Source organism: Talpa europaea (assembly GCF_964194135.1).
Source record: "Talpa europaea genome assembly, chromosome: 10".
NCBI lineage: Eukaryota > Metazoa > Chordata > Mammalia > Eulipotyphla > Talpidae > Talpa > Talpa europaea.
The window spans coordinates 68137518-68208870 of record NC_140077.1 but is presented as its reverse complement, the minus strand read 5'-3'; the positions used below and the strand labels follow the sequence as shown (position 1 = coordinate 68208870).

At 49.1% G+C, this 71353-nt stretch overlaps 1 protein-coding gene across 1 annotated transcript; it reads left to right on the top strand.

Moving 5' to 3' along the window:
- Positions 1–21093: 21093 nt before the first annotated feature.
- PROX1 (prospero homeobox 1) lies at positions 21094–58086 on the top strand (the record flags this gene model as incomplete). The annotated part of the gene is made up of 4 exons (XM_084245394.1): positions 21094–23196; positions 29866–29967; positions 35430–35624; positions 57901–58086. Exons 1-4 carry the CDS (start codon positions 21466–21468, stop codon positions 58084–58086), a joined length of 2214 nt encoding a protein of 737 aa, XP_084101520.1. The 5' UTR covers positions 21094–21465.
- Between the last annotated feature and the right edge of the window lie 13267 nt (positions 58087–71353).

Sequence of the window (71353 nt, the reverse complement as noted above, 5' to 3'; positions counted from 1 at the left end):
TGGGGCACAGGGTGCGGCGTCTTCATGCATGTGCACATCATCGTCAGGCACGCTACCAGGGCATGTGTCTCTAGCCGACTGCAGGCAGCACAGGCTGGGCCGGGCGCTGGGCAAGGCACCCTGGGCAGCACTCATGTCTGCCCAGGCCAAGCCTGTGGTCTGAGAGCTGAGGACTTTTGGGCGGGCACTCCTGCAGCTTATCCTCCCACGCTCGCCAAAAGCCCCAGGGACTTGGGCGACCATTAATAATTGTCCAAGGATAAATCAAAGGGTAATAAGCAGGGTGATCACCTACAATCTGTGAATGCACCCTTAAAGAAATTCATTTGAAAACATCCTCCACACATTGAAACAGACCCCAGACCAGTGAAGGGCCTCATCCACCCAGCAAGAACTCCACACCCGTCTCTGTACCTGCACCTCTCCAGCCACCTGGCTTCTGGGAGGACAGGTTTCTGGCGATAGGGAAGTTCAGTTCATTTTCAGAGAGGGATTGGGCTCACTTGCCATGCAGGAAGGGAAGGCGCCCTTGGAGACACTCCCCTGCTGCTCCCAGGGGGTACAGCTGAGAGGGGCTGCAGGGGAACCAGAGAGGGGAATACTTTCTGCCCCCGATTCTCCCACAGCTGCACCTCGTGGAAAAATGCAGAACCAGGAGAAACGGTGCTTTGGAAACATGCAAGACATCCCATAGGACTACTTCACACAGAGACCCAAAGGCAAAAACGCCAAGTTGGAATAATGGGTGATGACACTGGGGAGGCACATCACCTCACAATCCACAGCGGGGGCTGGGGGCAGCTCAGCCATTGTGACATCATTGTGACTTGGATGTTCCAGCCAAGCTGGGGAGAAGAATACTGCTCCTTGGTGGACACTGTTTTCTTTCCTTAAGAAATTTGTTGAGGGGGCCTCCCCAGTGGCACAGTGGGTTGAGCGCAGCGCTGTGGAGCTGCCCGCAGCCTCTGCAGCATGGGTTTGATTCCTGGCCGGCCAGGGAGATACTCACATGTTTTCTCTCCCACTGCTCCCCTCACCAGTGTTTTCCATCATCTGCCTGTTCTGCTCCCTGCTCTGTCTCTGGTGATTTCTCTCATTCTCTCGTGCCTCTGACCTATACCCCAGCTCTTGTATAAATAAATAAATCTTAAAAAAAAAATAAAAGAAATTTGTTGAGGACTAACCACCTTTCTTATGGTGAATGTAAGATGCCAGTGCCACAGTCCACATTTTCCTGTCCTCATTTGTAAGAGATTCAGAAATGATGAGTGGAATTATAAATGTCTTTCAAGCTGTTGGTAAATAGACGCCAGCGCCACTTGTTCAGATCTCATTCTAACATCCAAGCGGGCAACTTGGTGTCTGTTCATGGTACTTGCAGTCCTCTTATCGGGAGACATGATGATGTTTTAGAACAATCAAAAATGAGCATAAAAACTAAGAAAATTGGATCCTTGCTTGTTTTACCCACACATTTAATAACAACTGATTTTTTTTTTTTAATCCTGTTTCTCTACTACCCTTCCCACACCCACCCAAAACCGCAAACAACCTGTTTAACCCTGAGTCTAGCCACATACTTCTTGCCTTCATGGACAAGTGGAAAGAAGGCTGGGTTCCACTGGTTTTATATCTAACACGTTGCTTCTGGCTGGTGACACTTTCAGACCAATTTACAAGGCTACAGCCCATTAAATTGCCTGATCCATGGACTATCATCTTAGACCAAACGTGTGGCCCAAAGAAAGCTTCCCTTCCACCCATTTGAAACTCAAAAATTGCACAAGAAGTGACAGATGGATGATCTGGGGAAAAAAGAAATGTCAATTAATGTTTGCTGAAAAGGGTGTCACGGAGGATTGGCAGCGTTTCTGCTCATTGACAGCTCCCCAAGCAGTCAAAGATTAATTGAGCACCCAGGCCACTGAACCCCACAGGGGAGGAGAGGAGCAAGGCCCTGACTCCAGAGCATCGCGGGGGCTGGCAGATGTGAGCTGGAGCACTGTGGACAGGCTGGGACATCACCAATACTCACTGGCCAAACATGAGAGTTTTGTCATTTTCTCCCTACAGTAGATATAGATTCATTTCAAGCCCCATCCTCTTGTGTCTAAGACACATCTTTCATTGACTTAAACAGATAAAATTAGGAAAAAAGTTTGTTGATTGACATAAGCTCATGAGCTACATGACAACAACCTCAGGAACAATCCCAACCATGGCTAATACTCTGATGTCTCAGCTCAGCTGTAAGCGTGTTGGGCCAGGCACTGAGCACTATACACCAGCGAAGCAAAAGAAAGCAAAACACAAAATAAACCCATCAAATGAAAACCTAAGACCACTTCCTATAAATTGGCTTCTGGAAGAAGTAAATGTGTTTGGTCCACCAGAAATATCCAAATAAAATAAGTGTTTGTCTTTTCATTTCCTACTTGTTCATCCTCAGGCTTTGGCAGGAGGGGGTGTGCTCACCACCCCCCCCCCACCCAGGCAGCCTTTCTGCTTTGATCACAAAGGGACAAGGTGGACGCCTCTGAGCAGCAAGGAACAGGAGTGGGTGTAGGCGCAGGGCAGACAGCACAATCCCCTGGGGAGAGTAAGGGGTGCACACACCTGGAATTTGATTCCACTGAGTGGGGACCAGAATGGATCTCCAGTCTTATCTGACACACACGAACACACGTGGAAACTGTCAAAGGTGACATTTACAGAAGTGACCTGAAGGAAGGACACGTCCGGCAGACCCGGCCTAACCTGACCCCTCTTGTGAGACTATGGTGCCTACCAGCCTTTCTCTCAAAGACAGCAGCCAGTCCTCCTGCTAAAGCAAGCTCTGAAGGTGTCAACAGGATTTGGTTGACCGGACCATTAATGGGACTTCGGTTAATTATTGACTGATTGGGGATCTACCTTATCTCTCCATCAGCAGCTGCCTCAAGAATTAACACACTTCAGAGCGGGGTGGACCCACCCTCAGGGCTTTCCTTCTGCTCCTTTCAGTCCCAAGGCTTGTCCTCGCCCGGGATTTGCGTCAGGCAGACTGGCCTGTCCTCGAAGAGCTGGGGGGCCTCAAACGTACTGGCTGTGTCCAGGCTCTGGGTGCCCACAGGCCCTAGCAAGGCACTGCCTTTGACCAAAAATGGTTCATGGGTCCAGTTTTCCAATGACATTTTGGGGGTGAAAAACAATGACTTTCTGTCTCTGAAAGTGCTGGTGATGTCCTCAAATCAGTGCCCAGCCCCCTGGCCAGGAGGCCCTCCACTAAGACCTCTAGGCAAAGGCAGGGACAGGCACAGGCACTCGGGCCCAGCTGCCCCAGATAAGAGGTGGCCCGTGTTAATGCACAGACTTCCTCCACCACAGCAGGGCCTTCCTTTTCTAAATAGCCTCCCTTTCATGTTGGCGAATGTTGTTTTTCCATTGACTCAACATCTAGGCTCTGGTGCTAAGCCAGTGGGGAAAGTTGGAGGGGGAGGGAGGAGCAAAGGGGGGCCAAGCAAAGTCCAGCGGGAGAGAGGGGCACTAGCCGCATCTCCCCACACCCCAGACACCTGCTCTGGGAAGATGGGGACCGGGCCTAAGCTTCCCCTTGAGGGAGGCCAGCCTCTGGCTCCTGGGGCCCCTCCTTGCATCCAGAGCTCATTCACAGGCGAGCACCTTAGGACGCAGACCTTGTCCCCAGGAAGGTCTCTCAGGAGTGCATTTAAGAGGGAAAAGCAATTCTAAGGAGAGAAGTAAGCCCAAGTAGGAGGACGCTGAGCAGAAGAGGGATGACTGGGAGGAAAGATGGGGCCAGTGAGAAGAAAAGTAGAGGTGTGGACAGAAAAGGAGAATAAAACAAAACCGAAAGAGAAGTGGGAAAAGAAAGAATGCGGAGAGTGACATCTGTTTCTGAGGCCACCAGACTCTGGGGGTGGGGGTGCCCTCGGCCTTCCCTGGGCAGCCAGCAGTCAAGGGGCATCTTTAAAACCCAATCTTGATTAGAGTCAGCTAAATGTTTTGACTTGAAGGAGACAAGGAGGATTAAAAAGCAAAATAGAGCGGCCAGCTAAGAAAGAAACAGGAAAAGAAAGAAAATTAGAAAAAAAAAAATAACCTCATGGGTGACACAAAGAGACTGATGGGAAACACTCCGGAACCAGGCGGGCAGCCACGACTGCGGCACTTTACCGTGACAAGTTGTCACATTAGTTTAGTGAAACCGAAGCAGCACTTATCCCCTTCCTGGGCCTAACTGCTCCCAGAGCCACAAAACCTCCGACCACGTTTAATAGGATTACTTCCGTCCACTTTCTCCCCCACCCCCTTTATTTTTTACAATTCTATTTTCAGCCAAGCAGGGGTCCCTGAATCCATCGTTTCCTGCTGGGCTAGGTGACACCCAGCACACAGGGCTTTTCCCCTCTGCAGACTTTTCTGATTCAATCTGAAAAATGTCATCTGATGATTTGATGGCTTTTCCCTCGTGGAAATCTCCACCGCCTAGTGAGTGAGGAAGCGGCATTGCCACGGGGCAGGGCTGGGCAATAGCTGGTGGTGCCCCTTGTGCTGAGGCCACAGGGAGTTTCACCGTCTGGCCCGGGCACAGGCAAACCGGGTTCAGCTGACTGCTTCCCGGGTGGGGATCTTGAGCTGCAGCCTCCTGGCCTCCACTTACGCACCCACACAGCCGAGTCGGGGCTGTGGATAAAACACACACAATATACTTCCTCCTGGGCTCACTCTTTCTTATCTTACTAGGTCCCTGCAAACAATATAGCTCACAACTGATTGCACATTTAAGGTCACAGAGCTTTCCTTTTCTTCCAAAGGCTATCTCTGTATGGGAGGCTTGTCTTAGAGCCCACGGTCATCTGGAAGGAAGACACTGTGGTGCTGGGGGCACATAGGAAGGACTCTGGGGTGCTGGCCACCTCTCCCAGGGCTGTAGGGCGGACTCTTCCCATGTCCCCCCACCCCCACTCCTGCTCCGGACCCCAGTCCTGACTGAGGCTTCAGACACCAAGCTGACTCCAAATCAGAGTGCCAGGGCCCTGATAGGGGAAGAGCCCAGAGGCCCAGTCCGCCCTGCTCCCCCACCAGTGGCCAAGGCTGACCTGCAAGCAGTGGTTCCCCAAGGAAGGGAATCCTTCCACTTCTTTGTGTCACTTGCCCACTCCTGCCCTGGCCCCCAGGCTCCATCCACCGAAGACACCTGGAGGAGATAAAGCGTGAAGTGAGCTCACTGGACCCTGGAAAGTAAGGCTGGACACAGTGGGCCTAGGGAAGCCTGGAGCCACACTGAGCCTAGGGGGCCACAGGGAGGAGCTGGAGGAAGGGGGAGCTGGCTTCCAGGTCCCCTGTGCTGGTGCTGCAGGGAGGGCACAGCTGAGGGAGATCTGAGGGGGGGAATGGCCCTGCCAGTGGGGAGTCCCTGGGGAAAGAGAAGCTGAGGGGGTGGGAGGCCCAGGGGGTGGGGGGCCAACCCCACGAAAGCATATCCTACAGAGGGTACAGTGGTGACAAGCTAAGAAGCCCAGCCAGTGGAGACCCAGTGGAGGGGGGGGGGGCCTCTGGGGCCTGGGAAGAGGTGCCTGTTCAGGGGAGGGGCAAAAGCATATCCCTGGAACAGGTATGGTGAGGCCATCTGGTCAGTGCTGTACCCAGCACAGGACCCCTGGGGTGTCCTCCCCTGTGAAGTGGGGCCCAAGTCTTCCTGCTAGTCTAGGATCAACCAGCATCTCCAGAAGATTCTGGGGGAGGTGTCCAGACACACCTGCCCCACAGAGCCCTTCACAGGGCCAGACCTGGGCCACCCCCCTCCTCAGCCTCTCGCCTGCCCTTCCTCCTGCCCACCCCCAGTTACATGCCTTCTCACCTACACTTCCCTGTCTGCCCCACCAGTTATGCCACTCCCACTGCCCACTGAGTTCTGCAAGACACCCCATCCCCTCGCCTGCCCCTCTCCTGTAGTCCCTCCTCCCCTCTATCTGGCACTCATGCTCCCCACCCACCCCAATGTTCCCACCCCCACAGGCATACTCCCCCTACCCTGCCCTGGCCGCCTCCTCCTCCTCCCCCTCCACTCTTCCCCAACCTGACCACTCCCCCAGGGATGGACACCAGGCCCCATTTCAGTGCTTGGGAGCCAGAGGGCAGAACTTGTCACCTGTCTCCTCAGCCTCTGTCTTTGTCTTGTCCCCTGGACTCACAGATACTCCCTGGTGGGTACAGAGAATGGCCGGAGAGGAGTGATCCTCCACATTTGCCCAAAGATACGCACAGACAGTCTGAGGACAGGCACTTAGGGGTGATGTTGCCCCCCTAGATTCAGGAAGAGGGGTGCCCCCTCCCACCCCTGGCTCATCCATTGGGGACCCACGGGTGCCCCCAGCTGGCCATGGCTTCCTGGCCCTTCCCTGAGATACATGCTGACACCTCTCTTATGCTTTCTGGGGTGTGAGCAAAGCCCCTCCACTCATCTCCAGTCTAAAACTGTCAGCCCCTGCAGGGCCAGCCCACTCCATTTCTCTGGCTTCCTTCCCTCAAACCACAGCAGCTGCGCCCAGGAGGGCACCTTCCGCCATCTTCCTCCCCTCTCGCACTGGCCCCCACTGGCCTCTCCTCAGTCACCTGGGGTGTGCTTGGGCTCAGGTGGGGTTGTGTTTAACTTTCCACACACTTGGGGAGCAGTTCTTTTTAAAAACAGCGTCGAAGGCTTAGATTAGATTTATTTCACCTACGAGTGTCAGCCTTTTCCTTCAGGAGGATTTTCACCCGTGGTCGCACTGGACTGATGGGAAGCCTGGCCATCTATAAAGCGGGGACGGTGACAGCACTAAACAAGAAAGAAACAGGCAAACCTCAGGCTGGTAAGTGCCACCAGGGGCCTGGGTGCAGACCCAGTTTCTAAATAAGCATCGACCCAACATATGGCCTACAAAGAGGAAGGTGAGCTTAAAAATTGTCCAAAGAGGGCTTCGCTGGTGGCACAAGGGGTTAAGCCCAGCACTGTGAAGCTATGCCAGTCTGCTCTAATTAAATGACCAACATCATTCCCAACTTACTATTGAAAGGTGATGCCCCCGATCTTGACCCAAGATGACCCAAGTCCTTGACCTAAGGTCTAAGGCCCCCCTAATGCTGACCAGGCAGTGATTAGGGCAGGGATGGCCACTCCAATCCCTGGCCAGGGAGCTACCCACATAGCGCAGCAGACCTCTCCTGCCTATCAGCTGCTCCCTCAGCAGTGTATTTCGGTCAGTCTGCCTGTTCTGTTCCCTACCCTATCTCTGTTGAGTCCTCTCACCCCCCACACCTCTGGCCTGTACCCCAGTTCTTGTATGCATAAATAAATAAATCTTTTTTTACAAAAACTGTCCAAAGAAGCAGCTATGCACGAGCCAAAATACTTATGCATAATGCATTGGTGGCATCACCAAAATATGGGGACAGGTCCATAGGAGTCCAGGCCCCACACAAGGGTAGGCCACTCATTTGTAGGGGAAACAGCTCTTCTCTAGGCAGCATCCAGTGTTTTATGTAAGTCTCTCCTGGCTCTGTGGGTTGGAGACTCCCCCGAGTACCACAAAGAAAGCACTGAGACACAGGTGGATCAAGTAACACACTGTCAGTCCCAGCCTAAGCCACTGGATTCTGTGGTCCTGGATGCGGTTGGCCCAGAAATCTTTTTTTTATAACCATCCCTCTGTGTTTCTTAATGGCTGGCCAGGTCTCACCTCAGCCGCCGGCCACCCCTCCACCAGCATCCCCAAGCAGCCTTCTCTATGTTGGGTTGGATAAAACATTTCAAACATATTTAAACAGCAATTTTGGAAAACTATGCAGCATATGGATTTTCCTTTTGATCTCAAAATGATGACAAACAGACACTTAAATACTTCATAAAAGAAATATTACCAGAAAAAATTATAGAAATCTGGCTTTTGACTTTGTCTTGCTCTAATTTAAACAAAATGCAGCCTCCCAGTCCTTTTCTCCTCCTGCCCCCACAGGCCCCAATGGGGGCTTCATCCCCTTTCCCTGTGTGGGCTACCTACAAGTCTATGTCTAACCCACTGGTCTTCTTGAGGGGAGGCCTGGAAGGACAGTGGAGGTACCTCAGGTCCTCAGAGAAGCCCCCTGAAAACAGACCCCTCCTCTGAATTAACACCCTGGACTTCAAAGACAATGGGAAGGGGAGCGGGGAGTAAGGGCCCCAGCCTTAGAGGAAATGACCAAAAAAGGGGTCAGGAAGTGGGGAGATTTCCACCTTTCAAAAGTCCCAGCCCCAATTTTGGCCCGGGGAGGAAGCCCCCCTGTCGCAGGCCCCAGGCGTCCATCCACCTGCCCTGGGCCCCATGGCCTGGCGGCTGGGAAGCAACAGGCGACCGCAAGAAGGAGGCCGCCCCGGGGCCGCGCAGAGAGCAGGTGGCCGCGTGCGCTAGCCTGGCCTGCGGCAAGCGGGGCTCTCTGTCCAGCCGCCGCGCAGGGGGGAGGCGAGGGCCGCGGGGCCAGGCTGGCGGCCTGAACCCCAGGGCCACCGGGGCAGGAAGGGCCGCGAGCGCGGCCCCGAGGGTGTAGCCTCCAGCGCCGCCAGGCTCGGGCAGGCGAGGCCGTGACACCCAGCGCTGGGCCGGGAGCGGAAGGAAGGGCTGGGAGGGATGAGGAGACCCAGAGGGAGGCAGCCGCGGGCCCAGGGCCGGTTCCCGCGGATGGCCAGGCTGGAGGCTCCCTCCTTCCTTCCTTCCCAAGCCGAAACTTTTGCCATACACGCCGGCCAGCGTTTCCTCGCAGGTTTCTGCGGCCGCGAGTCGCCCTCGGGAGGAGGCTTGGACAAGCAGCAGGTCCCCGGCAACCAGGCACCGGTGGAGACTGGATCTCTGGGGATATGGCCGCGGGCTCGAAGGTGGCCGGCGGCTAAACAGCCTAAAAAGACTTTCTGCGTGCGGGATCAGCGCTCCCAAACCTTCCATTACTTGGTGTGCAGCGCTGCCCGAGGCTTTGCGTAACTTTGCCCACTGCGCCCCCGCGTGCGAAGGCGTCCCCTCACACTCACACCCTCACCCATCCTCTCTCCCTAGCCGCTGCAGAGCTGCTTTTGTATTTCGGTGATAGCGAACTCGAACTCGAGGTTAATCTGAGCCAAAGAGGGAGGGATGTCAGTTGCATAAATTCCTCTGCTGACACCCCCAGATCTGGAGAGCCGGAGTCCCGTTCTTCCCCAATGCGCCCCCTCTGCTTCCTCTGCCCCTGGGTCTCCAGCTTCCTAACTACTGTGCATTTGAAGAAAATAAAGCACAACCAGATGGATGTGTGTTTTTTCTAAAATCTCCACCTCCCCAAATCCTATTCCTCAAAGGACCAGGTGCAGTTGCAAAAAGGCAAGTTATTTCTGTGGACCAGGGCACCCTTCGGAAGGCATGCACAGCCTGGCGGGCGCCTAGGCGGGCTCTGTGCGGCCAGGCGGAGTGGCTGGATTATGTAAGTAACAGCCCTCCTTGTGCTCACCGCCATCTGTTAATATCTTGCTATTAGAAAGTTCGGTGCCTGAGGCAAAGCCAGGGCTGGCAGGGAGCAACGGGCCTTCTTCCTACAACAGCCTCCCCCGCACCCTCCCCAGATAGTTTTCACCCACTTCCACAGAATCAAATAGAAGGGTGCCACTCCCCTCACTGAAAACGGAACCCCTCTCCGGGCAGGTGTGTGCAAGGGGAAGAGCGATTTTCTCAGAGGTCACTTAATTGTAATGAATCTTTTGGCTGCATTTATATATTTAGGACAAGTCTAGACTCCTTAAGGCAATGTGTGGACACTTACTTATCTGGGATGGGAGAGTTAACATTTAAAAAATTACTTTTCTGCCAGCACCCCAACCCCAGATTTTTGTCAGGGTAATATTTCAACTCCTTTGGAGCGATTGGCTTCTGTTTACTTTGAAAGCTGTTGGTTAAACAAACATCACTCAGGAGGCTTCCGAGCAGTGGGGTTCCCAGGAGACAACTGTGCAGCTGCTACTTGCTGCTGATCTTGTGGCATTTCACTTTTCTCCCCCATTCAGAACCTGTCCAGACTGGGCTTGGCTTCACACTGGGCATGAGGCGAGGGCGAGGGAGCAGATTGGGGGCATTGGGTCCTTCTACCTCTCACAACCTGAAGCAGGCCAGCCGGCACCCAGAAGGGGCTTCCTTTCTTTCTCCTCTTCAGGGTGGTGGAGATTGGACAATGCTCTGTTTGCTCCCAGGCAGGATCTCAGCACACACTACCCCCCAAGCCCTTGCCAAAGTTTGCTTCTCAAATAGATCTGCTTGAAATTCCCAGAATTTGGTTTAAGATCTTACCTAGTTTGTAAGATTTTAAATTACTTACATGAAATCTTTCCTCCTAGCCCCACCTAAAGTCTTTGAGAAAGAGGTGGGGGGGGCGGGGCAGAATCGCCCAGACAATGCCAAGGTACCTACAATCAGTGCATAAAATAGCTACAAGGGTTTGACCCAATGTGCAGATAACCCTTGGGGTAGATAAGTAATTGCAGCCTGCAAGGAGGAGTTCCTTGGGTGACCCGTGAGAACTTGTGTTCACTTTTCAGTTATTGGGGTGGTATTGCCAATGGGTGTAGGAAGGGAATGGCTCTAGGCTTAAGCACTGGTTCAGGGATGGGGCCGAGATCTAGGAGACTTCGGGTTGGCTTCTCGGCTCTCAGAAATAAATCCGGAATCGCGGGAGAGGAGGCTGGGGCCTCGCGTCTGGCTCCTGAGCCTCCCGCACCCAGAAAAGCTCCGCCGCTCTGGCAAGAGAGGTTCCCAGGACGCTGACCTGTCGGTCGCCTCGACAGGAGGGGACAGGACAGGGCTCAGCTGCTGCACGCAGCTCGCCGAGTTGGGCTGCGAACCGAGCTCGCTCGCTCGCCGGCGTCGCTTACTCGGATTCCATGAGCCGCTCTCACGCCAGAGCGGGCTGCGAGCCGCCGTCGCTGAGCACCGCGAGCCGCGAGCCTCGGCTGCCCTGGCCAGGGCAGGGGGAGCTTCCTTGTTTGCCAAGCAGGTCACCCCGACTTCGCCTTGGGCCTGTTTTCCCCAGAGAGCGATGAGGATTCACTGGGGCTCTCAGGGAACTTTTCCCGCCTCCAGTTCCCGGGAGTGGTGTGTGCAAAACGTGCATCCCAGTGCCAGGTGCAACTGACAGAAACTTGTGGGCTGAAGTTCAAACCGTTTGCTTCCAGAGTCTGACTCTTTCTGTCTCTCTCAGGCTCCCTTTCTCCCCCCCTTCCCCATCCTCTTTTTCTGCCCTCCTCCCTTTTAAATGTCAGACTGAGCAGATGGTTTTAAGGTGTGGAGGGCAACTACCCTTTACTCCTCCAGTTTGTGGGCTGCGCTAACATATGTACAAACTGGGCTACCTCGAGAAAATAATGGGACGGAAAAGAACACAGGAAGTGGCCCTCGATCCATTCACAGAACCCAAATGACTCCGCTCCCTATACCCGCTTATCTCGAAAGGACCCAAGCACTATCCCATGCTGCATTTGAAGGGCACGTTGATAGATTATTTTTGTTCCCAGCCTAAACTGTCACATCTAGATGAGAACACTTGATACAACAGTGCCTGTGTGTTTGCCCGCCTGGGGGTTCCTTCGGCAATAGGGTGGGCGGGTGGAGAGTCTGGGGGCCAGGAAAGGGGAGAAATGAAGTCTGGGATACTCAAGCCAGGCTGTTTTCTTATCGGGACTCCTTCCCACCCTACCCGCCTATTTTTTTCCCCCTTCTACTCAATGTTTGAATCCCGTGCCAAAAGTTTCCTACAGAGTATCGTGTCCGACACATTATCATCGCTATTCTAATTCAAAGACAAGACTCTTTAGCCTATTCACAGTTTGGTGAATTTGAGGTTGAAATGGTAACTGTCCAAGGACAGGTGTGCGTGTGTGTCTGTCTGTCTGTCTGAGACCGCCGCGGCCAGCCTGTGTATTTGTACAAATACACCGTGCTGTCTCCACTCCACACCATTCAACCTTTGATCTGATTAAATTCGAGGAACGCACGAAAAATGATTGTCCTGAGAAATGATCGTTCCTGCTCAGTAGCCCTCGCCAGGCTCTGCTTTTAGGGGATCTCTGAGTCATAAATGCGATGGCTTTATTAAAAGCAGTCGTCCTGCCTGCCGTGGAAAGAGACTTCGGGGGGCAGGCTCACTCCTTGCAATTTGCAACCTGCAAGCCCCAAGGAGCTCTCCGAGCCACTTCTCTAAACCCATCACTCTGGTTATTATATTTTTCTTCCAAGAAGTGCCGACCCAAAGTGAAATTTCTGTGGCTTTACGTTGGAGCCCAAAAACCCAGCGTTTGAAATGTCTTACCTAATAAGCGTTAAAGTTTGCCGCCCAGGCGTCCAGACCGTGTAAACCCTGCATGAAGCCCTTGTCCCGGGTCACTCTCAGGCACATAGCTAGTTGGGGATAATCGCGAGGTTATGTTTGTGACTTTTTTTCTCAGAAAAGCTGCCGTGCCTACACTTCAAATCATGTGGTTGGCGGTAACCGAGGGCCAATATTCTCTCTTCTTGCTGATAATGTTGACGGGACAGGGACCGGGACCCGGCCAGCTCCGGTTTTCTGGTATCAGATGCAGGGGAGCCGGCGTGAGGCCGCGGGCACTCGCGCTAAATCCCACCCTACCTGCATCTCACGGTCCAGCTCCTCTCTAGAAAGAAGCCAAGGTGGCACGTCTTCTCGCGACTACCCAGGACCATATTAAAGGTGCCTGATTGGGGAATCCCCACTCCGGCCCCTCTGCCACCCCACCCCTAAGCCCCCCACTTTTTCTCCAGCATACTTTCCCGTGCCTGCCCGCACCCCCGCGCGAGGAGCGCTCGCTCGGCCACTCGGCGAACTCGAGCAGCTGCATCTGGGGAACGAAGGGGGAAAAAGACCTGCGTCCCGGACGAGCTCAGCGAGCCGAGCGCCGCCCGCGCCGCCGCGGCTCTGCAGAGTGTCCGCGGAGGGCTCGCGCCGGCCGGGCGCGGCGAGCCGGGCGCCCCGAAGCGGCGGCGGGGCGGGGGCGGGGGCCGGGAGGCGGGGGAGGGGCGCGCGGGGCCCGCTCCCCTCCTCTCCCCCCAGCCCCTCGCCCCCACCCCTTTGATATATTTTTTCCTCCCAAGTTCTCTTGCCTCGCTGTCCCCCCTTGAATCCGAAGGCGCCTCGCGATTGGGTGCCGGCGCCGGGTACGTCAGTCAGACTGTGACGTGCGGCCTTCCTGTTTCCTTCAGCTGTGTCTTAAAGTAAATCTTGTCGTGGAGCGGAGCCCTCAGCTGAGGGAGCGCTCCGGATCGTGCACCCCGCCGCCGGGGACGCGAGCGCGCGCGAGAGCTCTCCCGGGCCCGGCGCCCTCTCCGCTGCGTCCCCGCGCCGCCCGCGGCGCCGCCCGCTCCCACCCGCCGCCCGCCGCGCGCGGACTCACCGTCCCCTGTGCAATTACATGTCCATCCCCGCCGGCTCCCCCCGCGCGCGCGTGGCCTCTCCGCGGCGAGACGGGCTCGGGCCCCAGCCCTGCGCGGCGCGTAAGTATCTTCTCCCCCCGCGGCCCCCTCGCAGAGTCGCTGGCACTGGCGTGCGCGCGAATGGGGAGAAAAGAAAAGCGACTCCCTCGACTCATGCCCGTGTAAACATTTTTTTTTTTTCCAGGAGAAAATGGTGTTATTTAAATGAGCCCGAAGCCAAGAAGAGCCTCTAAACAGTTTCTGAGCCCGAGTCTCGGTGGAAGTCGGCGCGCGCTCCTCCCAGTTGCCGAGAGTAAGCGATCCGCTGGCTTTTATTTCTCTCTTTCCTGCTGGTGGCCGGGGGTGGTGTTGGCGAGGGTGGGGGGGGCTGGTCTGCCGGACGTGTCGCTGATCTTGTCACCTTGTGTGTACTGTTTCTGGGGCGCGGGGAGGCGTCCGCCGCCTCTCCTCCTTTCCCCGGCCGGCTCGTCTCCCGAGAGGGGGGCGCGAGGGGCACCCGACGCTTTGTGTTCGCCCGGACCCCGGCCTTGCGCCCGGCCTCATCCTCCGCGTCTCCCCGGGTGGAAACTCGGGGGCCAGTCCGCGCGCCCTCTCCCTTTGTCTTGTTTATTACCGCCGCCTTTCCCCGGGCGCTTCCCACTTGCTTGCCATTTGCATACCTTTCACTTCTGCTTTTGAACCCCAGCTGAGAGCCCTTGAGGAGGGAGAAGGAGACCCGGAGGAGGGAGCGCTCTGGTACTTTGCTCTCCAGACGCTGTCGAGGCCGAAATGCGGAGATCGGGTTGGGAGCGGTGGGGAGAAGGTCCCGGGAACCCCGCGCGGCACCCCTCTTCTGCGCCCCGGGGAGCCCGGCTCGGTCAAGTTGAGCGGGGTGAGGCGGCCCGGCGAGCCTCGGGGGTCTCGCGGTGGAGGGAGCGGGAGGGCGCCCGGGTCGCGACCAGGGTGGGGGTCGGGGATGTCCTTGCGCTGGGGATGTGCGAAGCGGAGACTCTCGCCAGCCTCGCGGCGGTCTGTGGGGGGTGCGGGGGTGTGTGGGGTGTGCGGGGTGTGGGGTGTGCGGCGCTGGGCTGGTCCCGGCGGGACCGACACTTTCGCCCCAGCTGGAGGACTGAGGGCGGAGGAGAGGGGAGCCGGGTCCTGTGACTGCGTTGCTGAGAAGAGCTGAACAGACAAGGCGGGCAAGCGGTACGGGACTTGGGGGTGGGGGCAGCGATTGGGGGGAGACATCACCCAAAGTCCAGCTTGGCAAGTTGTTGTTTCTTCTGGTCGGCCAGCGGGTCACTCCTGCTAAAACTGAGGGTTGGTGGAGGGGGGAAGGGGCGGGGGCGGCAGGAGGAGCCGCTGGCAGGAGAGCCCCGGCTTTCCCGCCCCTTCTCTGCTCCTTGGGAAGGAGAGGGCTCCGGCCGCAGGGAGAGCTAGAAGGACCTGGGCCTCGTCTTCAGCCCCAGGAGCCGGGCTGCCGTGCGAAACTGCTGTTCTTGGCAGCCAAAAGCCTGCTGGCCTGGGGGAAGGCTGGAAACTCACCTGCTTGCTTTTATTTTTCCAAGAAGGTCTGTGTTGTCGCCTTGAGTTTATAAAAACAGAGCAAGAACAGGATGGCCTTCTCTCAAAGTCAAGGCTACAAGTCTTTTCTCTTGTTCTCTCTCTCTCTCTCTTTCTCTCTCTCTCTTTCTGTCCTCCCACCTATACCCTCCCTTACCAAAAAAAAAAAAAAAAAAAATCATTTCCTTTCCTAAACTAGGCAGGCAGAGGGCTGTTAGCCGAGTGCGCATGGGCAGGGCCTGACAGGTGTGCCATGTCAAGAGAGACAGGTGCACACTTGCTCTGTGTGTGTGTGTTTGTGTGTCTGTGCAGCCCCGGACTACAATGCCTGCCCTGGGCTTGGGGAGGTTTATGAATTTATGGTTGCCCTGCTTAATAGGATTGGCTTGGCTGATGGGAACTGAGCTGTGGTTGTATTTTGAGCCTTGCTGTGTGAGTGCTTTGCTGGGGCTGGGGTACAAGTTGATATGTGTTTGTTTGTTTTTCTTAAGGACATTGGCAGGCTGCTGCCCAGCCTGTCTCAGGCTCCTGCCTGCCAGGCAGCAGTGGCTGAAAGTACCCCCACTTCAGGGAGCAGGTGGAGGGAGATTGACTTTCCCTCTGCTTCCCCCAGCTTGTGTCTGCCCCCCAGGTCTGTGCTGGTGGGAGGGGGAGCCATCTTGTGTGTGTGTGTGTGTGTGTGTGTGTGTTGGGCAGCCGTGTGTGTGTGTGGGGGGGGGGGGGGCGGTAACTGCCAAGAATACCGAAGTCAGTTTGAAAGTGTTACTGGTTACTGTTGTTAAAGCTTATCTTCTTAGCCGGCTTTCTTCCTGCCCAGAATGAATAGGTATGTGCACAAACTCTTTCAAGTCCTATGTTAAATACTCTCATAAAGTCGAATGAGGCTGTCATTGTACCAGACATGTGCCAGATGTCCTAGTTATTACTCTGATGGAGAAGGAAAATCTCAAGTACGTGAGAGCGAACTGTGCTTTTCTGTTTCATGCAAGAAGCGGCAGCCAATTCTATGAAGAGTTTCTTGTGAGAACTTCTGAGTATTTTCCAAATGTAATGGGCTGTGTATACTAATGAAGAGAGGATTCTCAGGGTAACCTGTCCCTGCCATATTTATATAGTTGTAAGTGGACAGAGATTAGGGGCTGCCTTGCTATGTCAGGGAGGGTGTGGAGAATCCATGCAAGAAGCACTGTCTCTCTAGGCTCTTAAAACTTAATCTTTCCCATTTTCCTTGGCATTGGCTATTTCTTGAGTTGCCCAGAAATGGGGTAACTGGCAGGTGAGTTCTATGCTTGGTTTTGTAGCTTGGGCGATGAACATGAGATAGTGTGTGTCTTATTCACTAGACTCACACATCAGAGTCACCCAAACACTTTCCTTGCTTGTGTTTGAGGTTCTTTCATAATTAAAATGTCATCCCTGGACATGCTTGATTTGGAACAGGGGTTTCTGTATGAGGTACTTATTGGTATTTTTTTATGTCCATTTTGCAGAATTCTGTTTAATCTCTACCTTGGTGGGGGGTGGGGGGCGTGGGATGGGGGGGTGGGAAAGTCATGCTACCTACCATGGATCTCTGTTCTCACTTTTCATTTCCTATAAGCAGCATTTGTGATCTTAACCCATAATCTGGCTACCAGGTTCGGTCTTTATTTGCTCAAAAGGCAAACTGGCCTCTTTTTTTAAGGACTCATTTCTGTTATTTCAGAGATTGTCTTGTACTAGCAACTGCTGAATTATTAGATTCCAGATTAAAAAGAAATTATAAAATGTTCCTCATTTTATAAGAGGAAGAGGGCTGTACTTGGTCCATGACCATAGGATTCTATATTAGGTACCTGCATAAATTGGAAAGAACATTATATATATATTATGTGTGGACTTTCTGAAATCTTTTTCTTTGTGATTTCTAAGGCTTCAAAAGGCAGAGTATTTCAGTTTTCTCCAAAAAAGAAAAAAGTGTTTTAAAGTCTTTCTCACTCTTTTATTTGCTAGGTTGAGGAATTACTACTTTTAAAATAAGTCAAAATTAGTGTTTTAGACATGTGTCAGAAATGTTCTGGTTTTTGCAGGTGAAAATGTTTGGAATTTTGAAAGAGTAGAAGACTTTGAAATGGAATGGTTATGATTTGGGAACTGTATTATGATAGGAAATTTAAAAACCTGATGATAAGATTTTGACAATGCAAACTTAGTTCACTGAAGTTTTAACTTATGCCAAGTAGCTTCTTCAAAATAACATTAAAGACTTTCTCAACTTGACGATCAGCAGAAACACCTCCGAAGGAAAAGTTGCTAGTTAGCAGAAATGAACAATTGGACACAGCAAAGGAGGTAGCTTAATACTAGATTGGAGGGGAGGGGTGCTCATGGGGATGTTACCTGAAGCAAATCACCTGATTTCCCCCTCCCGAATTACTTTACTAATTTCCAAGTAGATTTAAATGTTCTTTGTTAGTCATATTCCATTTGAAATTCTATAACCAGGTTGACCCAAGTAGATTAGAGGCCCATTCAAAGGTTTTTTTCCAGAAGTATAAAGAGTAGGCTTGAGAAATTCTTCATATAATTTTTATCAACAAAGATAAATTAGATAAATAATCAAAGAAATCCAAACAGGAACCCACACCGACCTCACACTCCCTACTCCCTCTGTGTCATAAAAGATTTGTCTGAACTATCTGGATAATTCCCATGGTGAAATGCTCTTTGTCCAGAAACTGGACCCCAGATAGATGCATGAAGGTTACACTTCCAGGCCCCAAAATAACCTCTTTACTGGAGTAGAACACTTAACCGCTTTCTACTTCACACTGTACTGCTGTGAAATTCTTCACTGAAAATTCTTTTCTGCTAACATTAAGTCATCAGCATCTGTTGGAGTGTCCGTTTTTTTAAATAGAATGTCAGATCATTCCGATTTTAGTGAAGCAGCATTTGGCAAGAGTTAAAATCTGACTTGACCACACCTGGATGTTTGTTCTCACATTATGTTTCTGAGCGGACGCTATGTGAAGCCAGCCATTGTGTGGGAATTATTGAAGCTTGTGTGTTGTCAGATGCCAAATGGTGCAACACGATGTTTCATTAAAGAAAATCGTCTCCTACATAGATATTCACATTAATTACAGAGGGGTTTACAGGCACAGAGTGTGTGTCTCCAGTTGAGACCACTTTTTGGTTCAATCTCTGCATCCTGCTTACTTGAGGATTCTGATTTTCACCACGACTGAAGACGAGGTTTCAGATTGCCTCGTGGGACTCAAAATCGGTGTTAAAATGAAAATATAATAAGAATCAATATTGGTTGTAGATGAAACATTGTAGCTTAGTGCATGGGTTGAGAGAGGAAGGAATTTTTTAAATCCTTAATGAACATGGCAATACCTACGATGCCGCCAACCTTGGCACTCCCTAAATTTTAAATTGGGAAATCACAGAAACACATTAAGAGCGGTTTTGAGAGATTTAATTTACATTATAGTCATTTAACAGCGCATTTCTTACATGGTAAATACACTCACATATATGTCTTGTTTATGAAACCTGGTGCCAATAAAGTGCTAACTGACCACTTAGAAACATTTCATCTTGCCTGTAGCTTCCATGGGTTATGACCCCCACGGGCACCCCCACCCCCTTATTTCTAAGTTTAGGTCTCATCTAAGCTGTATGTGGGGAGATATTTAATCATGCCTATTAATATAATGCCTCGTCTTGCTGGATTATATAATTTTTGCTATTTTTTCCCCATTTGTTCTGTCTTATCTGTTCCGTCTCAGCTGGACATGTTAGAGCAAGACCTAAAACTATGTGACTGCTCAGCCCCAAGCAGAACCGAGTCATTATTACATTGAAAAATATTGACAGTCCAAAATGGAACAAGTCAGTTTCATTTGGCGAATTCGGAGGAATTTACAGGCTGTTTTGTTCTGAAAAGACAAGACCAGCAGGTTTCAGTAACACTTATTCTCCACCGTGGCTGAGAGTATGGTTTCTGCCCCCTAGGAAGAGCTCAGCCTCTCTTGGCTCTGGCACCAGGCAGGGATGCAGCTGTTGCTACCTAGGCAGGGAGAGGAAGTGAATTGACTCAGAGGTGCATGGCAGCTGGAAAAGGCAGGATGCCTGGGGATGACCTTATCCTCCTCTCCAACACCAGCCTGTGCTCTGGAGCCTCTGCTGCAGAGGTATTCCACCCACAAGGCCAGGGAATGGAAAGGAGGAAAATCCAGTTGGGATGGCAGGTGAACAGAGGAAGAAAAATCCTGCAGAAAGTTAGTTCAGCATTCTGGTGGGTGATCTGTGTGCTTCTCAAGTCATACGAAAGAGAAAAGGATTTGCACCCAAAAAGAAAAGAGGTAAATTTTTTAAATAATAGCAATGAACTCTCCTTTTTTTTTTTTTTGAGAGCTGATGCATCCACACCTTCCAAGTCTTCCTTGCCTAGACGAACCCCTCCCCAGATACAAGACTTCCTGATTTCTTTTTAAAGAATTCATCCCTTTTTTGTGTGTCTGTCTCTCTTTTTTCTCTCACCTACCTGACAGCTACCCCTGATTTATCAGCTCTAATGTGTTCGTGAAATATTTTCCTTTGCATTTTTGTGTGCAACCATTTTTATTACTAAGGTGGAAAGGATCTCAATCCTTTTGACTTTGATTTTCAGTCCGATATTGAAGTTCTTAATCTCTCTGTCCAGTCCAAGTTCAGGAGATTTTATCCTCAGGCATAGCAAAAGTATTTTATCCTCAAGCACATGAAAATTATATAAAGAAGCACAGATGCTTTCAGGACCCTCGAAAGCAGGCTCTTCCTGTGGAAGCCAGGGGCAAGGACTGTGTGATGAAATCTTAGAGACCTAAAAAATAGACGTTGTTGCCATGTACGCGTTGAGCATTTTCTTGATTTTTACAGGTTATTTCATGCTGAAATTATGCCTGTTTGCATGGATAGTCATTCTTTAAAACTAGCCACAGATGCAGTCCTAGGGAGCACGTAGATGTTTTTACAGGTGAACCGAAAGAGATGGGAGCAGTTCCAAGGGCTCTGCACGCTGCCTTTGGCAATGGACTCTGTTATTGTGAAGATGTGCTCTGTTAAGCAAACGTGAAGTTTCATATTAGATAAACCCCGTGTGAAAAAAAAATTTTCATTTTCCTCATCAAATGATAATTGTAAGTAAAAGAGATGTGATATCTTATATTTAGACAGAATTTGGGGTTAGCATCACTGGTGAATAAGCCATAAAATATGTCAAGTGTCTTTTGTCAAATGCAAGGAAGGATGTTCTCTTTTTATATTGTGTTCCCAAGAAACAATGGGAATTCAGACGCAGAAATATGTAATATTTCTCACATGCTGGATTTTCTCTCTTCTGTTCCTTCTTTCAGTCATTTTGTCAGTGTTTTTCTCTTTCGTTTGCCAGAGAAAATAAAATTTGCCCATGCTGTATCTTGAAGAGTTTCTCTAGGCAGGTGAAGTCCGATTTTGACCAATTTTACCAGAAGCAAACTAGGACCAAAGGAGTATTTTCCTTGCCTAACTCAGATTTATTGTTGCACATAGTGATCTCTGAAATGTGACAACCTCCTCCTTTGCACTCAGCTCAACTTTATAATAATTTAAGTCACTGGGAAAATTTAGAAATATTCTCGTGCTTACGTTAAAACCTAGCAACAGATACATCTAGAATCATTTTACCAATAAAAATGCATATTGAGGCTAAATAAACAGATCTGTAAAATGAGTATCTGTGCATGAATTTCCAAACTAAATGGACCGTTTGTGTTGGGAGGATGCTGATAGGGGTGTTGCCCTCCCCATTTCACAGATGACAAAAAGATCTTAAAATGCAGTTTAATAAAGGGGGTGCAAGAGATTTGCATTTATCTTAGAGTCTTTTTCCTTTTGCAACATTTAACCCACAGTGATTTCAAGGCAGAGATGGAGTCTCTTATCCAAATTTCATGTAGTCTCCACATTCAGCCTTATTTCTTAAGGGCAGGCCACTCTCCCCCTCACCTTGCTGTGATTCCCAATGCCCAAAATCTAATCAATTGCTTGTCAGAGGCTGTGTTCTTATAATCTACTGTTTCTTCTGAAGATAAACAGTATCATTTTAGGCATTTGTGAAAGAGAATCATATTACTGGTGCTTAAGCAGTTTTTGCTTTTTTTTTTTTTAATCTTAATCCATCTTAAACCAGTGGAGCAGAAATATTTAAAAATGTTTCATTTCAAGCAGAGTGCATAATAAATTGCAATAATTGTAATGTGCCATAAATCCCAGAGCCTATGCATTTTGCATTGGATTCAGGATTGAGGTCAGGAAATTTGGAGAAATTTAAAGAAAATGATTCATCAGTCCTTTTGTTCTGTTGGCCAGGGTCCCGGGATTCTTGAGCTGTGCCCAGCTGACGAGCTTTTGAAGATGGCACAATAACTGCCCAGTGATGCCTGACCATGACAGCAGAGGCCTCTTAAGCCGGCAAACCAAGAGGAGAAGAGTTGACATTGGAGTGAAAAGGACGGTAGGGACCGCGTCTGCGTTTTTTGCTAAGGCCAGAGCCACGCTTTTCGGCGCCATGAATCCCCAAGGTTCAGAGCAGGATGTGGAGTACTCGGTGGTGCAGCACGCGGACGGGGAGAAGTCGAACGTGCTCCGCAAGCTGCTGAAGAGGGCAAACTCCTACGAAGACGCCATGATGCCTTTCCCAGGGGCGACCATCATTTCCCAGCTGTTGAAAAATAACATGAACAAAAATGGTGGCACGGAGCCCAGTTTCCAGGCCAGCGGTCTCTCCAGCACCGGCTCCGAAGTACATCAGGAGGATATATGCAGCAACTCTTCAAGAGACAGCCCTCCCGAGTGTCTTTCCCCCTTTGGCAGGCCTACCATGAGCCAGTTCGATGTGGATCGCTTCTGCGACGAGCACCTGAGAGCCAAGCGTGCGCGGGTGGAGAACATCATCCGGGGGATGAGCCATTCCCCCAGTGTGGCGTTAAGGGGCAATGAAAATGAAAGAGAGCTGGCTCCGCCGTCCGTGAGTCCCCGGGAAAGTTACCGGGAAAACAAGCGCAAGCAGAAGCTGCCCCAGCAGCAGCAGCAGAGCTTCCAGCAGCTGGTGTCGGCCCGCAAAGAGCAGAAGCGAGAGGAGCGCCGACAGCTGAAGCAGCAGCTGGAGGACATGCAGAAGCAGCTGCGCCAGCTGCAGGAGAAGTTCTACCAGATCTATGACAGCACGGACTCAGAGAACGACGAGGATGGGAACCTGTCGGAAGACAGCATGCGCTCCGAGATGCTGGAGGCCCGCGCGCAGGACTCGGTGGGCCGCTCGGACACTGAGCTGTGTGAGCTGGACCCGGGGCAGTTCATCGACCGCGCCCGGGCCCTGATCCGCGAGCAGGAGCTGGCAGAGAACAAGCCCAAGCGGGAAGGCGGCCACAAGGAGCGGGACCCTGGGCCCAATGCCCTGCAGCCGGAGGGCAAGCACCTGGCTGAGACGCTAAAGCAGGAGCTGAACACGGCCATGTCGCAAGTGGTAGACACCGTGGTCAAGGTCTTCGCAGCCAAGCCCTCCCGCCAGGTGCCTCAGGTCTTCCCGCCGCTCCAGATCCCCCAGGCCCGCTTTGCAGTCAATGGCGACAACCACAATTTCCACACCGCCAACCAGCGCCTGCAGTGCTTCGGGGACGTCATCATCCCCAACCCCCTGGACACATTCGGCAGCGTGCAGATGCCCAGTGCCACGGACCAGACGGAGGCCCTGCCCCTGGTGGTCCGGAAGAACTCCTCTGACCAGGCGGCCCCTGGGCCTCCCGCGGGCAGCCACCACCAGCCCCTGCACCAGTCGCCTCTCTCCGCCACCGCCGGCTTCACCACGTCCACCTTCCGCCACCCCTTCCCCCTGCCCTTGATGGCCTATCCGTTCCAGAGTCCCTTAGGTGCTCCTTCTGGCTCCTTCTCGGGAAAAGACAGAGCCTCTCCCGAGTCCTTAGACTTAACCAGGGAGACGACCAGTCTGAGGACCAAGATGTCATCCCATCACCTGAGCCACCACCCCTGCTCACCAGCACACCCACCCAGCGCCGCCGAAGGCCTCTCCCTGTCGCTCATCAAGTCTGAGTGCGGCGATCTGCAGGACATGTCCGAAATCTCGCCCTACTCGGGAAGTGCAATATCCTTTTCTGCTCCGCCCGGGGGGCCAGCCCACCCATCCCAACCCAGACCCACAAGGGCGTCCCCAGGTCAGGTCTGCACCATGCATAGCTCGGTGTAGATGAGTGCCTTCTTGAACACTCCTAGAAAGAACCAAATCCCTCTAGAAAGAAGGCTGTCTTTCCTCTTATTCCAAGTGATAGGCTTTCAGTGCCCCGCAAGCCCCTCTGATGCCCAGAGACTCACAGGAAACCACCATCTCGACTCCACAGCCTGCTGGGGGCCCCCAGAACCCACTCATCCCTGAACCCCAGTAGTGTTTTTCTGCTGGGCCTCCTGTTCTCTTAGCCTTTCTCTTTGATGAGCAGATGGAAAGATGGAAGGAAAAAAAAAATCTCAGCCTCCTATTGAATTCTATCAGATAATTTTTAAAGATGGTAAGTTTTAGAAAAGAGAAAAAGTCAGTTTACATATCCCGAAGACTCCTTCAGAAGAATTCTCCCTGGAAGCCATCCCCCAAAGCTCCTGGTGCCTTCAGAGAAGGCCCCACTGACTCTTGGGGAGGCACTGCCCCTTGGGAGGCCCAGTGGAGAAAGGTGGACTTGGTAGGGAGTCAGAGTCTCTCTTCAGTCTGTAAAGGAGACTTGGGTTTTTTTGTTGTTGTTGTTGTTTTGGTTTTTTTTTTGTTTTGTTTTGTTTTGTTTTAAGGAAATAGACAGGTACTGATGTATTTAGAGAGCTTTGGGATCTCCTATTCGTTCACCCAAAGTCTGTTCTTTGGGCCGGGTGCAGCTGGCTCTATGCATGATTAACCTCTGTTCAGCCATACACAGAAATCTTTTGTCCCAACATACACAAAGCAAATTATTTTGGAAAGCCAGAGAGCACAATTAAATATAAAACTCAGCTGTATGTGACTTCAAAAATGGCTGGCTATCTCATCAGTTTCTCACATTCAGAACCTGACGTTTCTATTCAGATGCCAGTTATATTTTTTATAAGATCTCCCAAAAGCCCAGTTCTTTTTAATGGATGGGTTATTGTTTTTTTTTCTCTGTAAATCCATCCTTTTGGTAAATTTTGTAAAATATTGTGGTCGTGGGTGTTTGGGAGAGCAGAATAGTGCCACTGGCGGGGGGGGGGGGCAGGTAGAGGTATGTTTCTGTTTTAATCAATTACCAGATGGAAGTAAAATTTAGCAATTCAGCTGGCTGTTGCTAAATTGAGGATTTTGAGCAATCGTCTTGATGACTAGAGATTGACATTTTAGAAGCTCAGCCCACTCCAGAGGCTGCCACGTAAGTGCAAAGTCCCAGCCACGGTGGCGATGGTTTCTGGGGGGTGACGTCTGCCTTGTAGGAAGGCCATGAAGATTTCCATTAGGTGACTAGGAGTCAACGTGCCTGAGACCCACTCGGGCAGGAAAACAAACACAGGGCACCTATCCCTGGACAGAAAGAAGAAAATAAAGTCCTGAAAAATGAAGAGAAAGATGCTCAGGACTTAGAAATAGGGCCTCACCTGGAGGCTGGCTGTGGCCCCTGGTCACTGCTGTCTTGCAAGGATCTGAAGTTTCATTCACCAATCATGAGTCAAAGCCTCACCCTACCTGTCACAAGCAGGCAGCAATAAACATCAGGCAAACAACTGGACTGCAGCTGCTGGTGAGGAGAGGGGTGCAGCTAGAGGACAGGGCTGTCAGTGGGTTTTTGTTCTGGGCTAGAAGAGGGTCCCAGGCTGAAGTCCAGTTGTGCTGCGCTCTCTCTCTCGCTCTCTCTCTCTCTCTCTCTCTCTCTCTCACACACACACACACACACACACACACACACACACACACACACACACACACACACATTCTCTCTCTGTCTCTCTGAATATTTGAAGCCAGGTCTTTGAGCCCTATAAAACTATTTAAACGCAAACTGCCAGTTAATGTTTTTTGAAATTAGCCTTTTCATTTTACCCAGATAATTGTGCCCTCCCCCCCCCCCCAAGTTGGGTCTTCTAGGAAGAAAATCTTTCAGCTAAGTGTAGGCTCTGCCCATTGTCTCACCCTCTCTAAATCCCCTGAGGAATGCTGAGAATTTGAATCGAAAGGAGTCCCTTTTCTTTCTCAAGGCTGCAAAGGCTTGATGGGAGACCAGGGCAGCTTCTTGAGCCGGTAAGTTTTCCTCTGGCCTCCCAACAGCAGAGGCTGCCAAGCAGCCCTGCTTTAGAAACACTAGAGATTGGAAATGTTAGTTCCTTCTACCTGGCTTTGGGGTGCCTCAATAATCTGCGTCTTTGGGGGCAGCAAGTGCTTAGTTTCCCAGCTCTGGCTCTCCTGTTGCCTTCTCTTGCCCTCTGCTCCCAGCATTCTGAAGCATGCTTCATTGAAACGTGATGTTCCAGGAGGAAGACAGGCAGGCCCCTTTCCTGTGGCTTCTCCAGCCCCACAGCCAGTGAGGACCTGAGTGTGGGGGGACAGTCCACTTCTTTCCGATCTCCATCCTCTTGGCCTTGAGTCTCCCCAGATTCACCTGCTAGTGTAGAGCCCCAGTTCTCCAGCTCAAAGCTGTGGAAATTGCTGAGCCTAACAGAGAGGGATGTCTTAGTTTTCAGCCTGTAAGATCACATCGGAATCTGTTGTCCAGCTGTTCTAGAAAACCATCCACAGAGATGGGGTGAAATGGGCCCGTGATGGTCGGCACGACTACTTTCACTTTTACTTCCTGGCTTCCCAAATGGTAACAAATCTTTGAATTCTTAAGGAACGATTCTTTCCCACTCCAAAGGGCACCATCTGTTTCTTTGAACAAAGTCGCCAAGATAAGAACTATTAAGAACACCAGCTTATCAAAGAAGCCCATTTTGAGTTGAGTGCTGAGCCCAAGTGTATAATCGGACTCGCAGCCTCCTCGGGCCTTGAACAGAGGGACAGTGGGGCTGCGTGCCGGTTCAGCTGGGTGCCAGAGCACCTGCCCCGGACCCCCTGTCTTGAATATAAAAAATGTACTTAGTATCTTTGCAAATGAATCTATTTAATCAAATACTAAGTTTTATTCAAATTCCGAAAGAAACAGCCAGCCAATTGTTTTTGCTCCTGATGTTCCTTGTCCTTCACCCTCTTTGCATCTCAAGAAAAATAGCCTCGTTGAGGCCTCAGCTATTTGCATGCACCCAATTAAAGCACAGGAACAGTATTATGAGCGTCAAGACACGCAGGTGAAGAAACTGAGTGATTTCTCCCAGGGCCGCCTCTCCTGTTCCACTTTCAGGGCGAGTGTCACAAATACTTGAGATTAGAAAGGAAGACTGTTTTAAGTAGCTTGCCACAAAAATCCAGCCAGCACACATGGATTGGAAATGAATTTCTCCAATGAGAAATGATCCGGAGAAGTTGATCTCTCCCATGTTTGGAAGCCTGGGCTGGGAGCCATTAGGCAGCTGACCTGTGGCGGACAGACGGTCTGACCACTGCAAGGCCCCGATTCCTTCCCTCCCCCCTTCACACAGTAAGTGAACATTTTCCAAATTCCATAAACTGCCCATCCCACCGGTCCTGTCCAGATACCTGGGGGGCAGCAGCCCCAACACTGCCATGCACCCAGGGCGTTGAGATCATTCCCCCCAAGTCAGGCCTTCCAGCCTCACTGCCACTCCCAGCCTACAGGGAGGGCTGCCATTCTGCGGGTTTCACGAGAGTTTTAGAAACTGTCAGGCGTCCTCACCCACTTAGCTGGGTGGGCAGCTCGTCCAGTCCCTGGCCACAACTCAGAGTTCAATGGGGGGCAGGGAGGGATAGTTTCTCAGTGCTTTGCCTTTGCAACCTATTCTTTCATTTGCCTTTTTGCTGCCGGCTCCTCCCGCGCGGCTGTTGAGGTAAGGTTATATTGTGCTTGATAAACAGACACCGCATTCGCCGCTCAGGCTGTTTGAACACCGCCCTAGGTTCAGCCGCCTACCTCACTTCTCTGATCTTTTCTATTCCACAGCAGATGTCTTTCATTAATTTATGGATTTATCATCTTTTCTTTTTTTTCTTTTTCCTTTCCTTTTTTTTTTTTTTTTTTTTTTTACACCTGGCAGCTGTCTCAAGTTTCAGCAGTTATTGTCTATTTTGCATTACACATAGAATTGAATGTCCTCTGTCTTCACAAAGCTAGGGCTAAGAGAATTGAAGCAAAGCCACGGAGCTGCCAGGACCCAGCTTGTTTGCGTTCCATCCCCCACCCCCGCCCCCTTACCTCCTTAATATTTATTTGTGCTCATTTTCTTTCCTGGCCTTGAATGGAGCTTAGCTCGTGTTCAGTACAGCTGTATGTTTACTGAGTCAATTCCATCCTGACTCATTGTACGTGTGTAAGTATCCTGGAAACAGCTAGTGCTTTCTTGGAAGGACAGTTGCTTTTCAGCACAAGCACTTAAAAGGGAAATTAACCAATGGGTCAGTTCAGATTTATTTTGAGGAGGAAAAAAAAAAGGATTATCTAACTGTTGGCTTTTGAAGGTTTCATTAGCTATTTTTAATAGTTGATTAGAGACCTATATGTTGTAGGCATTTTATCTTCATCGTACAATCAAGAGATTGAGATTTATTCTGGGTTCCCTTTGAGCTGATCAATTCCAAGTATTATCCACAGCAAACATTTTAAAGTGAAGATGGACTAGAGAATAGAGAAGTTCAAATGTGAAGCATTTTTTTCCATCAACTAAAAAGCTTCGAAGTTCCAACCAAAAAAGATAGAGGTTTGCTCTTCTGTTTTTTTGTTTTTTAATAAAATGAACCAGAACATCTTAGTCTAATTTAAATGTCTGGAAAGCTCCAGGAAGTTTTGATAGTTCTGTGCTGTCTGAAAACCACAGGCAAACAGTTTGTTAGGCTGCGACCACTTTTGAACAGATGCAGGCTTCTCCTGCTCATCATTCTGTGCACCGGCTAAAAGAGAAGATTAGAACCCAGATCCAAGAGTGTTTGTTGGAGTCTGGACTTGCCTAAAAGTATTATCACGAGGCACTGGGAGACAGCTTGCCATTATGATTTCACTTATCCATCTGGACAGATGGTCCTGAAGTGCGAGGGCTCCTCGTCTTTGCTTCCATCTAATGGAGGTGACTAGCGGCTGTCCCAGCCCTCTCCTTGGCACAAAAAGTATGTCAGCCATAAATTATGTCTTTGCAATCATTAAGGATCTCCAACAAAAACACAAGTTCCGTTAAGCTGCTTTGGCTTACGCATAGAAAATCAACATTTCTTTCTTCCCTGTTTATTTTCAGCATGGGGGAAAAAAAAGCCTAATATTGAACTTTCCTACTTATGGGCGGAGGTGATCTTTTATAAATTGGCAGGATCTGAAAGGGAATACTAATGGGTCAAATCTCAGCAGAGTATTCCGTTAAACACCCTGTTATAAGTTCGTCAAGAGCTTATCAATATTAATTTGATTTTGCTTCTCTGGTAACTCCTGGATTTCCCCGTTACTAAAATTGCTCATACCATGTTTAAGGGGGGGCACCCTGGAAACCCTCATCTTCTCTACAGATCTGTGCTCACTTGCCCTTTCTTTCTAAGATAGAAGATTTTTTCTTAGCTAGTAAGGCATGTATGTGTTTCTTTTTCCTTCTTCTTTTTCCCAGACTCTCTCTTAAGAGAAAATCCTTAGAGAAGCTTCTAGGAAGGACCCTTAATTGACCTTGTGGGGGACCACATTGATTTTCTCCACGTGCATCTTCATTTCTGATAAATTATAAAGCCATTAATTTGCTGAGGAAATGGCAGGGCCAGGCTGCGGCACAGATGTGACCAGGGCTGCCCCCACCCTGATCTGCTGCACAGCGCCAAGAATCTGGGGAGAATCAGGAAGCCGGGATTGTTATGGTTAGCTCCGCGTTCTCCTGGGGACTGTTTTAGTTACTGCTGTTTACAGATCTAAAAGGTAATGATGTTTCCAGATAAATAGGCCTTCTTATTTTGGGTAAGTGGCCATTTATTGATCTGCTAACCGAGCCCCCACCACCCGGCCCCCTCTCAAAGGAGTTAACTATAAATCCAAGAAAGGCCAATTGGATTTGGTTGGAATCTTCCTTTAACAAAAGCGACACCCCCTCTCTGCTCTTTCGGTGTCACAATGACCCCTCCCAAGTTTGAGCTCTTATTTGAAAGGAAACAATTACAAGGATATAAGAAGATAGGGAGAAAGTAAGCAAAGATATTCCTGTAGCTTAGCACTAAAAGGTACGCGTGAAGCTGGCCTAACAGTTCTAAATAATGCATTTTATATCTTCACGTATGTTCGTAAAATAATTTGATGTAAACTGCAGAGAGTGGAGAGAAGAACAAACAGAGCTGTAATTGTGAAGAAGAAAAAGCCCTCATGATAAGAGTTGCGCTGTACATGCGGGCGCATTTGTCTCCTTAGCAACAAGTGAACTTATAGCTGCACGGGCGCCTCCGACGTGGAAGGCCGTGCCATCCTCACCGCCGGCAGCCAAGACCACGCGGTCGAGGCTGCCTCCGCACGCCACCGTGGTGGCCATCTCTGGCAGGCAGCGGTCAGTCAAGTCGGTGGCAGTGATGGGCCGTGGATTCTGTGGCCGGTGCCTCTGACCTGCCAGGATCCCCTGTGTCTTGGTGGGCTCTGACTCTGCGGGAGGGGGCAGGGGCGGTGCTCGTGTGGAAAGACACCATCCTTAACCGATTGCATCCCACATGCAGGAAGGGCTGTCCCCCAATCACTTGAAAAAAGCGAAGCTCATGTTCTTTTATACCCGCTACCCCAGCTCCAACATGCTGAAGACCTACTTCTCTGACGTCAAGGTAGGCGCTTTCTCATTTTCCATTTCAGTGCGCAGGGCAAGTAGTTACCCCGATGTGAGGGTGGCGAGTGTGGGCCTGTCTGCCTGGCCCTTGGCCGCTCCTGGGAAGAGCCAGGGCAGGGAGGCCCTTGTGCCCAGAGCACCGACGTGGATGAGCCCCGGGGCCCAGCGTGGTCAGAACACTGGCTGTCGTGAGATGCTCTGCTGGCTTCTTGGAAGACATTTCAGCTGGTACTGGATGCTGGCCTTTAGGGGATGCCTCCCCCTCCCCTCAACAGTAAACTGTTCCTGTTTTTGTTTTTGTTTATTTCCCATATTTATGCTTATGAAAGCAAACTCTAGCACCTCGCCCCCCTCCCCGTTGAAAAGGAACGTACATTGAAATTCTCTATGCAGTAGCTGCTTAAAAACAAAAGTGATGATTGTCTCTTATTTACAACTTAATTTGTTGTTGATGTAGAGTACACTGAGCATAAGGAGAATGAATAAAGTGACAGATTCAGGACACATTATTCAAATGAGGATATGAAAGCTGTCGGCTTACAGCTGCAGCCTCCCTCATTCCACAGAATACGGGACCTCCTGGTTCCCCGTGCAAGTGCCTGCGCGCATCTTTGTGCCTGTGTGTGCACACACCTGCGTGTACCGTGCGTTCTCTGTGCAGATTGGAAGAAATGGTTTGCTCCACTTCACATTGGGTTAATCTCTGCAACTTTTTAAACATATACTGGGTTCTGATGATGATAAAAATATCGTGATCCAAGGAACCTGGTAAACCTAACATTAGCTGAGATTAGCTGATTAGGGCTTGGTGGGTACTCCCTCCATCTCCCTCCACCCCTCTACCTCCCTCACCCACCCCCATACGTACCAGTTCTTACATCTGCCACTGAGAACTCACAAGCTGCCCAGACACACTGAGCCTCCCCCACCACGCACACTGAGCTTGCGCCCACCACCCAAGTTGCTCCCTGGCCCCCTGGCAGGCCCACTCATGGCAGTTTCCTCCTCTTGTGTTTTATTTGGCCTTCTAAGAAAAGTTCTGTTTCCCCTCCTGTTTGCTTTTGAATTGTGTATCAACTTCAGCCTCTCTCTCTCGCTTTCCTTGGCTGTGCTCCTCCAGTGCCGGCGAACCAGGCAGGACGGGAAGGCAGAGAAAGGCAGGGGCCTCCATACTGGCTAAGAATCCTTAAGGACAAAGGAGACCGTGTGAAGCTAGGGGCCAGGGGAAGGACTCGGGTCTGGGAGGAGGGTCATCTAAAATAGACAGATTTGAGGGAATCTGTCAACAGGTTGAGGACAGGTCAGCCTCTAGACCCTAACCAAAGCTGGCAAAGCTCTTCTAGGGCTCTTCCCCCACACTCTAGTTTCTAGGAAGGGCAGGAGGAGAGGGAGAAACCATCAAGGGCACTGGTGTGTGTGTCCATGACCTCACTATCCAGTTTGCTCTCGGTGCCACGATCAGCACCCTGGGTTGTGATGGAATAATCACACCCCCTTGTATTATTTTTATAGCACCTTCATTCAGAGGGAGGACAGAGAGCTTCACAGGTGAGGACAGAGAGAAGATCACCTACCACTGACAGGCAGCCATCCTGAACAATAGATGTAAATATTAGGGGTGTGTGGTGGGGGGGGAGGGCAGGTGAGGGAGATTCTTGAGCTGTAGCTTTATAATTACTGTGCCATGTAAGCCCACAAGAAATTGTTCCCAAATCACCACTTTGTGTAAATAACAACTAAATACCTGGGTGAAGGATTTCTTTAGAAAAACCCTAATACTCAGTATATAGATGGATTCTGTGCATCCTCTACCCTTACTGGGAGAGGCCTTTAAAGTCCACGTGAGTCTGGTTTGCCCCAAGCACCCACCCTAATGGAGGGAACAGTAGGGCTCATAATGCAAAGCAGAAAATCACAGAAGGTCATTTCTCTTTTATTTTCGGAATAAATTATTACAATGTTAACTTTCCTAATTATGTTTTTTCTTGACCTGGTAATAAGTAAATTTGTATTCCCGGAGCTTACACTGATGAGAGTGGAAAGTTGTGCACAGAAGGGGCAGCCAGCCCAGCCACATGTTCCAGAAACTTTCTAGAAAGCAATGGCAGACATCCTTAGATTTCTTTCAGATTAAGGAAAGCCCAGAATCTGAATTTGGACAGTGCATATACTCATAGCCTCCATGCATGCGTGCATTATGCCATACACACACATGGCTGGACTTGGGTGTGGCTACTTATTTGCTAAAATGGGTGAAAAGTTCTCTACCTGTGAATATAGCGCCCAAATTTTTATTTTGGCCTGGATTGAAGAAGCCACTACAGAATTGAGACATCCCTAGAAACTGGGGAAGAGGGAACTTAGGGTTTTGTCAGAAAAACCCTGCCCCATAGCTCTTGAAAAAGACGAGTAATAATAGCTGTGGAAATGCACAGCCTTGGCTGGTGGTGGCCACAGTCAGCTCTGGGGAAACGCCTCTTCCACAGAACATTCCTTTCCACACCATAAAGTCAGTTCACCTCCGACAGCCATCAGAAGTTGGCTTTGTGAATGAACTACCAGGAGAAGCAACGCAAGTGGAAAATGTTTTGTCTCCTGAAGATGGTGTAGACTAGCCATCCCAGATGCCTCTGCAGATGGTAGGAGATAGTCTCCCCAAAACCCTGGTGGGGGGTGTGTGAGTAGATGGGCAGGGCGGCCTCTCCTTGGTGTTTCTCCTTCAACATGGCTCGTAGTTCCCCACGAGTGACTTCCACTTCCTTAACTTAGCCTGGGAAGAGACCACTAGTGAAGCCCTGTGACTGAGAGAAGTTCTTCTCCAGTGTCCAGGAAACACAGGTGACTTCACAGAGTCCCCTTTCTCACAGAGTCCAACTTAATTCCCTCAGCCAGACAAAAAAGATCAGCTCCTCAGGCTTCAAACCCACCGGAGGGACCAATGTGAGCAGCACGGGCTGGGCCCCTCCTCCTGCCCCTGCGGGTGCTGATGCTTGTGTAGAAACTCACAACTCTGGGACCACTGAGTAAAACAGACCCAGCATCATTTCAGCTTGGAAGAGCACAGGCTCACGGCTTTTCAAGCCGCAGTGTTAAATGATGTATCTCATTCCTCCACCCCTTAAGTCAACTGCTGCCTAGCCAGATTAAGGTGTCAGATTGATTTGTTTTATACATCTTTTGACCATGCTCATTGAATATTTAGGAAGTTTCTTCAGCCCATATTGAGGCTGAGATGTCCCGTGGGAAGCATTAATCAAAGTCACAGAGACTCGCGCTGTGGAAACACAGCCTCTTTATTGTAGCGATTAGTTTTTGCAGTAACACATTAACACACTACAGAGCTTTCCTTTATAGAACAATTGATCCTTTTCTTGTAAGCCACTACAGAACGGGGGAGGAGGGTGTGTGGATTAACTCTTTAAAGCTGAACCTTTTTTCTGCCCCCCCCCCATGTGAATCGCCTGCAGAAGAGGGGCCTGCTTTCCTTGTGGCCAGCAAGGAAACCCCGCAGATTTCAGTTGCCTCTGATTGGAGGGAAGAAATCCTCTTCTTCAAGCTGTCGTGTTGGCCATTTTACTTTTCTCGTTGGAGGAGTCTGTTGTTTTTGTCCATTCTTTCTCTGTGGTATTTCCATTCCCTAACAATAAGCTTTAAATCTCCCTTTAGGTCCCGTTCCTAAATAATGGCAAATGCACTTACTTTTTTGTCCTGCCCATTAGGTCATTCATGACCATTCTAGGAAAAAAAAATACCCTTCTATTTTTTTCCTCTACAGTACTCTTGTCCATATGAGACAATGTCTTGTAACAATGCAGAAGCCTAATCTCCATGTCAAAGCAATTTTCATTCCCCAGTGCACAGCCTGCTATCATTTTGTAATGTTTTGTTTCTTATTCTAAAAGAATTAAAAAGGAACAGTAAGCCGTCACGGGGCCTGTGGTCCTTATCTCAGTGTCTGGAAATTTGGACAGTGTATTTTACTGCTGAGATAAAATGGAAAGAACTCCAAGTTCAGCAAATCGTAATGGGTTTAAGTTCTATTGAAATCGGCAACCAGAAGATCAGATAACGGGGGTCTTTCAGTTGTCTTTTTAATCGGGTTCCCCGCAAGGCTGAATAGAGACAGAGCAGACACAGAGTGAAAATATAATTCTTGGATAGGTTAAGTACATGTTTGAACTCTTGCAAGCAGAAGCGATTTGCTGATGACTTAATCATTTTCTGGTCAATTATCTGTAAGGGCCCTTGCAACTCCATGGCAATTATGATGCAAGTTGGCCTTTTGGGAGAAACACCAGTCTCCCTGCTTCTGTTTCCTTGTTCCTTCCATTCTCTGCCATAAATTTTCATTCATTTATTATCTTTGCTAGTGGAGAAACAACTTTCTGTGGAGTAATTATAGCGCTGACACACGTTAGTGGCCGACTTCTTGGAACCTGGAGGTTCTCTTGCCCGTGTTTGATAAGGGGGTCTTTGTTGATTTCTGATGAATGTACATCTTTTTTCTGGGGGCCCGGGGAAGGGCATGCCTGCGATGACAAAAGACAGGGGGTTGTCTGTCAGCCTGCCTGAAATAAAGCCGTGGATTTATTGGTTTTGACTTGGCAAGTTGAGACGCATCTGTCCTTTAAGTCAAGAGAGGCTGTCAATAAGAACAGCCTCACGTGCAGGGGCTCCAGGGGGAGGTCTTCATCTCAGAGGCCATCGGGAAACCTTGGCAAAAAAAAAGTTTTATAGTAATCATGTTATAGTAACTTGGCATTTTTTAAAAAAATGTAATAAAAACTCCACGCCATCTGTGTGGCACATCTAAGCCACACCTCCCCACAGCATGGCTCTTACCGAGGGCTGTAGGAGTTTGAGAGGCTACTGGGGCCTCTGCTGACACCCCTGGCCATGAGGACCTGTGCAAACAGGAAGTACAGGTGTAACCCATAACCGTGGGCATCCCCCGGGACCAAACATATAAGCAAATGCCATTTCTGCCCCCTTGGTATGAAAGCCAACCCCCTGCATTAACTGAGGTATATCTGTGAGGATGTAAATTCTAACTTAAAAAAATCAGGCTAACGGGGAAGCCCTGGGCATAGCACTGCTGGCTCCTGAAAGCAACAGCTCTTCCCAGGATTCTATAGCGTGGGAATTTCCCTAAGAAGTATGCAAATGAGGTTTTTCCTACAAAAAGACAAGTTAAAACATTTAAAATAAGAGATTTGTCTTAAGGAGAATCAAATGCATCAGGTGATTCTCCTTCCAAAGTGTCGGGGTTTGTGATGGGGTATCCGGGGCCCACAGTTTGTGTGACACCTGGTAAGTCTGTCCTGGCCCTTGCTGCCATTTTGGCAGAATTACAACATAGCTGTCAAGGAAGGAGGGGAGGGGAGTATTTAAATGCTTCAGATGCTCAGAGGAAAAACAAAATGCCGGCTTTCTTACCCTCTTAACGCTTACATTGAACAGTTCAACAGGTGCATCACTTCCCAGCTCATCAAGTGGTTCAGCAACTTCCGCGAGTTCTACTACATCCAAATGGAGAAGTACGCGCGCCAGGCCATCAACGACGGGGTCACCAGCACCGAGGAGCTGGCCATCACCCGCGACTGCGAGCTCTACCGGGCCCTGAACATGCACTACAACAAGGCCAACGACTTTGAGGTAGGAGCCCTGCTTTGTTTCTGCTCACGTCCCGTCCCTTTACTTGGAAAAAGTATTTTCTTTAGAAACACCGCCCAGGCTGATTGCATCTTGGTCTCGCACAGAAACACCTCCTGGTAGGAGAGCCCTAGAGTGGCCAAGAGGCACCCCTGCGGTCCCACCTTGATTTCCTTTCTCATTCCTACCTTGCTGTCTGCCCCAAAGACCCTTGTAGCCACGGGAAGAGAACCAGAAGGTCCAAAGAGGTGGCAGCTGGGGACACTCAGAGGTTCCCTTTCCAGGGTAGAGGCCCTGCTCCTTCCCCCAGCTTTGTACACCCCTGGTTGTGAGCTGTAGGCTGAGCTGATATGTGTTCTCTGTGCCATGGAAGCTGCAACACTGTTTTCTGAAAGTGTTGATGGGGAGTGAGTCTGGGTTTTCCAACATTTTTTAAACAAATTTCACTGGTTTGCCATTCGTTTACTGAACTGTGGGATTTTTGGAGCACGGCTTCACACCTGGGCGTGTGCACCTGCTTCCCTCACCCTCCCTGAACCTCCTGTGCCAGCTCCCCATCTCTCACCCACCCCCCCGTCCCAGTGCAGGAGTTATTTTTGTTGTGTGTTGCCAGTTTGTTGTCTGTGGTTATTTATATTCCTCATATGAGCAAGCCCATCCAGTCACTGTCTTTGCTTCCTTCACCGAGCATCAGAGCCTCGGGATCCAGCCATCCACTCCCGGAAGGCACTATTTCATCTATTTTAATAGCTGAGCGGTGTCACTTTGGGTGTATATTCTGCACTCACGATCACAAATGGGCAACAGGCCTCAACAGACTCTTCTCTATCAGCATTTATTTCAATGAGCATTTTTTCCTTTGTGGAAGGAGAGGCAGCGTGTGCGACCATCACAGCCTCTCCTTTTTGTTTTTGTCCTGTCTGAAGAAGGCCCTGGGCACGCGGTGGCTGGGTTGCTCTTCACTCGTGTGCCTTACATGTATTTATACACATTGACAACGCGCATATTCTAGACTCTGGCGAGCAGCATAAATGATCTCCAGAAATCAGTGTCTACAGCTGGGAGACATGTGGTGTGAGTGAGGCGTGTCTTCATAGGCAGATAGGGTGCCTCAGCAGCACGTTGACTGGGGGTGAGACCCTGCTGAGAAGCGCCCAGGGCACCAGGGCCTTTTGCTAACCCTGCTGCTGAGGCCACGGGTCTCAGAGTTTGGGATGCATCAAGATGCTGATACCCCCATGACCCTCTGCTCATCCACTCATTTGGGGGTCCTTCTCCCCTTTTCTTAGCATGCACAGCAGTGACGTAGCTTGGGAAGCACCGAGTACAGAAACGAGGCGGGGGAAAGGTTGTGTGTTTTCCTTGAGCGCTTGAAGGCCTCTAGCCTCTGCATCTTTGCTCTCTGCAGCCAATTTACTTTTCTTGTCAAATGTGTTGTAGACTGTTTTCTTTGGCTGAACACTTTAAGAGGTGGGAAACTTCTTGTTCTGCTCTACCGTTGTAAAGCCTCCATTGCAGCAGGAGCGGCCTGACGGTGTGGACAGGACATTCTAGCAGCTTTCTCCTAAGACTGAATGTGACCAGGCTAAATATTTCAAAGGAACTGTATTAAGAGCTTCTTTACTCCTCTCCTCCTGGCCCCTTCAGATAAGTCTTTTGCTCTAAAGTTGAAGCTCAGAGAGCTTGAGCATGTTGGTGAACTACTGAGAGTTTACCTTGCTTGGCGGCATGCACCAAGCTGCTTTAAAAAAATTGTTCAAAGCTCATGGCGGTTTTCAACATTTTTACTGTGTAACATACTCAAGGGGACAAATCCTTTTCTTGAATATTGGGAATTTTAGGGTGTTTAGAAATTACCTGGTTGGAACCAGATCCCTCAGTCCCAGCACACTAGCCAAAGGACAGAAGCAGGGGGCCAGCACCCAGAGGTGCCCACAGACTACTCCATTTAGCATCATTTAAATCCCCCTTTAATATGATTAACATCTGAAAGTTCTCTCTGTGAATCACGCCCACTTCCGCCAGGCACCTCTCCTTTATCTTCAGTCTATTTTAGGACCACTTCAGGGCGAGGCAGGGGGGGCAATTTTGTCACTTGTCACCGACTTCCAAGAGTTATGGGCTGACTCTGGGCTTCGTTCCTTCTGCAGTCAGGGGTTCAATCCTTCTGGAATGGTGGTGAGAAGGAAGCAGGAGCCCAGATTCTGCCCCGGTTCCCACAGGCCCACCCCCACGCCCCCTCCCTGCTATACAGGACCCCGGGTTGCTAGATTTTAATTTAGCCTCTCGGTTTGGCGCATTTACTAACAAAAGCTCCAGATAAGATGATCCCTTCTTTTCCGTGCCTTTGTGCTTGGAGGTCATTGCTTAAGAGAGATGCTTAAAAAGCCACAGGTCTTATCGTGGTGACTTTCCCAGTGTGGCCGTGGCTGCCGGCCAAGAGTGGACCCGACACCTCGCTGAATGCCTTGCTGATAAGTGCGCGGCTGCTCCTGGGCTCAGGCTTCTCTCAGAGCAAGTAAAATGAACGTATAGTTTTCCAGAGCAAGTGGAGGTGAGGGCAGAGCACAGAACCATCCGCCTCAGCGCCTTTTGAAACAAGATGGCGCCCACAGAAGCCCTGGAGCCATGTCCCATGATGCTCAGCGCCAGGTCACTCAAAGGCGTGGGTTGACCGGATGGGGTGTCCCCAGGTCAATGACAGAGCATCATGCTGACCGCGTCCTAACATTGCCCAGCCACTGCTTGTGGCCATAGCGAAATAGCCCCCAGGCACGCTCTACTACTCTGTCCTGGATGCTTTTCTACGCCTTTTACCAAACCTAACTTAACGAAGGTGAGCGATCATAATGACGTGGATAGTCCTAGAACAACCAAAAAGCTTCCACTGGCCTAAGGCGTCATACCGTTTCTGTCATTCTAAATGGGTAGGGACAGACGGAGCGCGGGAGCGGAGTGGTGTGAGGGCAACCCAGGCTGACAGTCCCCTCCTCCACTCTGCCCTCTCTTCCTTCCTCCTCCGCTCAGTCCCCCATGTCTCCTCTCAGCTCTCTGCTCTCTCTCTGTCACCAATGTTGGTGGCACTGGCCCCTGCAGCCCTGCTGATGGCTCTCCGGGCCAGCATGGGTGCCGACCCCTGGCCTCCAGGAAAATGAAGCAGACGGAGGTTTGTCGCTGCAAAGAGGGAGTGGAGGCTTCAAGCTCCTCCTCTGCAGGTTTCTTGACTTTTATGAGTCGGGACCCCCTAAGTGACCAGAGAGCTTCTCCTGCCTTATGTCTCAGTTTGCGCAGTGGCCCAGATTCTTGGCCAGTATTCAGACTTGGGGGTGGCCAGAGCTTGAAGGAACCCAGGGGGTGTGGAGGGAGGCGCAGGAGAAGTGACGTACACTTTAGATTTGCGCTTCGTGGGGTGAGAGCCCCTATGCCCTGCGCCTGCTCTCGGCAGGTGAGCTCGCAAAGGTGTGCAGGGAGGGGTGCCCATCCCCTGCCTCCATCTAGCTCCTTCGCATGTTTAATGAGATTGGCAACAATGAATTTGTCTTTCCAGGTGTGAAGGTATATGTTTCCATGCTTCATTCGCACTTGGCTTTGAAGAGCTTCCAACATATTTTTTTATGGGGCGGGAACGCAGGTTTGGGATTCCTTCCCAGTTTTTAAATCATACTTCTGACTTTAGGAGCAAGAGGAGTTGCGTTTTATTGCGTTTTTGTTTCCCTCACAACAACCATGGCACAAGAGGAGGTAATGATCACTGTCAATTTCTGAGGCCGGTTTACAGGTATTTGCAAAGAACTCGACTAAGGTGCCCAACCTGTGTGACTCGCAAAGGTTAATTGCACCACTTAAGGGACCCCAAGATGCATCACCCCCAATTTGACTCCATTACCACTTCCTATGGTGAGGCCAGCAACAGCAGATGGTCTGAGGTGGGGTCTGGGAGTGGGACAAACACCCCCACGCTGATGTTTCCAGCTTTAGGGACAGGTGAGTTGGGTTTTATTGCTTGTTATTTGGTTCCCTCTTAACTGTGGCCACAGAGGAGATAATGGCGGCTGTCTGTTTCCCAGGCTGTGCTGGGAGCTCTTACTCATTCTTGGGTACCATGAGGTGCCCTTGCCCCCAGCATCTTCAGCCAGGCATCCTTGGTGGGGCCCAGGGTGGCTCCCCATGTATCTACAGGCCAGGTCCAAATTCCCAGTTAGAGTGACCCACCTCCCTTGCCCTCATGTTAAAGACCCATGTTTGGGGATGGAAGGCTTCGCGGTATATGGAACAGAAGTTTGATTCATTGATAAGTGGGCTGGTGGATGTGGACCTTAAGGTCTAATGTCTCACGAGGCAGATGCTCCAGTTCCTGTAGTTATCACCTGACAAGTCAAAAGGACACTCCCAAGACCATTTGACTGTGGTCTCACTTGCCTTTGGGAAGAAGATTCAAAAGCGACTCCCTGTCTCGCAAGCAAAAGACACACACTGTCTCCCTCACCCCACCCCCACACCCAGTCCACTCCCAATTTCCATGAGATGCTCATTTAAGATTTCATCTATTTGGGCATCTTTGACGTGCATTGTCTTCTCTTTAAAGAAAAATGAGGGCAGGTGGATTTAGGAAGTGCTTCCCTCTGCTCCAGATAGACACTTAAATGTGAGTGATCACCGGGAAACTGGCGCCCGTGCAGCCGCTCTCCGCTGTGAGCGGGCTTTCGGCCTCAAAGCGGCTGAGCCTTGAAATGATCACACGACACACGCTTGGTGGGTGGCACAGGAGAAGCTCTCGCGTGCCTTTCCTTGCCAGTCCAGCACTGACAAGCCAAATTGATCTTTTAAGAGACTAAATGAATGTTCTGCAGATAGATGGGCGCATGTGGCTGTTCCAGAGGTTTTCTGGGTTCTGAGTGGTGCTGGTCTGAAATCCTGGTGGACTGGCTTCAAGGTGGGGCACCGGGCCGGGGTGCAGGCCATGCACTCTCCATACCCCGTGCTTTTTTTTGGGGGGGGTGGAGGTGTTGATGAGCATAATGAAGCGGCCGTGGGTTTACCATCTATTTGGTAATGTGATTGCATCTTTCGCTCCCTGGGCCTTTTTTTGTCATTGGGCACATTCAAGCACAGTGAGAGCAACTTTAAAACCTCCTTACTCTCCCGCTTTATTAGTTATAGCATTCCGTGACCTTTCTCAACATTCTTAAAGAAAAAGACACCCCGACGTCGCTTGACTTTGCTTATTGTCCTTTGTTGAGGCGAACAAAGCATTTTCTACAGTGGTTATAGCACATAATTATACCGCTTTCAATGGCAGTGTCTTGGCGGATATCAAAGTTCAGAGGAGCCTTTAGAAAAAAAAAAGATGTTTTGTGGCGGCCTAGGGAGGGTGTCATCTTTCCTTCAGAAAATAGTTCAAGGCTCTTCTGTCAAGCTTCCCTACTTAGAGCTTTTTCTCCTCCTGCTTCATAAAGTTTAAAGCAGATTCGGTGGGGTTCTATGATCTGTTCCCTTTGAAAGATTCTTGCTCGGCACAGAGAGGCCCTTTGACTTCAAGAGTTCACGGATTCATCTCTTCGGGTGTCATATGTCTGACCTTATCAGTTACTCCATTTAATGTCGGAGAAAAAGTCTCGACGCTTTGTGTTTGTCTGTTTTGCCTCTGTGAAATGATTTGGTGAAAAGACCATCCTTTTTAACACACCGCTGTGAGGCTGCTGCCACCACAACCTACCCCGTGGCTTTCTCTCTTAAAAAAAAAATTGTCCTTGTGTTTTGTGTATGGATGAGTTCACAGTGAGAATAGAATTATACAAGGGCAGGCGCACATACAAAAAAAATCTTTTCGTTTCCTCCCCCCACCCCACATGATCTATCGCCACTCTTGGTGGCTGCACCCCCGGTGGGCAGGCGGCCGAGCAGTGGAGGCCACCGCGGGCCGGACACAGTCGTCTTCCCTTGCTCGACCTACCCTAAGGCCTTTATAATTAATTGTCCTTCGGAGACGGAGAAGTTCAGGGCCGCACTGGATGCTGTGTGCTGGCTGACATTCTGCTCTCCTTGCTGCCTCGCGCTCACGTCCACAAAGGGTTACGGGGCACAGACGGCGCAGGTTCTCAGTGGGGCACCGGGGGTGGGATGCTGACATTGTGTCCTGGATCCAGTGCCTGCAGATGTTCTAAGACCCTTTGGAAAACCCTGTTTATTTCCACCAAACCAACTCATTGGGGGAAGGAAAGCTTGTTCCAGAAGAGCTGAGCCTTCCACCTACTTAAATCGCCTCTCCTCCTCCTGCCTCACCCCCACACTTTGCTTTCACTTCAACTCTCCTTTTTCCGTCCTGGGGCCCGGCCTTGACCACCACTTGCCCACTTCCCTCCAACGACCTCAGTATACATTCACAAGAGGGTGTGTCTATTTTGCCAGCTCCTCCTGGGTGAGCAGAGGAGCCGGTGCCTGGACGTGGAGGGTTCTAGTTCAAGAGCTCTCTCACCTCCACCTCCCCACAGCAACTTGAGCCTCCATCCCCGCCACTCCCACCCCTTCACAATTCAGCCAGACCTCACTGTGTTTGGTAACAGGACATAAAACAAATATGACCTGCCCCCCCCCGCCCCCTCCTCTTGGCTAGAACACAAAAGAAAGATGCAACATGGGGACAGGATTTGAGAAGTCAGGACAGCAGAAAAGGGGGTGCCGGCCACACAGGGCAGAACAGAGGAGACGGATGCCACCCTCTGCCAAGGGGCCACACATGGGCCTTCCGGAGGCTGGGGACCGCTGTGCAGTGGCGGTCAAGGCTGAGGAGACCCTGCCGACCCCTGTGTCCCACAGAGGGGTGTCTGGCCGTGGTGGCCAGGGGGTCAGTCCCCATGGCTCCTTGCACAGCAGACCTTCTGGAAATGGAGGTTGACACGACTAATATAGTCATACCCAAAAGGGGGGGGTCATAAAAAATTCAAGTTATTCTTATGAATCTTTCATTAGAAGCAATGGAAATGGACACTAGTGTCGCCTAAGTCCTTTGTGAGGGAGCTCTTCTTCCGGGCCCCGGGCTATTGTTCTTTCCACTCCTCAAGCAGACGCTCACGTTCAAACTGACAAAAGTCACTTAAAAGCCAGACAGCTGTACTCACCCCCGCCTGGGCTGGGGAGCGGGGCCGGCAGGTGACGGGCCTGCTGAGCGCTGCTGACGAGGGCGGAGTGGCCCCATGCATCCCAGACGGCCCTACCCATCACCCACCAGCATCCTCCCCCAGGTGCCTGAGATGTGCATGGCATTTTCTAGATGCCTGAAACACTGGCAAATTTGTGGTGCTATTGGCACCTATGAGGGTGGGGTTGTCCAGCAAGTGACTTCTGATAACTCCGAGTTGTTAGCTCTTTGGCCAGATGAAGTTTGCACTCAGAACTTAGCGGGAGACCCGAGGTCTGACTCCATACACCCCTGCTGCTCTCTGCTCTTAGTGCTCTTGATTCAGCCATTTGAACCCACCCAAATGCCTCTTAAGCTTTTCAGATTTCTGTGGCCTAATCAGGAGTAGCTGGGGCCGGGCAAAACAAACCCCAGAGGTGGGAACAGGTCCCACGTGGGGTGCAGCGCTGCTGCACCCCAGCCTGCCACCCCCGAGGGCCTCCGCGTGCATGCGCCTCCACGCCCCTCCCCGTCACCTTGTGTACGGTCTGGTCTGTGACACTGATGGTGATTATGTCATTATTTTGCTCTGGGGGCCCTGGCGCATCTGCAGAGCCCAAGCGCTTCTTCTTTGTTGCGCTGGCAAACGTCCCACGCCACAAATGCTTCATTAGCCCTGCTGCCGGCCTCCTTGCCAGACGCCAGTGCCCAAATCCAGGCTTCTCTCTGCCCCGTTCTTTTGTGTGGCTGATGATCTCGTATTCATCTTCCTGCTTCTTCCCCATTTTCCTCAACTTCTGAACTCCAGATGTCCCCGTTTGCTGGCCCCGAGCCCTCTGAAGTCCTCTGAAGCAAGGTGGCTTTGCACCCCACATCCCCACCCACCCTCACCCCGAGGTCCCCCCCCCCCCACCCCTGTCTGCCTCTCCCTGAAGAGGGGCTTTGAATGGCTCCCTCGCCTGAGGAAAGAGGTTCTCAGACTTGCCATTTTAAAAGAGACCAAACCTTTGCACCCAGGTTGGGGTGCTGGGGAGCCAGCACAGTGTTTAACGCCAGATTTCTAGCTGCCAGCCCATCTCCTCCATTGCCCCGCTGCCCACCCTCCCTCTCCTTGGCTCCTTTACTCGCTCTGCACATTGCCACATTTGACCAATTTTCCAAAGCAGCCGAAAATGCAAGCACAGAAGATATTCTTCACGCCTGGATGTGTGCGTTATATAGTTTCACAGAGCGGCCCCTGGACTCCACTCTACCCCAAAGTCCCCTGCGCCCCCTGCCGTCTGCACTCCCGCCCCCAGCTAGGACCTGGTACCTGGTAGAAGCTGTTTATAGTGAGAAACTCTTGGGAATGAGCTCAAACCTTTTGCTAAAGTTTGTTTCTGTGCATTTCCCGGAACCCCCTGCTTTTTGTTAGGGTGAGGGTTTCTCCAATCTCTGCAGTGCATTTTGGAGCTTAACTTCCTGAGCGGTGATGAGCGCTGTCTCATTGGGGTGTTGGAGATCCCTGTCAGTTTGAACGGATTGATCTGTGTGTGTCATGAACGACTCCTTCCAAAGAGAGCTTAACGCATTTTTATCTCTCCAAGCATACGATTATTTAAGTGTCTATCTTTGAGAAAAGCATAGGTTTTCATTTTAAGGTATAGCTAAAGGAGTAAGTTTGAATTTTTATGGGAATCATGGCCAGATCATTGCCATCTCAAATTCTAATTCAGAATCCAGGACCAAAACCCTTTTAAGGAATGTAGGAAACTCTCTCCCGGGGCTGGGTGGCCATATTGCCCCAGGTTCCTGGCCTCCAGGCCACTCAGCCTCTTCGGAATACCCCAGGGCACCTCGCTGACAAACAGGAGAAGCCACCCAACCCTCAGGAAGCGTGTTGGGGAAGTGGGTACCTGCCTCCAACTGAAGCATTTCCAAAGACTCAGGATGCACCCGACACCCCTAATCTCCCCTATTACATCATTATGGATTTATCACCCACGGGTTTAGTTAAACCTTTTTAAACCTAACTCCACTTGGAGAATACACCACTCCTCAAGATAATAATTATCTAAATTTATTACCTGCTGGGAAAATAGCATCTTCTTTTTATGTTATGGCTCTTAAAGAGATTTCCCTGGAACTCCAAAGGGACAGCCCTTGCTCTGACAGTGGGATTGCAGAGAGGACGGTGGCCATGTTCTCCATCTCCCTTCTAGTTTTACAGACTCTAATCTTCAGCTGAATCTTAATCTCTAATCTTCTGCTTAATCTTCAACTCTCCAGATTAAGGAGCTCTAATCCTTTTTTAAAAGTCTAACCTCATGCAGTAAGTGGGCTGCCCTGATCATTTCAGCTGCCCGTCTGGGCGGCACTGCCCCTGGGACAGACTCCCTGAGGAACCGCCACAGGAGCTAGGTAGGAGGGCAGGAGCCAAGGCCATGGCCAGGCCAGGCGCCTCCCTCCCACCCCACCCCCCAATGCGCCCCGGGGCGGTGAGTGGGGGGTGCTTTGTCAGTGGCCCCAGAACTTTATCCTCAGAAGCTAGAGTCCTGGAGAAGCATCTTGGTAGCACTTCATGTATAAAATGATCCCATAAGGCCCGTTGTTCCTGAGACTCTCAGTAAGTCTCTGGCAAACTCAGTCGTGTTTGTAGGACTGGGCAGGCCCCGCTGTGCGGGTGTTTCTGTGGGCTCCTGGTTACATGTCCGAGCGAGTCTGCCTAGGGCTCCGAGTCTAGAGGAACCACAGCTAAGACAGGGAAGCACAGGTCTCTGCTTTCTCTCTTCTTGGGCAGGAAACAAAATGTCCATTTATAAGTACATGTTGTTTTCTACAATAGCCTCACCTTGAATTCTTGAAAGGGCAATCCTTTGGGGGTACTTCCCATTGCCAGTGGCCTGCACTCATCATAGTGTAGGACTTACGCACTGGTGGGATAAAATCCCAGCTCTGCCACTGTCTTGCAGTACAACCTTGGCCAGGGTTTCCCCTCTGTGCCTCAGTTTCCTCATCTGTGAAACGGGGATACTGCCTACCTCACAGCATTGTCCCAAGCCTCCCATGATAATACGCGCATGGTTCAGAGTAAATGCAGGAGAAGCATTTGCTTCCATTTGCTTGTATGGAGAAACAAATGCAAGGGACCTCATCGCTGGGTCTGTGCCCAGTCGTGTCACTTCCTGCTGGCCCTGGGACCCTGCTGACCCTGACCCTTTGTCCATGGGAAAATGGACAAATGAGCAAGCAGGGGCTCCGTCAGACTGAGCTCCTGCACAATTGGGTTTTAAAAAAAGAAAGTATGGCGGGAGATGGCCCCAGCCTGGGCAGCTCCAGGCTCTGGATCCTGGGTCTGGTGAGGTGGGAAGCACAGATGGGAGGTGCCCAATGGAGTGTCTGCTTCCAGCAACTTCCGCCTTGTTGGGCAACTCCAAACACCCCACTTTGTCCCAGCTCTGAAATTCTGTGGTTCTAGAACAGAGGCAGACTGTCCTGGGCATGAGGTGATGCTTTATGCCCTGGCTGGGGAGCCCCGGGGACCACTGGGGCCCCTCCACCCGTGTCTCTGATATGACTTCATTATCTCAGTAGAAATCTCTGGGGTGCCTAGTTTAGGGCTCCCCCAAGGCCCTCCAGGCACTTCGCATAGCAGGGCCCCCAGAGACCAACAGCTGCCTCTCAGGGATTACAGACCAATTTTCAAATTCATAAACCGTTGGTTGACCGAATTTCACTCATCATTACGCTTGCTGCTCATTTTATTGGTCGCCTCGGCTGGAAGGCCTACTACATGGTCATGTGTGCTTGAAGCACTCAGCCTGGGGCTTTCTAGAAGATGGTAGACTCAGGGGGAGCCTGTGTCCCACCAGCCTTCCACCATGCCACACCTCAGCATGCTGGTCACTATTTAAAAGTGTCTTAACTTCATCTCACCTACAGCATTTCCCCTCTTTCAGGACAGAAGTAGGTATTTCCCATGGTATCAGCATTAGGGGTCACTTCAAGGACATGAGGGGTCACTACAAGGATATTAGGGGTTACTTCTAGGACATTGGGAGTCACTTCTAAGACATTAGGAGTCACTTCTAAAGACATTAGGGGTCATTATGAGGCCATGAGGGTCACTATAAAGACATTGGGGTCGCTGTGAGGACATTAGGGGTCTCTACAAGGACATGAGGGGTCACTGCTAGGTAAATGTTGCAGAACTGTTGTCCTCCAGCTGATCATCCCTGGATCAAGTAGGTCATTTCCCATGGGGACTTTGTGGGTGTGGGTGGATCGGTGGGGCTGGTACTGAATCCTCACGCGAGGTGCTGGATCTGTGTTATTTATCTTTCTTATGGTTATTGTACCAACTTCTGTGTTTAAGGTTACTCTCACCTTTTTCGCTAAATCTAGTACTAAAAGTGACTTTCAGTAAAAGCTAATACATTTACTGAGAGCCAGTGTGTGGGTTGCATTGGGGAGGCAGAGAAAGTGCCAGAAGCAGAAGAAGAGGGAGGACAGCTGAGCTGTTCTCCAGCAGAAGCAGCTGCTGTGTACCCTCCGCCTTGAAGACCCTTCCCAAAGTTGATCTTTTTAAATGACCTGAATGTGCACAGCATAAGCCGGTGCAGACTCATGGCACTGCCCTTCAGCTGGGCAGTCCTCATCTTGACGGCATCCTAAGACTTGTCACCCAGATGTGACTTCAGTCCACTAGGCACCTGTAAGATCTCGAGGACTCCCAAGGCCCCTGGGGCCACTCTGGAATCTGTTTCTCTGCTTTCCAAACCTTTTATGATTTTTAAAAAAGATTTATTTATTTATGCATATAAGAACTGGGGTATGGGCCAGAGGTATGGGGGGGCGAGAGGATTCAACAGAGACAGAGTGGGGAACAGAACACGCAGATCTACTGAAATCCACTGCTGAGGGGAGCAGCGGGGAGACAAGAGAGGTCTGCTGCTCCATGTGGGTAGCTCCCTGGCTGGGGATTGAACTTGTACTGCAGTGGCTGCGGATAGCTTCACAGTGCTGACACTTAACTCCTTGCGCCACCAGGGAGGCCCCTTTTTATGATTCTTGAGGAAGGAGACTCAAAACCCTTCACGAACTCTGAGCTTGCTTTAGAAATACAGCTGAGCGTTCATCTTATGAAGGGTAATCATAGAGGAGACCCATAGAATTCCCCGGAAATACAAAAATGGAGTCTCTGTGACAGAAAGGAATCTTTCAGTCAAAACCAAAGGATGAAACTGAGGCCCTGAACCCCAGTCCTTTCCCAGATGAGCCCAGATATTGTTTGGGATGCTGGCTTGTGCCCTCATCTGAGGAGAAGCAGCTCTCCAGTGGTCATGTGGGCTGGTGGCCTCTGCAGTGTGTGCTGGTCCCCAAGCCCACAAAGCCTTCTTTGATGGTAACCCTGTGGGTGCTGTGATCCTGCCTGCACCTGCTGCTGAGAGTCCCCCAGCTCCCCCTCGCATCCCCCTATCAGTGTGAGTGCAGGGCAGGCTGGTTCAGCGCTGGCCCAGGCAGAGCTTCCTGATGAAGGTGGATCTGCCACAGAAGGCAGCCGTGCAGTGCCCTTGAGCGAAGCAGTAATAACTGTGGTGTATCCATGCACGGCTTTCCTTGGTGTGGTTTGGAGAGTTGGTGCCATGTTGGTTTTGGATAACCTTCCATCCCAAAACATCACCAAGTTTGGTCCTATTTATTTTACCACCTCATCCAGTCATCACAGTGAAAGTTAAACAACAAACCTCCCAGCAGGTCTTGAACTCAGGCACGTATTTCGTGGAGCTGACTTGGAGGAACACTCCTTTTCCCATCAGATTGCAGAGTGCCCTGTGCGGTACCTGGCGAAGGAGGGATGGGTGCCTGCGTTGGCAGCTAGGTGCCCACCCATCACTGTGGCACTGTGCCTGCTCTGTTCCCACAGACACAGCAGCCTCAGGTGCATCCATGTGACGTGGCAGGTTGAGTTCATCTGGTGGGTCAATTCCAGAACAAGCAGTGTGCTGTCCAGTGATGCGGGTGAAGGATTAGTAAGAATGAATTCCACGAGGCCTTCTAAAAACTGCTGGCTCCCAAATTTGGCTAAGAGCTGGGATGGCCCATGGGTCTGATCTGGTCTTGAGTCTGCATTTTATGACCCTTGCTAAGAACGCCTCTTATACTTTTAAAGACTCTGCAATAGAGACCAAAAGGTCTCTGGAACAGAGACTTTGAGTGTTTCCCTTTAGCCCCCTACAGAGAACATGCACCCCCTGGGGTCCCTTCTAGCTCTGCAAATCCAGGCTTTGATAGAACAGTCTGGGTCCAGCTCCTCCCTGCACAGCTTCCAGGTGCTCCCTCCAGCAGGGAGTCCCAGGTGTTGGAGATCCCAGGGTATCTCCTTAGTATGTGGAGGAAGCAGGTGGGTGCTGAGGAATAGGTTTTTAAGGTGTTTCCTCCATTTTTGTCTTTGTTTTCTTTTGTTTCTTTTATTATTTGTTCAAGCATGGGCTCCCTCTTTGAGATACTGCAGCGATTGGGAGTTTGCTCCCTTGCATCAAGTAACATGTTTCCCAGCACAGACAGCTCGGAGAACTCCAGGCAGAAGCAGGAAAACTACCCACTGAGCCAAGCAGATTCCAGCCCCACAAAATAACATTGACAGTCTCAGAGTTAACTGGGATGACATTTGTCATTGAGCTCCTGGCAAGAGCCTCCATTTCTGGAGCAAGGGGAGAAGGATCGTATTTATCCTGACCCCTCTGTACACAGCTGCTATAGGACATTTACATAGTTTAAAATGTATACACGAATTTTGGAAGGGTGGAGTATCTCTTAAAACACTTTTTTTTTATTGCTGAAGGTCATAATTATTCAAAATGTTTGATTCCAATACTTGATTAATTATATGGCGGTGTTCTTTTTTAAATCAATACAGGTGCTATCAGCATTTAAAGGGGTGGAAATTGTTTTATGAATTCTGTATTTTCTGAACACCCACTTGTTTCTAACAGGCACACAGTGGTTTGGGAGGTTATATAGGTGTCAGGTGTAGTCTTCTAAGTGAACATCCACTCCATTACCATTGCCCCAAAAGTCTAATTTCTATCTTTCATCACACCGATGGCTGCCTCCCCAGCGCACCACCCGCTTCCCCCTTCCCCTCGGGTAACCTTTGTTTTGTTCTTATAGTCTGAGAGTTTCCGTTCTGTTTTGTTCATCCATTTGCTCTTTCTTTTTCCACTGCATAGCGTGGAGGCGCTCCCTGTCTCCCCACCCCCCCACCTCCCCTCCATCTTACCGCACTTAGCCCTGCGCCCTCTGGTTCCAAAGACTCACCTTCCTGAGAAGATGCTCAGGACTCCCCTCCAGCCCCCCATGCTGTCAGCCACCTCCTGCTGCAGGTTTGGCAGCCACCCACACTGCAGGCCAGAGTCCCATCCTGGGACCCTCCTTCTTGGGGCCCCACGTCCATTTCTGGGAGGCCTTCTACCTCCCCACGTGCAGTGTCCATGTCTCTTCAGCTCTGATCATGTCTCCTGCAGGCCAGGTCTGATGGCTCCTTTCCCTGCGTTTGTGGGGGCATCCGGTGGCTCAGCCAGGAGGAGGCTCCCTATGAGCTCCAGCAGGCCTCTCCATGGTGGCAGGCAGACGGGAGCCCAGCTCTCCTTCTGCCACGTTCCCTGGGCTCCCTGCAGCCCTTTCTGGAGGGCCGGGCCTTCTTGGGGCTGTGCTGTTCCTCACTATCCTCCCAGGCTTCCCTGGCCGGACCCTGCCCAACGCCCCTCCACATTAACATGACATTGCTGCTGTGCTTCCAGCAGCTGAAGCCTCTGATCCCAAACCCACTGGAGAGTTTGCTGTTTGGATTTTGGCACGGAGGCCTGTTGCCCATCAGGTCAGCATGAATAAAGATTTCTTTCTTCCTTTCTCAAAGCGCAGCATCCGCTGACACTGCCCGGGGCTCCCTGCCCCCAACACAGTGTGCCCCTCTCCCCGCTCCTCCTCCCTCCTGGGCGGCTGGTTAGCTCTTTCCCCTTCCTGGGGGCCAACCAAGACATCCTCTTTCAGTAAAATTGGAAAACCAAATCAATTTGCCACCATCTTATCGTTTTTAAGTGTGTCCGTGCGGCTCTGGGGAGGGCTGGCGGGCTGTGAAGGCCGCGTGCTTTTCAAACCTTGGTTGCGACACGTCCGCCCCGTTTTGAAACTCTTTATCTAGGCTGAGAAAACGAAAATCTATTTGACAAAGTGGCTCGCTGGCCAGTTTATCTTGCAATATGGCTTGAGCTCACTGAGCCTATTGATTTCCTTAAATTAATGTTTACAGAATGCTACTGAATTTTGCTCAACAGAACATTGTTCTTTTGAAGGTTTATAAAAAAAGAGAGAGAGCCCAGCTGTGGGGCCATGTGTTCCTTTGCTGAGACTGAGGAAATACGGGCTTGTTGGTTTTTTTTAAGACAGCCTTGAACTCTGGCCACATCCTGTAGCATTTACTTTTCAGGTAAGGAGGTAGCAAAGGTGTCATGAGGAGGGAAGCCACTGAGGCCAGAACTGCCTGGGCGTCCTGCTCTTCTGTCCTTCGAGACCCCCAAAGTTGGTGCTACTTTGGCCTGGCCGCTACTCCAAATCTTCTGCTCGGTCCGGGTCTGGCAGGTCTGCCCTGAGAGACCTGGGCCTTGCCCACCCAAGTGGGATCATCCTCCTGAAACGGGTGCAAGCTAGAGCCTCTGAGCCTCGCTCTTCCACCCGGCGCTCCAGACACAGCAAGTCTCAAGAGGAGACTCTAGGACCAGCCTTCCCGGGGAAGTGCATGTGGCCCAGGGCCTGCAGGGACACCCGGTGACCCATATAAAACTTAGGGAGCACAAAGCAACTTTTCTCAGGTGTTGGCTTAGCCAGTAGACCTGCCAGGCAGACCCCCAGGGCTCCTGGGGCGCCAGGCGCTCATGTCCAACTACAGTGAGAGATCCCCAGGAGTCAGGCTCTGCTCGGGTGGCCCAAGCCACCACCTAATGTTGGGAGTTTCTTTCTCATTCCCCAAAGCACAGCCAAGTTTGCTTTCTAAAGTGATCCTGCCCCACCGTTGGCCCCAGGGGCAACCCCCACCTCCTCTCCCTGTTGCAGGACCAGCTGTCCACTCACACTGGGGCCCTGAGTGTCCCGGCTCCCGCACGGGCACTGTGTTTGGCGGGGTGAGTCGTGATGGGCTGAGTGTGTGGCCTTGTCCTACACTAGTCCCCACGAGGGCGGCTTACATGCCTGAATTCATCCTTCCAATCCACCCGTGTGGTGTCTCCCCAGCCTGTGGCACCGCCGCGGGAGCCCTGTCTCCTTGATCAATATTTACTTAACAAACAGCAGGGATAGGAGAGTTTGTTTAGAGGAATCGTGTGCACACGAGGGTAAATAGATGCTCGGAAGGTCCTGTCCTAGGAGCCACACGTGTGTAAGTGTGCATGTGTGTATATGCCAGGGTGCACCTATGTGTGCAGACAGACACCCCTTCTCTTTGTAACTTCTCCCAAGACTCTTAGAAGTGATCTAGAAAAAAACACCCCCACTAGGCATGATTTACGCCCAAGGGGCACTGGTGGAAATGCAGTTTTGGGAAGACCCAGCCGAGGTGGATTTTCCTACTTGTCCCAGTGCTGGCGGGACACCTTGGAAAGGCTCTTAGGAAGAGCTGGAGGCACCAGCGGCTTCCTCTGACCCTTTCAGAAGAGTGGAAGAAAGTGCAGATGGAAACAATAGAAGCCCTTTGACAGGGTGACTCGAGCTGGGTATTGCTGACCACGTTACGTGTATTTTTAAGAAAACCCACAGAGAAAGTCACTCTCCAGATTTTCAAGGCCGCCCGCTCGGTGTTGGTGTTCAGAATTAGCTGTGCTTCACCCTGGTAGTAAATGTGAACGCGGATGTTGAAGTTGAGAGAGGTATGTGCTTTGCCCTGCGCTGGAACAATTGCTGGAAGCCCCAAGTCAGCGCCTCTGATGCCGCTGACTTCGAGGCATCTGGGTCTGGTCTGATGGGAGGGGGTTTGTGTCTGTGTGTGGGTAGAGGCTGGGGGGGTGCTTGGGAGTTATTTATTTATTTGATTTTGTGAATCGGAGTTGTAAAAGCCATCTGAAATATTCATGCAGAATTGTCTGAGAAGCCCGTTTCTGTTTTATTTACTGCACAGTAGAACAGCCACAGCGGATTAGTTCTACAATACCCGTAACAAAAACCCAACAGCTGATGCATGTGATGTTAGGAGGTGACAAAACAGTGAAAGTATGCTCCTGGCTACAGCAGCAGTCAGCAGATGCAGACAAAGGGTTTGTGACAAGAATAACTCTCTCTCCAAGGCGAGCGGTGAAGAGTATCCAAAATACCAGTACCCTTTTCTCCTTGACATTGTCTTCTTACAGTCAGCATTTTATTGCCCTTTTATAGTATTACAAAAAACAGAGGAGGAAGGAGAAAGAAAACCCACACACAAACTAATGCCCCGATCCCCAGCCAGGATTTCACTTTTCTCTCAGTCGGTCCCTCCTGCACATCCAGACCGATCCTTTTGCAGTTCCCCGTTGATGTAAGTGTCAAAAATAAAATAGTTTATAAGATGAGCTGAAAGGATGCTCTCCCTTGCGGAGCCGCGGGAGGCTCCAGTTATTGAGCGGGTAAGGGGAGTCAGGGAGAGAGGGCCATCCCAGTTTGTCTTCTGTCCATTTCAGCAAAGATCATTTCACAGGCTAATGAGGCCCATTTTAAAGGGGATCTGGGGCTGGCACAGGGGCCAGGGGAACCGCCAGGGCAAGGTTTTGGTCCCCCCCTCCAGAGGCAGATGGATGAGCTGAGGATGGTTTAGAGGTGTGAAAAATCAGCCCCTCTGTCTCTGGAAAATAAGAGAGGCTGTCTTCTTTGTAACCTTTGTAATTCCCCTTCTATTCTCTATGACATTCGTTCAGCTGCCAAGAGCGTTGGCAAGGTTTGGGCCAGCGAGCGCACTTGCAGTGACCGCTAACCTTGGTATGTCCTGACACTTATGATGAGTGTCTGCAGGACACAGAAGGCAGCAGCCTGCTCTGTCAGGCTTTTATTATGTACTGCAGAGGCTGGGGACAGTCAGTTTAATAAAACAAATCATCCTTGAAGGTAAGGCAACTGAGAAGAGGAGGAGGAGGAAGACGGGGGAATGTGTCTTTGCCACTCAGTTGGAGATAAATATATATATCTTCATATATATATATATATATATATATATATATTCAGAAAAGAAGAGCTTAGCAACCCCTAGCCTACACCATGGTGTGCATGTGTGTGTGTGTGTGCGTGCATCTGTGTGCGGATGTGCGCATGCACACACCCAGCCATGAACAGAGCAAACTTGGAAACTTCTTCCCATTGCTAGGAGACTCAAGTACAACAATTAGCATGAAATCAGTCCAAGCCCATAACCAGCCCCGTCCAGGTGGACGACGCTTCACGGGGTACACGTCTCATCTGAATACACAGGAAACAGGGGCTAGACCATGGGGGCCAAGGTACCTCTACTGGGCTGCCTTTTTATCAAAGCGAAGTTTCCACTCTCCTCTCCCAGCTCAGCAGCTCCTGCACAGCCTCCCAGTTGCAGCCAGAACCTTTGAAAGCCTTTTGTTATGTTGGGGCCATGTCCAGAGGCCTGCCCCCCCCCCCACACCCACAGCCCTCATTGTCTTGCATTCCAGGGACTTGATTGACTGTGGCCACCTGATGCTGAGGAGATTCTCCAGGGTTCATTCTGCAGATTGTTGGGTTCTATTAAAAGCAACCCAGATAAGGGATTACTTGTCACTAAGGGCTTTTCTGCAGATGTTTATTAGTGATTGGAAATCCACGAGGTGTGAAGAGGTACAGAAAAATATGGGCAACCTCATTCTCCTGAGGCTGAGTTCTAAGACACTCCCCTGCCCAAAAACCTCAGGAAGGTCTTCCCTGACTCTGATGAGTGGAGGGAGCTGTCAGAGAGGTGAGGGTCTCTTTCCCCATGGGTGATAATTCTCCCTGTGGCTAGATGTCCTTGTCACTCTCTTAGAAGACCCATGGCTGACTGTCACATTTCCTCCAGGAGGTACGAAAAAAGATCCATTGTTTTAGTGTTAGAGCATTGCATTCTAACTTTCTTCTATCCAGCCTAAACCCAGGCATAGTGTCGCCTCAGAATCAGCACTAAATTAGCAAACTGTTCCATTTGTTCATGAAGAATTCATCCCTTCGCAAACATAAACCAACAGTCAAAGTCTCCCCCTGGGAATCTTTTGCACCAGTCCCATTTATTTTAAAGATACTAGCTCTTCTGTGGTTTTGCTCAATCACAGAGCTACAGCTTGTCAAGGTTCTGATGCCCCATATAAGTAGAAATTACTGAAAATGAGTTTAAAAGGAGCCAACATGGGTTAATGGAAAAAGACCTGGACAAGCTTTTTCTCATGAATTTCTTTGTCTCATAGAATCTCATGGTTTCTTCATCCATAAAATGAGCTCAGAGATATATCCCAACTCTTTAAATTCTAACTTTTTTTTAATCACTAATATTTTTATCATTCTAACATTGCATTTTTTTTTTTTTTGGTAAGTATTGCGAGAGAAGATAAGTGTAACTCCAGAATTAATGTGTAGAGCAGAACAGAAGCAAGATCTCATTATGAACTATTTATCGAAGACCATGCCAAAGAACTCCAGTGCACATGTGGGTGTCCTAATAAGTGGAATCAGAATAGAAGCTGTAAAGAAGTCTGAAGATAGACATCTTGTGATAAATTCATTGCAAAAGGAGATAAGTAGGTGAAAACTTAAATGATTTTGAAAACTTAAATGATTTCAAGACACAAATACAAAAGATGTTTCAAGACACAAATACAAAAGGCCAGTGCAAGATTACTACCAAGAGCCCTGAATTTTAAAAGCAGGATAAAACCATTAATAAGCATGGAAATGCACAAATAATAGAGTGGAGGCTGAGCTCCTTTGCTCCAAAGAAGTTACTTTGATTTGTTCTGTTCTGTTCTACAAGCCGCTCCCTCCTCTGACAATCTGAACTGAGCCCCTGCTCCCCTGGCCCCGGCTCCCAGGCCTCCTGTGGGGTCCTTGGAGTCCGAGGGGGCTTCGTCGGCAGCAGCTGTCTCCCTGCTGCCCCTCATCTCGTGCCTCTCTGCCTTGCCATGCAGAATGGGGGAACAAAGATCTTCGTCTGTGATTGTTTCTGCACCATTTGGCTGACAGCTCCCAAACTGAATAGTTAGGGTGGACAGATGCAGGCCCACCTCTTGTCCAGCAGGTTCCCACTCGGTAATGCCCACCAGATAAGACTGGAAGGACTGCCTTTGGGAGAAGAGGACAGAGAGCAAAAGGCTGCTTAGTGGGCCTACTTAGTATAAGGTGGCTGGAAGGATGCGTCTCCTGCAGCCTCCTCCTGTCCCACAGCACTCATGCACAAGCAGGAGATTTGAGGCAATCACCCTAGTCCTGTAGACAGTTCTCAACAGAGGCTGGCCCTTGGGTACTACAGGTTTACAGATCCCTGGGGGCAAGGTGGTGTTTGGGAAGCTTTTCCCATCAGCAATGGGAGCAGTGTCCAAACTAACTGGCCAGTGTGGATGTGTTTGAGGAAGCTTCTCCAGACTCTCACTTCTTGTAGATATTGACCCCAGATGGGAGCCGCCCCCCTTCTTCCCCATGGGGAGTTATTAGGTTTCTTTCTTATATGACTTGCCACTGGGAGCAAAGAATGTCTCTGTCCAGGGATGCAAAAGAGGGATGTCTGGTGATCATTCTGTTTTGTTTTGCTTTAAAGATCTACTAATATAAAAAAGATCCATTGCACAAACCGAGAAAAGGCAGGGAGAAAGGAGTCAAACAATGGACATGACAATACCTCCTTTGTGCTCTGGCCAGTGGCCTGTTGGAACAAAGATGAAAATCATCTACCTCTTGTGCATGTGTAGACAGGGTGTTTACTTCCTGCAATGTCTACACTTGCTATAGAGTAACATTAGTGGGCAGAAGTAGCCACATTAAGTGGCAACTTGAGAATCAGTTCCAAGGATGATCTGTGAATCTACGGTCTTGGTGTGTGGAAAGATAGCTGTCCCAGAAGTGACTCACCAAGAAATCTAAATAAGTGCATCAATAGCTATTCCTTCCCTCTATAAGAGGTCAGATTATTAAATAATGAGGAACACACAAACCACACACAACACACATGTATATTAATTGCCATAGAAGAAAAAGATTAACAATGGGATTTTCAAAGAATATCTGAAGGAAATTTATTCTGAGATATAAAAACTGGACAAATCTGATCTGCCCTGGTCTTGGTTTTCTCCCTGTAAGGTTGGGATTGGAATACCTACTTTCCGTCCACTTTCACTCCATAACACAGCCCCTGACACATAAAAACATTCCATAGATGTCAGCTATAAATAGTCTTTGTTTTCTTCATCTTGTCCAAATCTTTTGTCTTTTACCAAAAATTATAGTGCTCAGTAATATCATCAGGTGCATCAATCAGGACACCGATGTAATCTCAAGGGGGTCTCTGATATAGCATTTTCAAATTCAGCATCAAGTTTGAATTGTGTGACTCCACGCTAATGTGGCTAGCTCCCTCCTGGTGGGAAGACAGTACTCTCAGATGTAACTTGGCATTTGAGTCAGTCACCCTCCATTCAGACAGGAGACTGAGATAGATACCTTTAGGTTTTCTTCATTTAAAGTATGGGTTTCGTTTGTATCCAAGTCCAGTTGCTTATTATTCTGCTTTTGAGAGCCTACTTTGTTCATAAGGGAAATAATTTTTTTTTAATTGAGGCAATATCCAAAAGATGAGTTAGAGCCCTGCTTCTGGCATGCACCCGCTTAACAAGGTGAGGAGGCCCTGCAGGGCACCCCCTTTTCCTTCCTGCTGTTCCCGAGGCAGCCCGAGTCTCACAGTGGGTCTGCCTGTATTCTTTGCACACGTCTCTTTCTAAAACCCAGCAAAGCTGTCAAGCCCACATTACAAAGCTACTATATATAACAACTTTACCTAAGAGAATCGAGGCAGGCCATTTTTAGAAAATGCAGGTGCTATGTAAGCCCCTTTCTGAAAGAAAGAACTTAGCTCAGTTTCCTTTGAAGAACTGCAGACTTGAAATTGAAGACTTTATTAATGCCATTGTCTCCTTGTATCAGCAGGTTCCAGAGAGATTCCTGGAAGTAGCGCAGATCACGTTACGAGAATTTTTCAATGCCATCATCGCAGGCAAAGATGTTGATCCTTCTTGGAAGAAGGCCATCTACAAGGTCATCTGCAAGTTGGATAGTGAAGTCCCTGAGATTTTCAAATCCCCGAACTGCCTACAAGAGCTGCTTCACGAGTAGAAATTTCAACAACTCTTTCGAATGTATGAGTCATCGCTGTCCGTTTGGATGTTCAAGTTGTATGTTCTAGATTTTTATTTCACACGTGTGTATGGGAGGCATGGATATGTTATGAAATCAGCTGGTAATTCCTCCTCATCATCTTTATCTCATTTTCTTTCTTTTTCCATTGCAAGGGGATGGTTATTTTCCTTCAGCCTTTAGTTTATTTTGCCCAAAGCCCTTAACATTGGGAGACTTAAAATAGGGTTAATTTTCAGGGAAAAGTGATGTTAGCTCACGTGAAGCCTGGATAAGCAAGAAGGGGCATTTGTTTGACATGCTTCTGCTTGGCTGGTAGTGGCTTGTCACTGGTGATCGGTGAGGGCACCGGCAAGACCCCACAGGCCGCGGAATGGTTTTGCCTGCTAAGAAGGTCAGAAAACTCAATGCAAACACTTCATAAGCTTAAACACTTTGCTTGTTTTGAACTCAGTCAGTAGCTTCCAAAGACATGGTAACGTTGGCATTAAAAAGAATGCCCATGGTAGAAGAACAGCTCACTTTTCGAAAGTGCCCCACAAAACCAAATTTTAAAAAGGAAAAAAAAAAGACGAAGAGATTTTATTTCTGTTCCTTTTCTCTTAATAAACTTTTTCTTTCTCTAAGCAAAAAGAAATCACGAAATGTCAAATCTTTCTTAAGAGAACTGGCAAGCCCCCCAGATTAGTAAGTAGCCGGTTTCTTATGATGGTAACTAATTTTGCACAAAACTAACTTTCCAGATGAGACTTGATGTTCACACCGATCTTCAAGTCCATGGTCAGATTTTACAGTGGATTCTCTCTCACAATTAGTGAGTAGATCTCGTTCGTCACAGAGGAACCCCCTGTGACGTGTCAGCTTTTTCTATTTATCTTGCTTAGATATTAAAAGGCACAAAAGTTTCACATTTACTCTTTTGATCTACTTTGTTTCCCTTCTTACAAGAATCACTATTTCTGTTTATATTTAGCACAGTTTTTGGAAAAATAAAACACTATTTTCTAAGCACCTTTCTATAGTAAGGAATAAAAGACACCTCAGCTTGACCATAAAATCCCTGCTGACACTAGGAGTTTGTTGACGGCTGTGGCTGCCGTGACCTTCACCGCCAGGGAGCACGCATCTCAGCATGACCTGTTCCAGATACCATTCCACACTACCCTCAATCAGGGAGGTGACACCCTAATTAAGTGTGTCTTCATTTTAGGTATAGCGTTTTAAAGCTATTGACAAAGTCTCTTCTGAGTCAGAAGCTAGTATTGACCAAAACGTGAGAAGAGTATAGCATAGAAATGTTTGGGGGGATAATCCGAAAGACACAATTTCATCTCGCCTAAGAAAGCTAGCTGCTATTTTATGCTTTCTTCAATGGTTCTCCTCTTTTTAAAATTCTTTTTCTTGCTTTCCAGTTTTTCAAAGGTGTGCCATGTCCTGTGCTTGCTTTGAAAAAGTTGTGTGGCATTCACAGTACCTGTTCAATTTGGTGGGTTTTATGTACAGATGCAGTAAGAATTCCTTGTTCATTCTAACAGCATCCCCCCCACCCCTTCCTTCCTGTAGGTAATTTGATAAACACCTCCTAAAATGACACAGTATTTCGAATCCTGGTACTTAGATCCTATAGCATGTAAATACCATTTTCCCTTCATTTTTATAAGAATTCCACTTGACTCTGGAGCATATGCATGCCGACCCATGTGACCAAATAGCTGACCCAATCACCGTGATTTAACAGCATTTATAAATTCTGCTGATGGACAAGAATGTATGAAGGCAATTATTGTCAGCACAAAGCCTTAAAACCTGCTGACTTTAAATTAAACAGCACAGCCCTAGGATGCCCTGCATCAACTAGGAGACTAACAGGTTCTCGCAGTGTGGACAGAGTGCAGCTTGCGCTGGAACACTACCAGCTTCACCCCGCGCCGACAGCAAACACACCGCCAGTCTGGCTCCCTCCGCCACAGTGCACCAGAACCATCAGAACCCATTCGTTCTTGTTCCAGCTTGCTTGGGGTGGTGGTGGTGGAAAAATGAAATCTCTGTTCAGCTAATCATTACATTGGGATAAGACGCAGCCCCCGCGACCCCGCCCCCCACCCAAACTCAATCCACGCACAGTAGGAAGCCACCTCCACTTGCAACCACACTCTTCCTCTGCTCCATGAGAATGCACCCACTGTCCCAACAGCCCACACCTGGGTCTCTGCTGTTCCGTGTAATTCACAGCCACATGCTAATGCCATCTGCAAGGGGAGGGCAGAATCACAGTCTCCCCTCTGGAGATAGTTGCTAGGGTCTTCTTGATCTGGGGCAAATTCAGTATTGATTCCAGACTTGCTTGGATCTAATCTGACATCATTGGATTATTATTTCCCCCTACTTTTCTAATTTAAATGACAAATTAAGTAAAAGTGTGTGTTCCACACAAAACATTGATGTGCTTCTCTCTATGATAATATCCTCTCCGTGTTCACTGAGGCAGAGAAATTATTTCAGACTAGCATCTGAGTATTTCAGACTAGCATCCGAGGATGAACTCACCTCTTTGTTCTGAAACTAGAGATCAATCGCTTGGCTTTCAGGTGACTTTTCCCCTGTTGTGATCATCCAATCTTGTGCCTCCCAGTGCATTGGAATATGACAAAAGCCTGTGTCTCAAAATTCCTATTGGACAGGTTTCTTTCCATAAAAAAAAGAATCACCAGCTTTCCAACCTTAGCTCAACTCTCACCGAGTAAAAGTTGGCAACTTGGGAGAAAGTTCACTTTCTCTAGTGAGCAGATGAAGGGTGAGGGAGAGTTTACATAGGAATTAAAAGTCTAAAGTCCATGTTGATACCACATTACTGCGTATTTTCTGCTAACCCTAAATTACTTTTGCACATACACTTGAGGCTATAGTCTGTGCCTAGACTGAAAATGCACCAGCGGGGGGATTTTTTAAAATCCTTCAAAATACCGATTTTTTCCCACAAGTACAATTGTTCTTTGTGCCTTCTGTGGCTCAATTTCATCATTTTGACTTTATTTCCAATTATGACAGTTGCAATAAACACTGGATTTTTTTTTCTGGCTGTTTGACATAATGTTGATAGCTATGCATATTTTGTGTCTTTTTAAAACAAAGCGGGAGAATACGTTTTTGAAGAAGAGAATTTTTAGAACAGTTTGATACCGCAAATTATTTTTTTCCTCAATTGTTTAAGCAGCATTCGAGTTTTGAAAATTCTTGTAGAAGCCAATTTTTTGTAACTGTGGTGCAAATCTTGTGTTTTCTTAGCCTAATGAAAAGTAGTATAGAAGCAATATTTCAAACCATGTGCTATATATGTGGAGATGTGGAAACCCAAGGCCACAGACGCACATATACACACATGTAAAAATAAACATATATATATGCGTGTGAAGTGGAAAGCTTACCTTTTCCTATCTAGATTTAAGGACCTATTTTAGACATTTGTTATGTTTTGTGAGAAGAATGTTCTATTTGCAACAACAAAACATTTAATTCTTACTGTATCTCTGGCTGTTTAATGAGGATGTTTCACATTAAATGGTAAAACAACGTGGAAGATGGTAGAATGTAGTAATTATTTAAGGAAATGCTCACCCACACATTCCTGAAGTTTGGTTTGTGCCTCTGAGTATTATTTAATTAAAGTGTTTCATTTGCAGAATCTTCGTTGCCGTGTGAGGGATGTGGGTGAATATCATTTTTAAAAATTTTAAAAAGAATAAAAAAAAAACACTAAAGCAAGAGGGGAACTTTTATAAAGCAATGTAAATATTTCATCTCATGACTGTGGTTACGTCAGGCATGAGATTTGAATAAATAACTACATTCTCACATCTGTTGAATTTATGCGGACACTGCAGCGACTGTGTAGATGGCTACAAGCGTTCGGGGGAACACTGTGCTCTCTGCTTTTCCAATATAACAGTCTATTTCATCAGATGTCAAGGGCAAGGGGAATGTAGTTTCTGTAAATTTACGAAATTTCTTTTCTGTGTACATGAAGACATTTGGTAAGTAACCTCCCCCCCTACACACACACACACACACACACATACGCTTAATATTAAGTCATAAAGCTAAAGAGGTGGGGGGCTTTGTGAATCAGAGGTGTCCCAGACGCCATCCTAAATTCATCAGAGAAAAAGTGGTTGGCTCCACTCCCCTGAAAGAAGTGATGCCCATGTAAAGACAACAAAATCTCCTTGCCGTGTGTATTATAGAATATTCGTTGGTGTGACTAGTACAACTGTTTCCTTCTGGTACAAACTCTTGTGTTTGCAAATTCCAAGAAGCATTGTTTTTAAAAAGCTCCCCTTTAAAGAACGTAACTGTTTATGTGAGTAAGCGGTTACTCTATTGCACTTAAACGTGAGGGTGCAGGAAATGCATTTATTTTGTGTAGATCTGTTGGTGTAAACCATCTCTAAAACTGAAGCTAAAGTGCTCACATTCAGAGCTGGGATCAAAACTGGATCTTCTTCAAATTATCTGTCTAAGAGTAGAACAGAATCTGGAAGCCCCCAGACTTTTGAGTCCTTTCACTGAGCCCTCTGTCAACTCTGACACCCACTAAAATGCACAACCCAGAACAGAAAAGGCAAGACTGGCCCTCTGGGGTGAAAATATTTTCACTGTGTATTTTTCAAATATTCTATTCCTCGAAATGGGGGAGGAGGGAAATAACAAAAAATTGTATATGGCCACTTCACAGGATCAGAAAAGCAGGTATCTTTGGGGTTGGTCTCAGCATTACTGGAAGAATCAAAGGTCTTGGCTTCCCCCAAACACTGTCCATTTCTCATGTGTATATAGTATAAACCGTGACAAAACACTGCCTTTATATTATTTAGCAATATGTTGTAAATAGCATTATTAAGCTCTTTTTTTGTAATAAAGACCCTTTGATTTGAATATAGTACAATAACTGAACTGATAAAGTCAATTTTTGATTTTTTTTTTAGCTAGAGTCAATTTCAATTGTGGATTTTTGTTGTTGTCTATTGTTCTGAAGACTTTGCATAATTTATTGGTTTAATTTATCCTAATTTATTTGATGAAGGTGTACAATTTTGTATTACCAAGGATGTACTGTAATATGAATTGATATGATAAAAACAATGAGATTCCCTGTTCGTATTAAAAAGAATATAAAAAGGTGCAGTAGACAATTGATTTTAAAGTCAAAGTAAAAAAAAAATTAGTTTGGCAGCTACTAAATTTTAAAACAGGAAAAAATTACATTGCTTGGGGGGGCGGGGCAGGGGTTTTACTTTGTGTGTCTTAAGCTTTTGTATAACTCTCCAAACTTTGACCTTTTGCTTTGTACCACTTAAAGAATACAGTAGTCCGATTGCCTTGTGTGCCTTCCATCTCCTCTTAAAACTGAATGTATGTGCAGTATATATGCAAGCTTGTGCAAAATAAAATATACATTACAAGCTCAGTGCTGTTTTGACTTTTTTCCAAGCCTGTGACATTTGCTTTGCAGACCTGTGCCCCATCCCAGGGCCGCAGACAGGCCAGTGTGACTTTGCATCTGTCATGGCACTGCCCTTTCACTATCATTCTCGATTATACCCAACACAGACATGCAGCTCCTGAAATGATCCTTGTTACTTCTGCGGCTGGGAGTTATTGATTAGAGTTGTCTCTGCTAACTCTTCCCCAGACGAAGATTTCTTAAGCGCTTGAAATGTAAAAAAATAGAAGCTTTGGCTCAAAATAGTGTTTAGAGCTCAACAATTGCTAAGGTCTCATGATTTGAAGAACAGAGAGAGATGTCCTCCACATCTACAGAATGACGCGTGTATGACCCGAAATACAGGGATCCAGCACTTATGTCGGTTCTACGCTGGTTGGACTCAGATCTAAGGATTAACATTGAAATTTAAAATCTCTCTAAACATTTCCTTTGGACATGGTCACAGCCTGTTTCAAGCTAAGAACACTGGCTATATGGCTTTTGAAATCTTCCTTTATCTCTCTTGCTTTGGCTTGAAATCACCATATCCTTGAACCAGGAACATGAAGGAAGGGTCACAGGGAGCACTTCTCTCATGGAGACTGACTCTACCATACCCCTCGCAGCCACACCTCCCTCAGATTTCTTCTTTAGCTTTCATGTAAATGAGCGGGGTTTTTTTTAGTTTTTTTTTTTTAAGATTTATTTATTTATTTATTTATTTATTTATTTATTTATTTATTTATTTATACAAGCACTTGGTACAGTCAGAAGCGCGGGAGGGTGAGAGAATTCACCAGAGCCAGAGTGGGGAGCAGAACAGGCAGAAGGACCGAAGTACACTGCTGAGGGGAGCAGCGGGCGGCAGGAGAGGTCTGCGCCCCATGTGGGACACTCGGGGTTGCAGCCGGGGATCCAACCGGCGCTGCAGAGGCTGCAGGCAGCTTCGCAACCCAGCGCTCAACCGCTGCGCCACCGGGGAGGCCCAAATGAGCGTTTTTTTAATTTGACTTTTGACACAAGGATACTCAGAATCAATGCAACGTAAGAATACTACATGATAGCAGTATTTGCCCACTCTTTCTTTCAATGGCGTAAATTAAAATCCAGCCTTCCTAACACAAGTGTTCTAAAGATTATGGCCATGTCCAGGTAGACCAAAATATTTATTCCCTGAGAAAATAAATCTCCCTTTTTTTTGGAGTGAAAAAGGGACTCTCTCTCTTTCACCTGCTCTGGAAGGAAAGCTGGCAGTTGTGGGAAGGATGACTCTCCCATCTTCCTGGACTTAATCCCAATCTGCTCTGCACTAGGTTGGGAGCCTCCCCAGTGGCCTAGGTGTTGAGTCTCAGGCTATCACTGCTTGGCCTGAGTTCGATCTCCAGCCAGGGCACTACCCATAGGGCACAGCAGACCTATCCTGTTTTCCCACTCCCCTCAGCAGTGGATTCCAGTGGATCCGCCGTTCTGCTCCCTACTCTGTCTCTGGTGAGTCCTCTCACCACCACCCATGAACCTCTGATCTGCACCCCAGATCTTCCATGCAAAAATGTAAAAATAAATAAATAAACTAGGCGGGGTCATCCAGGTTGAGATTCAAATCACAAAGAAGTCACAGCCAGTGGTGGAAATTCTTCCGCTCAGAGAGTTATTAAAAATATTGCTCAAATCATTTCTTTTGTGGGCCTGTATTATCTGACATCTCTGCTCTAAAATAATCTGTATCACCATTCTTGACACTCACTGGACCCTGATCCCTGATTCAGCCCATTTCAGGGAGGCTTCTAACCATGGGTGCCCACATCACCCCCCGGAAGTGTGAGTGTCGCACAATACTCGTGAGGAAAGGCCTGGCACAGCCACTGTCATCTCCTTGTCACAAACGATTCTGGAGTCTTCCTTAAGGACTTACAGCTAAAATCATCACATTTTCACCATTGATTTGCTTACACATGCCGAGGTGAAGGATAGATGCCCTTGAGTTAAAGTCATAGGAAAATATCAAGGATTTGGGACACTGAGTTCTGGGACCCATGAATGCTCCCCTTTATTTAAAGGTGTCTATTACAAGGGGAGTCTGCATAAAGACCAACAGTTTTAGGAATAGATGGTAGGCTGCCCGAGAGAAATCTGATTACAGAGGATAGGGTTAGCAAGGAGCATTTTTTTAAAGATTTTATTTATTTATGCATAAAAGAACTGTGGTGCAGACCAGAGGTGCAGGGGTGAGAGGACTCACCAGAGACAAAGTGGGGAGCAGAACAGCTGGATCTACTGAAATCCACTGCTGAGGGGAGCAGCGGGGAGACAGGAGAGGTCTGCTGCCTCCCTCTGCCAAAGAGATCAATGGAGCCAACCACCCCTCCCAGCCCCCACTTTTCACCCCCTACCCCCCATCCCTGCTAATATTCCCCTCCAGAGAGTCAAGACACAGGGGTAAAAACCTAAAAGGTAACTTTTTAAATGTACTTTTTTTTTTTAAGATTTATTTATTTATTTATTTTTATACCATCACTGGGTACAGTCAGAAGTGCAGGAAGGTGAGAGGATTCACCAGAGCCAGAGCGGGGAACAGAATAGGCAGACCAACGAAATACACTGCTGAGGGGAGCAGCAGGTGGCAGGAGAGGTCTGTGCGCCATGTGGGGCCCTCGCCAGTGGCCCCGGGATCGAACTGGCTCTGCAGAGGCTGCGGGCAGCTTGACAGCTCGGCACTCAACTGCTGCACCACCAGGGGAGGCCCAAAGGTAACTTTTTTAACTAAAGGTGATGTAAGCAGAACTGATCCAGGGTCAGAAGATCCTCTAATCAACACATTTCCAAGAACCTTGACAAGGTCTATCCAGCAGGTCCAGGCAGGACGCTTTACCAGTGAGTGTCCAAGAGGCTCGAGGGTGCACAGACAAGCCCCTGTGTCAATTCTCAGAGGACTCTGCAAAAACATAAAGGAAATGGGTGTTGGAGTGTTTTACTTCTCATGAGTGCGTCCAGGTGGCCAGGCCAAGGGTGCTGTGCACGTTTGGCTAGGCTCTTCTCTCTGTGACTGTTCTGCTTGAGCAGCCATCTCTGCCCATGGGCAAGAGTGCTGAGCTCGCCTGTGCCCACCACCACCCCATCCCGAGGATGAGCATCTAGTGAAGTCAACACTGGGAGGCCACTGGGCCTGTGTATTTCTCCTCCAGTGGTTTATGCACAAAGCTGCACAGTCACAGGAGCAGAGAGGGGCCTTTATGCTCCCGTGGGCTTTCCAGACACGGTCTGACTGTGGTCAGGGGTGGAGACCGTCCCCACCAACTCAGCTCAGTTCTTCCAGTGTCAGCGCTCAAGGCTGAGGTGTGACTGTCCACCAGGGTCCCCACCTCATTGCTTTCTTCTTCCCCTTCAGCTCCAGAGCTCGTTTCTGCCCATGCCATGGAGCACTCCAAAGGGCCCCCAAACCCTTCCTAAGAACTCACAGAGAAAGGGGCCCATGGCCACAGGAAATGACTTTTCTGATTGCAGAGGATAGGTTCAGCAAGGGGGATTTAAAAAAAAAAAAATTATTTATTCAGACAAGAACTGGGATCTAGGCCAGAGGTGTGGGGGTGAGAGGACACAGCAGAGACAGAGTGGGGAGCAGAACAGGCAGATCTACTGAAATCCAATGCTGAGGGCAGCAGAGAGGAAACAGGAGAGGTCTGCTATGCCCTGTGGGTAGCTCCCTGGCCAAGGATCAAACTTGTGCTGCAGTGACTGTGGATAGCTTCATAGTGCTGTGCTCAACCCCTTGTGCCACCAGGAAGGCCCCAAAGTGGGGTTTCTTTTAATGAAAGGAATTTCAACTTTACAGTGGGTTGCAATGAAATGCTTGCTTTTTTGCAAAAAGGAGCCCTTTGCTGAAAACAATGGTAAGGTAGTATCAGGTATTATAGAACAGACATCCAAGTCTGATGTGAATGCTCGATTAAATAACCAGAAAGTTCTATCTACTCTTCATTTAAAGAAAGGAATTCTCAGGCCTCCCTGATGGCACAGGGGTTGGGTCTCAGTACTATGAAGCCATCTGTAGCTACCGCGGCACGAGTTTGATATCTGGCCAGGGAGCTACCCACATGGCACAGCAGACCTCTCCTGACTCCCCATTGCTCCCCTCAGCAGTGGATTTCAGTGGATCTGCCTGTTCTGCTCCCCACTCTGTCTCTGGTGAATCCTCTTACCCTCTCCCCAATTCTGGCTTGCACCCCATCTCTTGTATGCATAAATAAATAAAATAAGTCTTTAAAAAAAAATAAAAGAAAGAATTCTCTGCTAAAACACAGTGCTCCCTGGGTAAGGGAGAGACCCAGAAGCATGAATGTGCAAATGAGCACACATAATGCAGGTGGATACTGTCAACTCTTGAATCTTAGAAAGGATTCTTTCCCACAGTGCACTGACAGGTCCTGGCTGGGGGCTGGATCATTGTTAGGTCTCTTGTTCTCCCCAAGTTGATGACTTTTATTATCTCCCCAAGTTGTTTTAAGTTGTGACCTAAGATTCACACACAGTCCCATCCAGACTTCTGGGGACATTGAAATTTTGAAGAACACAGGGGCTCTCCAGGATCCATGGTCCCCTGCAGGCTGGCCACTCCCCCGGGGCACCCCCACCTTGGTATCCATACCCCCAGCTATGCTTGTGGTCCCAGCAGAGGAGTGAGCTTCTGGGAAAGATGAAGGTGTCCTAACACGCTAGACAGAATTTCTGTGCTCGCTGCCTCTGTCCCGGCAAAGGGAAGGGTGTTGTTTGCAAAGCCCATGGCCTGAGTGGCCCAGGTGCTAGCTAGATCACCTCAGGAAGAGTTTGGCATCCACCCTGGAAAAAAATGTCTTTGTCTCTGTAAATAAATGTGCTAGAGGAAAAAGCACTGATTTTCCCCCACTGTTTGTGCAAAGGGCGCTCTGAGCTTTGCTGCTCTTAGAAATGCCTTGTGTGAGTAGCCCCAGACCATGAAAATTGGAATAGGGATTTCTTGTCATGCTTGTTACCTTTGACCTGTTAGGAAATAATCACCTAAATCAATGATCCTCTTTCCAGTTATTCACAACTGGAAAATCTTTGGTATCCAGAAGAAATGGTCTCCCTAAATTTCCCTTCACAGCTCAACAGCTTACAAGAAGGGTAGGCAAGAGTCTTGAAGTCTGGTGCAAGAATCGAAGTCTTGCACAGCCTGAGCATGTGCACATGAGTATGGGGTCTGCATTCTAGAAAACCTTATGAAGACTAGACAGATTGACCCGAGCTTATTCACGCCTTTCCTGCACCCAGTGTCCGAGAATGTGTCGGGACGACGTTGTAGAAGGACATATGAGAAATCTCAATAGCATGGGTGCACTCTAAGCATAAATGATGTCAACATTTAGTCTAGATGTAAAAAAATAATTTAAGAGAACCACAGAAGCTGAAAAGTTTTAAAAAAACAAAATAAGGCAACATGTCCCTTCTCTCCAAAAGCACATAGCCATGACAGTTTTATGAATGAATTTTATCAAATATTCAAAAGTAATGTTTAACACAAGGATATTCATGCGCCACAAAACTCTCAATCAAAACTCTCTTTATAGCCCGAGAGGACAGGCTGACCCCGGCTGTGACCCAGCCTCGGCTTGGCCAGTGCAACCCTGGCCACTTGCTCTCCCTGGAAGGACACCCCCTTCTAAGTGGCAGGACTTGTAAGGAGCCAGCTGACACCCACTGTATTTCCATTGTGTCTCCCTTTGCCTCATCATCTCCACATCTCACAGGAAGAGCAAAGGCTCGTGGTAGGTTGGGTTAAAGTCCAGTGTCATTTTCCTACAACCCCACTCAGTCTTTACCCCAATTTCCCTTTTGGTTTGAGTCTAGAAAACTGGTCATTTTCAAGATTCCACCCTCCCTGTTCCCTTCCCTTTGGGTGGCATCTGAGTCCTGGGTGTTCGAGGGGGCTCCCCCAGCTACATAGTGGACGCAGAGCGACACCCCTGCTGGCCACTGCATGAGGAGTCAGGGCGCACTGTCCCAGCCGTTGTCAGGACAGGCATTACAAGAAGCCATCACCGCATCGGGCTCCTGGCCTGGGCTCATTCTGCCCCCGAGGTGACCTCAGGCTCCTGTCCAGCCCCCTCATTGTCCCATGACCCAGACAAGGAAGCTTTCACTCTCCCTCAAGTCACCGGAGGCTCAGCCCTCTCCTCATGCTCACCATGTATGCAGCTGCAGCCCCCATGGTGATGTGTCTGCGTGTCTCAGCCACAGCCTCTGTGCGGCTCGGGGCTGGTACAGCCCCTCTGCTCTTGGCTGGAGAGGGTGGACAGGCTGGCCCCTCTTGACTGCTCTGCTCTTTGTCATGGATGAAATTGTTTACTTTGCTTCCTTTGGTGCTTAACTTTTGAGACTAAAACGCATGTTTCTAACACCAAAGCACCAGATTCCTGTGAATAAAAGCCCTGACTTTCAACACCATTATCTCAAGGCTGGATCTCAGGACCTCAAACTGGACCCTAATGCAAATTCAAAACCCAGAACCTGGGCTCTTCTCTCCTGCAAAGAATACTGCCTGGGCACAGTGTCTGCCCGGATGGAAGCCGGGACAACCTCAGCTCATGTGTGTGAGTTCAGGGATATTCCTGGGAGGACTCTTGGGGTAACAGAAAGTTGTGGACAAACGAAAGTTGTCACTTAGATGGACGGTTCAAATGGATGGTGTCGATGCCACACCTCTCTAGGACAAAATTGACTTGGGGAGGACTGACCTGAGAATAACTGTTTCCCACCACAGCCACACAAAAATGCACTTTTTTTCACAACAGAACAAAAACAGAGACAATTATAAACCAGAGATATCCTGCAGGGGAGGAGGCAGGAGAGGGATTAGAGGGAGGGAGGAGCACAGGGGACTGAGGTGATGGTGCACAGGTGCCGTGGTGAAGGAAATTCTATGGGGACTACACCTGAAGGGGTGGGAGGAAGCAAACATTGCTTAAAAATGAACAATGACATAAAAAAACAAATTAAAAAGGCATGTTTTTTTAAAGTTGTATTTGTATTTGCACTTTGAAGGGTGCATGGAATATAGTGCATCTACAGGGAGTCGGGAGCAGAGCTGTGGTGTTCCCTGAAGTAAACTTTATCTGTCCAGCACAGTTGAGTTTTCCAGGGAAATGTGGAGATATATTGGCACACACAACTACTCTGCGACTCATACATCTTCGTGCCTGCAAAGCATGGACTCGCATGCACACACAGCCGACGAGACGCTGCGCAGGCCAGTTCTCCTCTGGGGAAGAGCAGGGAGCTGCAGCCTTTGCCAGAGGAGGCGCCTCCGGAGGAAGATCCAGGCCCAGAGGGAAGCGTGTCCCTCAGCAGCAGATACGACCAAGTTCTGACCCAAGTGCAGTCTCCACTGCCGGCCAGTCTACACCACCCACCAACACAGCTGTCGAGGATCCCAAGAAAAGGACACGTCCTGCCTCCGAGGCTGAATTGCTGATGGTTAGGTATTTACCCTTTCAGAGTCTCATCTGCTCCTTCATAAAGAACCCCTCTGCCACACTGAGAAGTAAATAAGGTATGTTTTGAGAAAATGCATGGGGCTGAATAATAATAATAAATGCTATCACACAGTCACTGGCAGGAGGAAGATGAGCTGGGTAAGAGAGACTACTGCTAACTGGGAGTGTACCCTCACATCCTACAGGTGACCCCGAGATTTGAGTTGCCACTATGGCTCCCTGTACCTTGTCGCTCTTCTCAAATGGGCTGCCCGGA